Below are 53,578 nucleotides of genomic sequence, written 5' to 3' on the forward strand. Positions count from 1 at the left end.
TGCAGTACTGCACACCTGTGGTCCCAGCTACTCGGGGGGCTGAGGCAGGAGAATCACTTGAGCCCAGGAGGCAGAGGTTTCAGTGAGCCAAGATCGTGCCACTGCATTCCAGTCTGGGTGACAGAGCAAGACTGTCTAAAAAAAAATGAATGTGGGGAAGGAGATGGGATGGTGAGGGTTCTATTTTAGAATAACAAAGAAAGAAAACAAATGCAATAGGCGGCATGGATTGGACTCAAATTCAAAAGGAAACCTTTATAACAGACATTTTGGAGACAGCTAAGAAAATTTGAATATGAACTGAATCACACATCATTTAATGGAGACATTATTAATTTCCTTAGATGTGAAAAGGGGCCAGGCGCAGTGGCTCACACGTGTAATCCCAGCATTTTGGGAGGCCAAGGTGGGCGGATCACCTGAGGTCAGGAGTTTAAGACCAGCCTGGCCAACATGGCAAAACCCCGTCTCTACTAAAAATACAAAAATTAGCTGGGCATGGTGGCGGGCGCCTGTAATCCCAGCTACTCGGGAGACTGAGCCAGGAGAAGCGCTTGAACCCAGGAGGCGGAGGTTGCAGTGAGCCAAGATTGCACCACTGCACCCCAGCTTGGGCGACAGAGTGAGGCTCCGTCTAAAAAAACAAAAAAAAAAAAAAAAAAAAAGAAAAGAAAAAAGAAAAAGAAAAATGGAGCCCTTTGGGATCATGGAGCTCCTTGAGAGGCTCTGACCTGAACACCCGTGGTAACCAGTGGCACTTGAGAGACTGCTCTCAGAGGACTGACTGGAGGGAGGGGGCAGCTCCGTAACCAGCTTGTCAAGAACAACTGTAACAAGGCATCGAGTGCCAATCCATGCCAGGTCGGCGCTGGCCTCTCCAGGGTATCATTGTTCACATTGTAAGGAGGTTTAAGTAGCTTGTTCAAGCGTGCACCGAGGACCCGACCCTTCCTCGGATCTCCCTCTGGACACAAAGTGAGGTTAGAGGGTAGGAGGCTGAGAGGACCCCGTCAACTGCAGAGCAGAGCTGGGACGGGGAGTCAGGCCTCGCGATCGGGCCGGGGACACTCCCTGGGCCCATGCCTCGCGCTGGCACGGGGAGCAGGGAGTGGGGTACGCGGCTGACGGCCGTCGGGGCAGCAGCAGCACAGCCCGGCGGTGGCTCGCCGCCCAGACTCGGGGCAGGGAAGGTTCCCGTGCGGGCGGGGGGCTAAGAGGCCGCCTCCAACCCGGGGCAGCCCGTGCACCCGAGCCTGGAGCCCGGAGCCTGCAAGGGTGAGGGGGCCCCGAGCTCGGGACCAAACTGGAGGGAGAGGGAGAGCGGTGGCTCCTCCCCCGGCCCCCGCCGCTGGCCGATCGGAGCGCTGGGCGGGCGCCGCGGGAGCCGCAGCCCTTTCCGGGGGGCGGACCCGGCAACAGCGGCACCCAGCTCCTGCCCCGACAGGTGCGCGCCGCGCGAAGGAATGCGGCCCGCCTGACTCACCAGCGCCTCCTTCCTACCTGCGCGCCAGCCCCATAAAGCGCTTCCCGCCCCGTCCTCCCCCCCCAACCCCCGTGCCCGCCCTCGGACCGTCCCGGCTCGCCCGCGCGCTGCAGCCCCATCTCCTAGAGGCAGCCCAGGCGCAGAGGGAGCGAGTCCGCTCCGAGGTAGGTCCAGGACGGGCGCACGACAGCAGCCGAGGCTGGCCCAGAGAGGGTGAGTGCCCGCCCCAGCTGGGCAGCCGCGCAGGGGAGCTAGTCGGGCAGGGCCGGTGGCTTTTATCTCCCCTTCCCCTCCCTGAAGGCTGGCAGGCCCGGGTCCCTCCGTCCACGCTGCCCAGGACAGGGGTCCAGCCTCCCTGGAGTGTGCCGGGGGCAACTGGGAGCTGAGGGACAGGGCAGCTAGAGAAGGGTGGTGCCCATCAGACCTCCAGGCCAGAGGAGCGCCTTGGGTGCGCCTGCGGGAGAAGTGGGCAGAGGTCAGTGGCTGGGAGGCCTCTGGGGCCGGGTCCCTCTGGGGTTTGCAAAGAAGGTGGAGGAGAAGCCACCCTGAGCGATGGGCCCAGCCCGTCATGGCGCATCTAATGATAAACCCACATTCCTGACTTTTATGTGAAGTTTCGTTGTTTCCAGCATTGACTGCTACTTTTAAAACCCACCCTGAGAGGCAGACGCCCTCCCGGCTCCAGGCAGGGCTGCTCTGTGTGGTGCCACAGTCCATCTGGGGCTGGGGACTCCCTGATTTTCCTTTTCTCTTGGCCAGGCACAGGCCTGCCTTCCTCCCAAAGTCAGCCCTAGGCGCCTTCCTTCAGGAAGCTCTACTGGCCTCACCCACCAGCCCTGGGGCTGTGCCCAACACTGCCACCTCCTGCAGCATCGGCCCTCTTTCCCACGGCTCGGCCTCTGGGGTGGCCCTCTGGCTGGGATTGGGGCTCTGGGGCTCCTGGTGACTCCCAGGGGCAGGGACAGGGCTCCTCCTCCACCCCTATGGCCTTGCCATACCCTGAGGACAAGGACCGGGCACAGGTGGCATGGTTGTTGCTGTCTCCAACAGAGCTGACAGTGAAGGCTTGGAGTCTCCATCCTGGGGACGGAGGGAAGGACAGCAGGAAGGACAGCAGGGGAGGTATGTCTGTCTACTCGACCCTGATTTCTCAGGGATGACACAGCAGCCAAGGGCCTACCGTCCCCAGACTTCTGGCCAGCTGCCTCTGGGGGGCGAGGGAATGGCCTGGGTCCCTGCGGGGAGGAGATGTGACAGCGGGAAGGGATGGTGGGCAGGAACAGATGTGGCCAGAGGGGTCCCTAGGGGTTGGGATGGGGGCCAGGGGAGCTCTGAGCTCGTGGGTGGGTGGGCATGGCCTGTATGTGTGTGTGTCCCTGTGTGTGGGAAGCTGCCTGTGCTGCAGTGTGATGGCATTCAGGGTGGCAGTCACACACTCCAGGGAACTGCTGGTACATACAGTTGGGGCAGCCTGGTGGGGTCCGGGCCGCCTGGAGAGTGGGTGTCCTGAGCACTGGGCCCAGCCCATCATGACGCATCTGATGATAAACACGAATTCCTAACTTTTATGGGAAATCTCGTTGTTTCTAACATTGGCTCCTACTTTTAAAACTTTCTAAACAAGTTAAGTCAAGTCAGACACTCTTGGGTGCCTCGCCAACCCTCTAACCGCCATTTTGTAGCCTCTGCATGGAGGCTGCCATGGAGGTTGAAGGCAGGGCCTGCAGAGCAGGGCCCTGTCCTGGCCTTCCCAGTGCTGGCCGTGGGATGGGGAAGCTCCACAGCCTTCTGTGCCTGGTCTCTCATCTGGGAAACGGGCAGAATGTAAGCATCTCCCCACCAGGCTCCTGTGCTGAGCAGTCACCTCCGTGAAGCCCTAGGCACATGTAGCAGTCACTGTGTGGGAATCAGCACTGCCTGCGGGGCTGTGGCCGGGGCAGTGGGAGGAAGAGCTGGGCTCAGCTCTCCGGGCCTGTACCTGCCTGTGTAATGATGCCTGGGAGGTCTGAGCCTGCAGCCTGTATTGTGTAGCATGTGGGTGTGGCGCCTACACCCTGAGGCCGCAAGGAAGTCATTTCCCTCTAGGAACCCTGCTGTCCCCACCCTTTCCCTGCTGGCTCAGGGCTGCCTCCCGGCCCTTGTGCCACAACTGCCCTACCTATGTTGTCGCTGCTGAGGCCTCCTCCAGGCTGCACGCCTTAGAGGCAGGCTACACCCTCCTGCCTTTGGCCTGAGAAGGTCTTCTCCAGCAACTCAGGGACCCCAGCCCCCAGACCCTGGGGTGGCCAGTGCCCCAGAAGCCGGGCTGAGAAAGGATTCGATGGGGAGGGCCAGTGGGCAGGGCAGAGGCTTGGGCCCCTGGGAGACCTGGCCCTAGAGAAAGAGGCAAGGTGCTCACCTTTGCCCCGGCCCTGCAGGCCTGGGTGGCTCTGCTGCCAGCCTCTTTTCTTGTCCAGGCTTCAGGCTGAGCATCTCTTAGAGGGCCTCAGGGATGCCCAGGCCTGCCCTGAAGTCTGCTGAGGACTTGGGATGGTTTAATACTGAACCCACAGCCGTCGGGGGTGCCTCGGGGCGAGCCACAGTGTGTGTGTGTCTCACTCTGGGCTAACTTGTGAAAGGGTGAACAGCTCAGGGGCCTTGAAAACTTAAGTCTGGAGCAGGCAGAGGTACAGGGTAGGGCAGAGGATTCAGACCCCACACTGATGGGCCAGGCAGTCACCGCAGAACCCAACCCGGTGCAGTAAGCCACTGCATGCAGCTGTGGCCCAGCCCCAGGCCCCAGATATTGGGAGGGGCCCCTCTCCTCCTGGCCGTGCCACCCTCACCAGAGGGTAAGTGGACCAGGACAAAAGGAGCAGGAGGCAGAGCCGTGGCCCCCTCTCAGGGTGAGTCCTCACTGGGGCCTATCATGGCCAAGCCTGACCCAGGCCCACTGGGAGCTAAAAGGCAAAGAAGAATAAACCCGGATCTGCCCTCAGGAGCCCAGGCTGAGAGGCCCAGCACTGGGACAGACTTGCAAACCAAAGTCCTTGAGGGCTGGAGGGGCCTCCCTGGGCAGGGCATCCGGCCACTGCAGGGATGGCACGGAACAAGGCAGTGGAAACGGCAGGAGTCAGAGGCCCAGGGCCCTACCTCTCGCAGCTGGGCGCCCTTGGTCCCATCACTGGCGCTCAGAGCCTCAGTTCCCACAGCTGTGCAGTGAGAGGGAGCTGAAGGCACCAACCATGGCTGTTGAGGCCTCATGTGTCAATTGTTGCTGTTCTGCAGGAGGAAGAGGATGGCAGGGCCACGCCCCAGCCCATGGGCCAGGCTGCTACTGGCAGCCTTGATCAGCGTCAGCCTCTCTGGGACCTTGGGTGAGTCCACGTTGCCCTGCAGCCCCTTCCTGGCATACCTTGGGCAGGCATTGCCCTTGCACGGGTTCTCACAGAGTCTTACCTAAACACTCTTGGGCATTCAGCAACTGACCACTGCCCACCTTCAGAGCTGGAAAACCTGAGGCGCCAAGCTCTTCAGCCTAGAGAATCTTGAGTACTGGCCACAGGGCCTGAGAATAGGAGGGAAGGAGGCTGTGTCTAGAGGGGACAGCAGACGCCCACCCAGGACTGAGGCACCCAGAGGATGCACTGAGGCCTCAGAGGCAGAGTCGAGAGGGTTTATAGGAATTTGGAGAAGAGAGGGACTGCTGACGTGTCACCTGCTGAGTGTCACTAGTGGACAAATCACTGGAGCCAGCTCCTACCACTTGAATTTTGTCTGTCAGAGGGGGTCCTGCTGGTGGCTTGAAATAGACCACGACAGAAATGTTTACACCACAGAAATTGGCAAACACTATAGGTCAAGCACCAGAGACCAGAGCCGTTGTTATTTATTTATTTATTTATTTATTTAATTCAATGTATATGTAGAAACATGCTCTCACTCTGTCGTCCATGCCATCATGGCTCACTGCAGCCTCAACTTCCCAGGCTCAAGCAGTCCTCCCACCTCAGCCTCCCGAGTAGCTAGGACCACAGGCGTGCACCACCATGCTTGGCTAATTAAAAACAATTTTTTTTGTAGAGACAGTCTCACTGTGTTACCCAGGCTGGTCTCAAACTCCTGAGCTTAAGTAATCTTCCTACCTCGGCATTCCAAAGTGCTGGGATTACAGGTGTGAGCCACCTCACCGGCCACCAGAGCTATTGTTAAACACTGACTAGCACACCATTGCCTGAAACCTAGGAGACCTCTTACTGTGTACACCAGGTGTACACAGTAGGTCCTCACTGTGATTTTTAACTGAGCAGAGTCAATGGGGCAATCTAGAGTTTTACTTCATTCGTTACTGAGGACCCACTGTGTGCCGGGTGTGCTGGGTGCTAGGGCTACCATGATAAACAAGACACCGTTCCCTTCACCCTAGAGGAGGCTCAGAGGACAGACAGGCCGTGTGGCAGTGGTCTCGCTGTGAGGCACAAGCTGTGATGGAGGAGGGACCTGGAAAGCGCCCAGTGTTAGGTGCAGCTCATCAAAGGTCATGGGGAAGGCGGAGGAACGTCTGCTGGACCTGAGGAGGCAGCAGGCCAGGGGCTGACCAGGGTGTGCCAGCACTGAATGTGCCAGTGCCACTGTCTCAGTCCCCACCTTCTGTCCTTCTGGCTTGAGTGGGAAGTCCCAGGTTTGAAACCACAGCTTGTTTTTAGCTGTGCTACCTGGGGTAGACCACATACCCTAGCCTCTGTAAAATAGGGAAGGGCTGGGTGCAGTGGCTCACACCTATAATTCCCAGCACTTTGGGAGGCCAAGGTGGGAGGATTGACTGAACCCAGGAATTTGAGGCCATCCTGAGCAACACAGGGAGCCCCTGTCTCTACAAAAAATAAAAAATTAGCTGGGCTACTTGGGAGACTGAGGTGGGAGGATTGCCTGAACCCAGGATGTCGAGACTGCAGTGAGCTATGATCATGCCACTGCACTCCAGCCTGGCGACACAGTAAGACCGTATCTCAAAACTAAATAAAATTGAAATGCAGACTGGGCACAGTGGCTCACACCTGTAATCCCAGCACTTTGGGAGGCTGAGGTGGGCAGATCATTTGAGGTCAGGAGTTCGAGACCAGCCTGGCCAACATGGTGAAACCCCATCTCTACTAAAAATACAAAAATTAGCCAGGCATGGTGGTGCCCATCTATTATCCCAGCTACTTGGGAGGCTGAGGCAGGAGAATCACTTGAACCTGGGAGGCAGAGGTTGCAGTGAGCTGAGATCATACCACTGCACTCCAGCCTGGGCAACATAGCAAGACTGTGTCTGAAAAAAAGTAAAATAAAATAAAAATACAACAACAGCAAACCAAAATAAATACGTAGGCCAGGCACGGTGGCTCCCGCCTGTAATCCCAGCACTTCGGGAGGCCGAGGCAGGCAGCTCACAAGGTCAGGAGATCGAGACCATCCTGGCTAACATGGTGAAGCCCCATCTCTACTAAAAATACAAGAAATTAGCTGGGCGTGGTGGTGGGCACCTGTAGTCCCAGCTACTCCAGAGGCTGAGGTGGGAGAATGGCATGAACCAGGGAGGTGGAGCTTGCAATGAGCCGAGATTGCGCCACTGCACTCCAGCCTGGGCGACAGAGCGAGACTCCATCTCAAAAAATAATAATAAATAAACACATAAATGCATAAATACATAAATAACATAGCGAGGGAATCCCCACCTCTCCAGGTGAGGGTGCAGGTGGGAAAGTGCTTGCCTTTGCTGAGCGCCTCCCCATTCATGTGCCCACCTCCGCCCCCCAGCAAACCGCTGCAAGAAGGCCCCAGTGAAGAGCTGCACGGAGTGTGTCCGTGTGGATAAGGACTGCGCCTACTGCACGGACGAGGTGAGGACCTGGCCTGGGTCGGTGTGGAACGGGCAAGGGTCAGGAATAGCTGGTGGAAATGAATCTGGGGTTGGGGCAGCCAGGGAATGGGTGCTGCCCCCACTGACCCCCTGTCCTTCTGGCCAGATGTTCAGGGACCGGCGCTGCAACACCCAGGCAGAGCTGCTGGCCGCGGGCTGTCAGCGCGAGAGCATCGTGGTCATGGAGAGCAGCTTCCAGATTACAGAGGTGCCTGGTGCGGGGACTGGGGTGGGGGCTCCCCATGCTCAGCCTGGCTATTTATGGGGGTACATAGTGCCCCTTGGCCGGGCTGGGCCGCCATCGGGCCTCTGGAGTGACCCTCCAGCCAGCTGTCCCCTTCCACTGGCTGCAGGAGACCCAGATTGACACCACCCTGCGGCGCAGCCAGATGTCCCCCCAGGGCCTGCGGGTCCGGCTGCGGCCCGGTGAGGAGCGGCACTTTGAGCTGGAGGTGTTTGAGCCCCGGGAGAGCCCCGTGGACCTGTATATCCTCATGGACTTCTCCAACTCCATGTCCGATGATCTGGACAACCTCAAGAAGATGGGACAGAACCTGGGTGCGGCGGGGCCAGAGTGGAGGACAGCAGGACAGGAGGGGGACAGGGTGGGCGTCTGCTTGGGAGGCCAGGACTCAGGACAGCTGTACCCACCCAGAAGGAAACACAGGACATTTGAGCCCCCAAAAACCTTCCCTTCCATTCTCAAGGGAATAATCTCAGCCAGACCCTATTCACCACTGGGGACTTCTGAGAAGGCCAGGGCAGGCAGGCAGTGGAGCCAGCTGGCCCTGACAAGGAGGGTACCCCCTGCCACGAGGCTGTGGGGAAGCTTCTGCTCCTCTGAGCTGGGTTGCATTCCCAGCCACCCTGCCCCTGCCATGTGTGTAACTCCAGACCCCCAGGCCCATTTCCCTCATCCATAAATAGGAACAGACGATGTTGTGAGCCTTTGTCCAGCGTGCGAAGTGTTAACTTCCCTCTTCCTCCCTTCTGAGCCAGGCTTTGGTGCGGGGAGCCCGTGTTTACGCCGGGCAGCGGCTCAGCTATCCCCTCTCTGTCTTGTTGACATCCAGCTCAGGTCCTGAGCCAGCTCACCAGCGACTACACTATTGGATTTGGCAAGTTCGTGGACAAAGTCAGCGTCCCGCAGACAGACATGAGGCCTGAGAAGTAAGTGATTGGGTGCGCCCCGTGGGTGGGCAAGGGTCCAGGCCGTGTGACCCCCACTCCTCTGTATCTTCTACGCCCTGGCATGGTGGCTTACGCCTGTAATTCCAGCACTTTAGGAGGCCAGGGCGGGCAGATCACCTGAGGTCAGAAGTTCAAGACCAGCCTGGGCAACATGGCAAAACCCTGTCTCTATTTAAAAAAATAAAAATTGGCCGGGCGTGGTGGCTCACGCCTGTAATCCCAGCACTTTGGGAGGCCAAGGCAGGCGGATCATGAGGTCAGGAGATCGAGACCATCCTAGCTAACACGGTGAAACCCATCTCTACTAAAAATACCAAAAAATTAGCCGGCCATGGTGGCGGGCACCTATAGTCCCAGCTACTCAGGAGGCTGAGGCAGGAGAATGGCATGAATCCGGGAGGCGGAGCTCGTAGTGAGCCAGGATCGCACCACTGCATTCCAGCCTGGGTGACAGAGCGAGACTCTGTCTCAAAAAAAAAAAAATTAACTGGGCGTGGTGGGGCATGCCTATAATCCCAGCTACTCGGGAGGCTGAGACAGGAGAATCGCTTGAACCCAGGAGGCAGAGGTTGCAGTGAGCTGAGATCGTGCATACTGCACCCCAGCCTGGGCGATAAAGCGAGACTTGGTCTCAAAAAATAAAATAAAAAATAAATTTTCCTTCTAGTTGAAATGGGCTGGGGGCACTGGGATCTGCAGTGTCTTCCCCCTGTGACACTCTCTCTCCCTCCCACCTCTGCCCAGGCTGAAGGAGCCCTGGCCCAACAGTGACCCCCCCTTCTCCTTCAAGAACGTCATCAGCCTAACAGAAGATGTGGATGAGTTCCGGAATAAACTGCAGGGAGAGAGGATCTCAGGCAACCTGGACGCTCCTGAGGGCGGCTTTGATGCCATCCTGCAGACGGCCGTGTGCACGGTGGGCACTGGGAAGGGCGTTGCCAGCCCAGGTCAGGGGTGAGCACTTCTGGGCAAGGGCCTGAGCTGCCCCCTGGCCTGCTCTGGCGCCAGGCTCGCAGGTCCTGCGGGAAAGCCTGGGAACCTGCAACCCCTTCGCCCTAAGACAAGCTCAGACTCTGTGAGTAGGTCTCAGTTACAATCTGAGTTCAGATGTGCCGGGAGCCACGGTCCCCTGGCCTGAGCAGTCACAGCCTGGTTTCGTGTCAGCTGGGCTTTAGGGTTCTGGAATCTTTAGTACCCTGAACCCACCAGCTGCCCAGTCTCCACCTGTTCTGGGCATCCAAAGAAGCCATTACCTTTGATATGTACATCCATTTGTTCATTTTTAAAATAACATATCCATATTACTTAACGTTAGAAAACAAAAAGCAAGGATCACACCTGTAATCCCAGTACTTTGGGAGGCTGAGGTGGGTGGATTGCTTAAGTCCAGGATTTGAGACCAGCCTGGGCAACATGGCAAGACCCTGTCTCTATAGAAAACACAAAAATTAGCTGGATGTGATGCACACCTGTGGCCCCAGCTCCTTGGGGGGCCGCATCCTCGGCTCCTGTTTCTCAGCTTTGTCACTCAGTCATCGTCACATGCATCTTGCATGAGGGTACTTGCTGTGAATCCAGTGGCTTAAGCCCAGCCCCATGTTGGGACCTGCGTTCCCCGTCCTACACAACGCCGTGACGCGTGTCAGCAGGCAGCCTGCTCAGTGGGCACGCCCCGCCTTGCCTTCCCCAGAGGGACATTGGCTGGCGCCCGGACAGCACCCACCTGCTGGTCTTCTCCACCGAGTCGGCCTTCCACTATGAGGCTGACGGTGCCAACGTGCTGGCTGGCATCATGAGCCGCAACGATGAACAGTGCCACCTGGACGCCACGGGCACCTACACCCAGTACAGGACACAGGACTACCCGTCGGTGCCCACCCTGGTGCGCCTGCTCGCCAAGCACAACATCATCCCCATCTTTGCTGTCACCAACTACTCCTATAGCTACTATGAGGTGCGGGGCCTGGGCCCCACGGGCGGGAGGTGGTCAAGGCAGGGGGTCCATGGAGCTTCTCAGACATCTCTCCCTTCCTCCCTTCCTCCCTTCCTCCCTCCCTTCCTCCCTTCCTCCCTCCCTCCCTCCCTTCCTCCCTCCCTCTTTTCCCTTCCTTCCTCCCTTCCTCCCTTCCTCCCTTCCTCCCTTCCTCCCTTCCTCCCTTCCTCCCTCCCTTCCTCCCTCCCTCTCTTCCCTCCCTTCCTCCCTTCCTCCCTTCCTCCTTTCCCTCCCTCCTCCTTTCCTCCCTCCCTCCCTCCCTCCTTTCCTCCCTCCTTTCCTCCTTCCTCCTCCTTCCTCCCTTCCTTCCTCCCTCCTCCCTTCCTCCCTCCCTCCCTCCATCCCTTCCTCCCTCCCTCCCTCCCTCCCTTCCTCCTCCCTTCCTCCCTCCCTCCCTTCCCTTCCCTCCCTTCCTCCTTCCTCCCTCCCTCCCTCCACTCTCTTCCTCCCTCTCTTCCTCCCTCCCTTCCTCCCTCCCTTCCTCTCTCCCTTCCTCCCTCCCTTCCTCCCTCCCTTCCTCCCTCCCTTCCTCCCTTCCCTCCTCCCTCCCTCCCTTCTTTCCTTTCTGCCTTCCCAAAGCTTTTAGACCCCATCAAAAGTGGGCCCTGGTGGGAAGGGGAGGTCATGTGTCCATCCTCCACCCCAATGCCCAGGCAGGTGGGGGCTAACAGGGCAGGCTCTGCGACACCACAGCAGGTTCCAGGCCTCAGTTTCCCCATCCTCAAAGTACGAAGAATCCTAGAGCTATTCAGATTCATGGAGATGCTTAGCCTGAGACCTGGCCTTCTCTCCCACAGAAGCTTCACACCTATTTCCCCGTCTCCTCGCTGGGGGTGCTGCAGGAGGACTCGTCCAACATCGTGGAGCTGCTGGAGGAGGCCTTCAATGTGAGGGCAGCTCAGGCTCCAGAGTCTGAGCCCTTCTGGGGCAGGGCAGGAGGTGGGCAGGGTGGGCAAGAGGTGTCTTGGGTCATGGTTGCAAAAAGGGTCTGGGACAGGCCAGTGAGGAAGGGTCTCTGGTTATCCCTGAAGCCCCAAGGGGCCACCTGGGCCTGGCCCTGGCTCCTGCAGGCTCTATGGTACCCCACATGATGCCTGTCGCACTTGGGGGTTGGGGTGGAGCACAGCCAGGCCCCCCACAGAGCACTGACCAACCTCCTTCCTCCTTTAGCGAATCCGCTCCAACCTGGACATCCGGGCCCTAGACAGCCCCCGAGGCTTTCGGACAGAGGTCACCTCCAAGATGTTCCAGAAGATGAAGACTGGGTCCTTTCAGATCCAGCGAGGGGAAGTGGTACGCCTCTGTGGGGGCAGCGGGGTGGGGGACAGGCATAGCGCCCCGCACGGAGTGGAATCATCTAAAACAGCAGTCAAGAGCGTGGTCCCTGGAATCAGGCAGGCCTGGATGCAGATCCCTGGGCCTGGCCGCTTGGATGAGCCTGGCATGCTCCTCTGCTTGTTGGCTTCCTCGGCATGCAAGCGTCGAGCCCCGAGGCTTGCTGGGGCAGTAAATGGGTTAGTGTCAGGAAGCCCAGAGGCCCTGGCCACTGTCATTGTCCCTGTGATTGTGACTGGCTGGGAAGGAGGGACTTTTCAGCCCTGAGGGAGGTGAGCAGGAGCTCCTATCAGGGATCCAGACATCTCCTAGGAACTTGGTGATTGAGGGCCTTCAGGCATCAGTGGCCCTCTGGTCCTTGGGGCTGGGCCTGCCTTGGCTGACCACGGGGCCCCTGCAGGGCATATACCAGGTGCAGCTGCGGGCCATCGAGCACGTGGATGGGACGCACGTGTGCCAGCTGCCGAAGGAGGACCAGAAGGGCAACGTCCATCTGAAACCTTCCTTCTCTGATGGCCTCAAGATGGACGCGGGCATCATCTGTGATGTGTGCCCCTGCGAGCTGGTATGACGCAGCCCCGCTGGGTGGGAGGGGAGAGCTGAGCCAAGCACCCCAGGGACCCAAGGAATGAAGCGGGACTCCTGTGCCCCATCTCCCTTGTGGGATGTCCTGAGGAACACAGGGCAGCGGAAGTGTCCAGTGGTCCCGGTCCTGCTCCCCCAACACACCCCACCATGGTCTTTCTTATTCCAGCAAAAAGAGGTGCGGTCAGCTCGCTGCAACTTCAATGGAGACTTCATGTGTGGACACTGTGTGTGCAGTGAGGGCTGGTGAGTGGGGAAGAGAGTTGGGCATCGAGGACACCAGTGGCCCCTGATGGGAAGGCTGGGCTCCTGCAGGGACCTCACCCTGGGTGCACCTTGTACACCCGGCCGGGGGTGGGGCGACAATCAAAGAAATGGCTAAGGGTGGGGCACACCCAGTTGTTGGTCAAACCCAGCTCAAAGCACTTACAAATAGAGAGATATATGGGCTGTCTCTAGAAAGAGATGCGAGGATTGAAACGGGGGTGACTCTTGGGGCTGGAGTCTGGATACTGGGGAACAGGCACAGGAGGAAGACTTCCTTTTTGCTCCATGCCTTTGGTATTCTGAGTCCTGTGTCATACTGCCTGATCAGAAGAGAGCTCATAAATGCATGGCAGTAAGGACTTTAGCTTCACAACACTGGACGAGCTTGTCACAACTTGAGGCAGAGCAGTGAGGAAAGGACACTGGAAGGGATGGCATGACAGGGCACTGGGGTTTAGGTCTCAGCTCAGCCACTTCTGTCTGCATGACTAGGAGCTGCCTCAGCTTCCTCATCTGTGAAATGGGACAGCAGGCCAGGCAAGGTGGCTCACGCCTGTAATCCCAGCACTTTGGGAGGCCGAGGTGGGTGGATCATCTGAGGTCAGGAGTTCAAGACCAGCCTGGCCAACATGGTGAAACCCCATTTCTACTAAAAATACAATAGCTGGGTTTGGTGGTGCATGCCTGTAATCCCAGCTACTTGGGAGGCTGAGGCAGAATTGCTTGAACCCGGGAGGCAGAGGTTGCAGTGAGCTGAGATCATGACACTGCATTCCAGCCTGGCTGAGAAGAGTGAAACTCTGTCTCGAAATAAAAAAATAAATAAAATAAAATAAAATGGGACAGTGAAAGCCCCAGCTTTCCTTCTGGGCTGTTTCGGGGAAGTGACCAGTTCCTCCTTCAGGAGTGGCCAGACCTGCAACTGCTCTACCGGCTCTCTGAGTGACATTCAGCCCTGCCTGCGGGAGGGTGAGGACAAGCCATGCTCGGGCCGTGGGGAGTGCCAGTGCGGGCACTGTGTGTGCTACGGCGAAGGCCGCTACGAGGGTCAGTTCTGCGAGTATGACAACTTCCAGTGTCCCCGCACTTCCGGGTTCCTCTGCAATGGTGAGCACAACAGCTGCGGCCAATGCTGACGGCGGGGTAGGTAGTGGACAGCGAGCATGACCTTCCCGTCATGACCCAGGTTGGGAGAGCCAGGCTTGGAATCAGAATCCCCAAGTTCAGGCCCAGCCCACTCTGGATGCCCTGAGGGCTGCCCCCGAGTCCTGCCCCAACCTGGGCCTCACTTCCCTCATCTGCAACATCCATGCCCAAGGCCACTGCTGGCAGGAATTTCCCCTGGTTTTAAAAGTCCAACTCCCCTGAGGTTCTCTCTGGCAGTTCAGTTCTATGCCCACCCCCCTTCTCCACACCCCTAGCTCATTAGAGTGGGTGCCCCCAGCTCAGCCCTCCAATGGCTGGCAGATACATGGCATTATGGTCTTTCCTGTCTCCAAAGATGCTAAATTTGTGTGTGTGTGTGTGTGTGTTGTTGTTTTGGGACAGAGTTTTGCTCTTGTCATCCAGACTGGAGTGCAATAGCACAATCTTGGCTCACTGCAACCTCCGCCTCCCCGGTTCAAGCAATTCTCCTGCCTCAGCCTCCCTAGTAGCTGGGACTATAGGCGTGCACCACCATGCCCAGCTAATTTTATATTTTTAGTAGAGACAGGGTTTCACCATGTTGGCCTGGCTGGTCTCGAACTCCTGGCCTCAGGTGATCTGCCCGCATCAGCCTCCCAAAGTGCTGGGATTACAGGCGTGAGCCACCGCACCCAGTCCAAAGATGCTAAATTTCTAGCTGGAGGGCCTGGAGCTTCCTCTGTATTCCCATGGGTCCAGGCCATAGGCACACAGTCTGGCCAGGAACATCAGATCTAGGCAGGGTCACAGGACTCAGACACGGCGGCATGTGGAAGGATTGGTAGTTGAATGGAGGAGGATGAATGAAAATCTACTCATCAAACACTTATGAAGCCCTCACTGTATACTTTCCAAGCCCCTGCTTTTCTACTCTTTCTTCTTCTTTTTTTTTTTTTGAAACGGAGTCTCGCTGTGTCGCCCAGGCTGGAGTGCAATGGCCGGATCTCAGCTCACTGCAAGCTCCACCTCCCAGGTTTACGCCATTCTCCTGCCTCAGTCTCCCGAGTAGCTGGGACTACAGGCGCCTGCCACCTTGCCTGGCTAGTTTTTTGTATTTTTTTAGTAGAGATGGGGTTTCATTGTGTTCGCCAGGATGGTCTCGATCTCCTGACCTCATGATCCGCCTGTCTTGGCCTCCCAAAGTGCTGGGATTACAGGCTTGAGCCACCGCGCCTGGCTACTCTTTCTTCTGTTCTTGCTTTTGTTCACCATTTATTCTCTTCAACTGTCTGTTCCTGAGTGTGCTCAGAGAAACAGAAGAGAAAACTGGGCACCACTGGAAAAAGGCAGACAAGTGGCACAGAGGGAGGTATGAGAGAAGAAGGGAGGAAGGTGCCTCTGGGAAAGGAGGCAGGGCCAGAGTACAAAGGGCTTCAGTTCTAGTTCAGAGCAGGACTTCATCCTTTGGACAAAAGGGAGTCACTGGAGGTTTTAATTTCATTTTCTAACTATTTATATATTAACCTTGTATCCAGCCACCTTGCTAAACACACTTATGGAACCTAATAATTTATCTGTAGATTCTTCTGCATACTTTGTGACATGTTCTTGATACTTGCAAATAATGACAATTTTATTTATTTATATATTTTTGAGATGGAGTCTTGCTCTGTCACCCAGGCTGGAGTGCAGTGGCATAATCTCAGCTCACTGCAACCTCTGCCTCCCAGGTTCAAGCAATTCTTCTGCCTCTGCCTCCCAAGTAGCTGGGATTATAGGGGCCTGCCACTACACCCAGCTAATTTTTTTATTTTTAGTGGAAACAGGGTTTCACCATGTTGGCCAGGCTAGTCTTTTTTTTTTTTTTTTTTTTTTTTTTTTTGAGACGGAGTCTCGCTCTATCACCCAGGCTGGAGTGCAGTGGCCAGACCTCAGCTCACTACAAGCTCCGCCTCCTGGGTTTATGCCATTCTCCTGCCTCGGCCTCCCAAGTAGCTGGGACTACAGGTGCCCACCACCTCGCCCGGCTAGTTTGTTTGTTTGTTTGTTTGTTTGTTTGTTTGTTTGTTTTGAGACGGAGTCTCGCCCTGTCGCCCAGGCTGGAGTACAGTGGCGCGATCTCGGCTCACTGCAAGCTCCGCCTCCCGGGTTTACGCCATTCTCCTGCCTCAGCCTCCTGAGTAACTGGGACTACAGGCGCCTGCCACATCGCTTGGCTAGTTTTTTTGTTTTTTTTTTTAGTAGAGACGGAGTTTCACCGTGTTAGCCAGGATGGTCCCGATCTCCTGACCTCGTGATCCGCCCGTCTCGGCCTCCCAAAGTGCTGGGATTATAGGCTTGAGCCACCGCGCCCGGCCCAGGCTGGTCTTGAACTCCTGAGCTCAAGTGATCCTCCCGCCTCAGCCTCCCAAAGTGCTAGGATTACAGGTGTGAGCCACCACGCCCAGCTGACAGTTTTATTTCTTTTTCTCTTTTTTTTTTTTTTTTTTGAGACGGAATCTTGCTCTGTCACCAGGCTGGAGTGCAGTCTTGGCTCACTGCAACCTCTGCCCCCCGGGTTCAAGCGATTCTCCTGCCTCAGCCTCCTGAGTAGCCAGGACTACAGATATGCGCCACCACGCCCAGCTAATTTTTGTATTTTTAGTAGAGATGAGGTTCCTCCAGGTTGGCAAGAATGGTCTCAGTCTCTTGACCTCGTGATCCACCCGCCTTAGCTTCCCAGTGCTGGGATTACAGGAGTGAGCCACCTTGCCTGGCCTTCTTTCTTTCTTTCTTTCTTTTTTTTTTGAGATGGAGTCTCACTCTGTCGCCCAGGCTGGAGTGCAGTGGCACAATCTCGGCTCACTGCAAGCTCCACCTCCCAGGTTCACGCCATTCTCCTACCTCAGCCTACCGAGTAGCTGGGACTTTAGGCACCCACCACCACGCCCAGCTAATTTTTTTGTATTTTTTAGTGGAGGCGGGATTTCACCCTGTTAGCCAGGATGGTCTCGATCTCCTGGCCTCATGATCTGCCCGCTTCAGCCTCCCAAAGTGCTGGGATTACAGTTGTGAGCCACCGTGCCCGGCCTTTCCTGGCCTTATTTCTCACCTTCTAAAGCTTATACATCTTATTTTTTTCTGACCTTATTGCATTGGCCAGGACCCATTAGAGGTTCTCAGTCAGGGGAGCAGGAGCCACATGATTGGATTTGTTTTGAGCTGATTACTCTGGCTGCAGAGTGGAAGGTAGGCAGGATGGAGGCAGAATCTCCAGGGAAGGAGATTCCAGGAAAGTGAGGAAGAGATGACTTCTACCCCAGGGTAGTGGCATCCTAGTTCCCACAGTTCTGCTCCCACAGGTCCTCCCTGCCAGGTGGGCAGCCTGGACTACAGGTGCAGATGTAGCTCTCATCTCCCTTCCCTGTCCCTCTCTGCAGACCGAGGACGCTGCTCCATGGGCCAGTGTGTGTGTGAGCCTGGTTGGACAGGCCCAAGCTGTGACTGTCCCCTCAGCAATGCCACCTGCATCGACAGCAATGGGGTAGGCCTGGGCATAAGACAGATGGTGTCTGTCAGGATGACCCACCCTCTCTAGAGAGAACTCTATGGAGCGAGGAGAGGGAGCAGGCAGGGATGGGGCACAGCTGGCTCACTGGTGCCCCCTCCTACCCCAGGGCATCTGTAATGGACGTGGCCACTGTGAGTGTGGCCGTTGCCACTGCCACCAGCAGTCACTTTACACGGACACCATCTGTGAGATCAACTACTCGGCGGTGAGGCCAGGACCTACGGGGTGTGGGCGTGGGAACCCAAGGCACAGGCCAGGGTGGGCAGGAGGGGCTAAGCCTGATGCCACAGGAGCTGGCCAAGGGCAAGAGGTTTGGGGAGCAGCGGGGATCTGGCAGAAGCCCACCCAACACAGTGCCTATCTGCCCTGCCTTTCCCCACCAAGATCCACCCGGGCCTCTGCGAGGACCTACGCTCCTGCGTGCAGTGCCAGGCATGGGGCACCGGGGAGAAGAAGGGGCGCACATGTGAGGAATGCAACTTCAAGGTCAAGATGGTGGACGAGCTTAAGAGAGGTAGGGGCAGGGGCTGAGGGTTGGAGGTGCTGAGAGCCTAGGCAGGGGGCATCCAACAGGGCAAGGATGTCATCACCTGGACAGGGGTTTGCAGTCTGGGCTAAGGCTACACAGTCCGGACTGGAACTTCAGAGCTGGGAGGGACCACAGAACCCAGATAGAGGACACCAAGTCTCAGAAAAGGGTAAAAGCCTGAGCAGGAGGCACAGAACCCAGGCGATGGGACACAGTCTGGCCCAGGAAGGTACCAAGAGTCTTGGTGGGAGGCACCTGACTTGGGCAGGGGCATGCACACAGCAGGGGTACATGGTCACGCTTTGGAGACACTGCAGCCTCCCCTCCTTGAGGTCAGATATGTTTTCTGGACACTGAGCTTCTGGGTGATGTCCAGGTCAGGGAAGTGGGGGAGGTAGGTTTCTAGACTCTGATGCTCCTGATCAGGGGAGCCCCTGCCTCACCCGTCCCTGTGCCAGGTGAGAGCACGGCTTTGCAAGGACTTCCACTCTTCCCCAGGAGGCCCTGCTGTGGGTGAGGCAGGTCCCAGAGTAGACCTGGGGTCCTCTGGGGCGGAGGGGTGTGACTGGGGTGCCCTGCTGACCGGCTGTGGGTACAGCCGAGGAGGTGGTGGTGCGCTGCTCCTTCCGGGACGAGGATGATGACTGCACCTACAGCTACACCATGGAAGGCGACGGCGCCCCTGGGCCCAACAGCACCGTCCTGGTGCACAAGAAGAAGGGTGAGCTGGTGGGACTGGGTGCAGGGAGGGGGCGTGTTGTCAGAGCTTGGCAGGGAGGGCAGGCACCACCTCCCCCTGCCTCTTCTCTCCAGACTGCCCTCCCAGCTCCTTCTGGTGGCTCATTCCCCTGCTCCTCTTCCTCCTGCCACTCCTGGCCCTGCTGCTGCTGCTCTGCTGGAAGTACTGCGCCTGCTGCAAGGTAAGAGCCCGGGGTCCCTCCCAGGGCCTCACCTCCCCAAGGTCCCCACCCCAACAGGGCCCCCACCCTCCACCAGGGTCCCCAGCCCCCGCCTGGGTCCCCACCTCCCCAGGATCCCCACCCCAAGAGGGCCCCCACCCTCCACCCAGGTCCCCAACCCCCTCCTGGGTCTCCACCTCCCCAGAGTCCCCACCCCAACAGGGCCCCCATCCTCTACCACGGTCCCCACTTCCCCAGGGTCCCCAACCCCATCCTGGTTCCCCACCTCACCAGGGTCCGCAACCCCGTCCTGGGTCCCCACCTCACCAGGGTCCCCCCCCTGACAGGGTCCCCACCTTCCATCAGGGTCCTTCTCAGGGTCTCCAACCCCCATCAGGGTCTCCGACCTCCCTATGGTTCCCCCAACAGCCCACCACCATCCCCACCCCTGCAGCTTTCTAGCCAGAGCCTTCAGCCCGTGAAGCCCAGCTGTCTGGATTCTGGTCCCAGCTGTGTGACCTTGGGCAAATTACTTAATCTCTCCATGCCTCAGTTCCCTCATCTATAAAGTGAAGGTCATAGAATTGACCTCAGAAAATGGAGCTGAAGGCCGGGCGCGGTGGCTCAAGCCTGTAATCCCAGCACTTTGGGAGGCCGAGACGGGCGGATCACGAGGTCAGGAGATCGAGACCATCCTGGCTAACACGGTGAAACCCCGTCTCTACTAAAAAATACAAAAAACTAGCCGGGCGACGAGGCGGGCGCCTGTAGTCCCAACTACTCGGGAGGCTGAGACAGGAGAATGGCGTGAACCCGGGAGGCGGAGCTTGCAGTGAGCTGAGAGCCGGCCACTGCACTCCAGCCTTGGTGGCAGAGCAAGACTCCGTCTCAAAAAAAAAAAAAAAAAAAAAAAAAAAAAAAAAAGAAAAAGAAAATGGAGCTGAAGCTTAAATTAGTGAAGTTCAGAAGGGACTGACCTGTAGCATGTACCATCGCCCCCGCCCTGCCTTGGCAAGACCCACACCAACCCCATCCAGCTTCCCAAGTGACAGTAATGATGGTGACGCCTATGAGCTCCTAGCCCGAGTCATCCTGGAGCCCCAGCCCCCAGCTCAGCCCTTGCCAGCATCCGCTCTCTGCTTAGCTCAGCGTTCTTCTTTGTGCTGTCGCCACAGCATGTCCATGTGACTCCATTTCTCCGCCCCCATCACCCCATGAGGCCAGTGGGGCAAGGTCACTATGCCCTATGACAGATGGAGAAATTGGGGCTGAGAGGCAGGTGACAAATGCACAGTCCTCAGAAGGGGCTGAGGCAAGCTGAGCCCACATCTTCCCCAGCTCTAGCGCCTGCCCAGGACCCCCTCAGTCATCGGTGGGCAGATCCCTGAGAGCACCTGTTCTGGGGTCAGCCACGTGCGAAGGGCCTGGGAGCCACAACAGGGAAGGAAGGGCCCTGCCCGCCAGGAGCTGGTGGTCCTTGGGGAGAATAGATAAGAGAGAGGAAAATGTGGAGGATGGCATGGCTGAGTGGGGACTGTAGGCAGCAGACCACACTCTGTAGTAACCACCAGTATTGTGGGATATTAGTGTGCATTACATAGGAAAGGAGATATGTGATCAAATAGGTTTGAGCCAGGCACAGTTGCGCATGCCTGTATTCCCAGTTACTTGGAAAGCTGAGGCAGGAGGATCGCTTGAGTCTGGGAGTTTGAGGCTATGATTATGCCACTGCACTCCAGCCTGGGTGACAGAGTGAGACTCTGTCTCAAAAAGAAAAAAAAAGGCCGGGCGCGGTGGCTCAAGCCTGTAATCCCAGCACTTTGGGAGGCCGAGACGGGCGGATCACGAGGTCAGGAGATCGAGACCATCCTGGCTAACATGGTGAAACCCCGTCTCTACTAAAAATACAAAAAACTAGCCGGGCGACCTGGCGGGCGCCTGTAGTCCCAGCTACTCGGGAGGCTGAGGCAGGAGAATGGCGGGAACCCGGGAGGCGGAGCTTGCAGTGAGCTGAGATCCGGCCACTGCACTCCAGCCTGGGCGGCAGAGCGAGACTCCGTCTCAAAAAAAAAAAAAAAAAAAAAAGATTTAAGAAACAAGTTTCTTAAACCTGTAGCATGGGGTTTGACAAACAAGTTTCTTAAACTTATTTAAGTTACAGTGGCTCACGCCTGTAATCCCAGCACTTTGGGAGGCCAAGGCGGGTGGATCACTTGAGGTCAGGAGTTCAAGACCAGCCTGGCCAACATGGTGAAACCCCATCTCTACCAAAAATACAAAAATTAGCCAGGCATGGTGGCATGTGCCTGTAATCCCAGCTACTTGGGAGGCTGAAGCAGGAGAATCACTTGAACCCAGGAGGTGGAGGTTGCAGTGAGCCAAGACCACATCACTGCACTCCAGCCTGACAACAGAGTGAGACGCCGTCTCAAAAAAAAAAAAAAAAAAAGAAATACAAAATTAGCTAGGCATGGAGGCGGGCGCCTGTAATCCCAGTTACTGGGGGTGCTGAGTCAGAAGAATTGCTTGAACCTGGGAGGCAGAGGTTGCAATGAGCCAAGATCGCGCCACTGCATTCCAGCCTGGGCAACAGAGTGAGACATCGTCTCAAAAAAAAAAAAAAGAAAAGAAAAGAAACAAGTTTCTTCTCTGCAGGACTTCTCAGAGGCTTTGACATAGTCCTGTGCCTAATGAACCTGCAGGAGGGGCATGGGGAATGAATCCAGTGCTTCCGAAGTGAATCTGACCACAGAACCTTTACAGGGCACCTGGCAGGATGAGGGGTTCCACAGCACAAACTTTGGGAGCCCTCTGCCCCCATCCCCCTCTATGTCCTTGTGTGCCATGCTTACACCCTGCCAACACCTGGATAATCTGGTGTCTGGGGAGGCACTGTCACCCCTCTGGACCATTGGCATGGGGCGGGGTGGCTGGAAGGGCTTACCTGGGCCAGGGCAGTTGTCTCAGGCCTCACCTTCACCCACCTTGTCTCCTAGGCCTGCCTGGCACTTCTCCCTTGCTGCAACCGAGGTATGGGCCTGGCATCGCAGGGGCAGCGGGGGCTCTGACTGCTCTCTTTCTCTGAGCTGGGATGGAGGGAAGCTGAACCTGGAACGGCAGAGGCTGGAGGCTCTGGGGTCCCATCTGATGAGGTTGGGCTGTGCGGGTCTAGGGAGGGGTGCCATGCTGAGGACCCCATCCTTCAGGTCACATGGTGGGCTTTAAGGAAGACCACTACATGCTGCGGGAGAACCTGATGGCCTCAGACCACCTGGACACACCCATGCTGCGCAGTGGGAACCTCAAGGGCCGTGACGTGGTCCGCTGGAAGGTCACCAACAGCGTGCAGCGGCCTGGCTTTGCCACTCATGCCGCCAGCATCAACCCCACAGAGCTGGGTGAGGGCAGGGCTGGGCGCCACAGCTCTGGGCAGTGCTCCTCAGGCCCTCTGTTCCAGATCTGGGATCACAGCACGCCTCTTCTCTGGGTGTGGGGTGCAGGGACAGGGCTCAGCCACCTTTTGCCCTGTCCTGATGGCGCTATGAACCTCATGCCACTAGGCCACGCATCCCCGGATCCTAGCATGGTTGCTGGAGGGATGCTCTGTGGTGCCTGTCATGCAGGGAGCTGACCACATTCATCTCACTCCCTCCCACCGCCTTTCCCTAGTGCCCTACGGGCTGTCCTTGCGCCTGGCCCGCCTTTGCACTGAGAACCTGCTAAAGCCTGACACTCGGGAGTGTGCCCAGCTGCGCCAGGAGGTGGAGGAGAACGTAAGGACCCAGGAGCTAGGCCTGGCCAGAGATGTGGGTATGAGGGCGGGTGGGGTGGGCAGGGCAGAGCGAACACAGTCGTGGCACCAAGATTCGTTCACTAGGGGAGAAGGGCCTCTCTGGATCTGTGTCTGGCAGGGGGCATCCTGGCATCTGTTTCCAGAGGGCAGGAGGCCAGAGCCTGGGCCCAGGATGAGGCCCCATGGGGCATGCCCCAGCCAACCCTGAGGGCCTCTGGGTACAGAGGCTGCCTGGGTCCCTAGCCTGAGGGCTTACCATGGGGTGGCCTAGGCCCAGTCTGATACCCCTCCCTTGCCTGGCAGCTGAACGAAGTCTACAGGCAGATCTCCGGTGTACACAAGCTCCAGCAGACCAAGTTCCGGTGAGTCCCAGGGTGCCTGGGTTGGGTTGGGGAGCCACTCCTACCACCGACTCCAGGAGCTGAAGCCCCAGGCTCCACTTCAGAGCTGTCTAGCTCACAGCACCCTCTTTGTCCCCACAGGCAGCAGCCCAATGCTGGGAAAAAGTGAGTAGAAGACTGGCGGGTGAGACAGCCCCCACTTCCTGCCCACCTGTCCCCAGCCCAGCCATCTGCCTCGTCCATCCCTGCTCCATCTCCATCCCATAGGAAGGGAGGGCCACATGTGTCCGTCGGGTTTGGACCTTCATTCGTTCCTTTGACCATTTCTTCAACAAATGCTAATGTGAAGTGCTTGCTATGAAGTGGCCCCTGGACTAGAGCAGGCAAAAGCAAATCAGCCCAGTCCCTGCCCTCATACAGGTGACCATCCAGCCCCCCACCCAGTACTAGCGATAGCAGGTACCCATCTCCATCCGCTCCAGGGTCCAAGACCTGGATCCTGGGTGCACCTCTGGAGGCCAGGCAGGTTACACACCTTTTTCCCCAGGTCCTACTCCGAGTCCTGGCCCTTCAGGGGGAGAGAGGGAGTGAGGAGGGGGTCTCGATGCAGGCACAGCAGAGCTAGAATCACAGCACATGGCCATCAGTAAGAACCATTAGCTGGGTGTGTGGCTTACACCTGTAATTGCAGCATTTTGGGACGCTGAGGCGGGTGGATCACCTCAGGTCAGGAGTTCAAGACCAGCTAGGCCAACATGGTGAAATACCATCTCTACTAAAAATACAAAAATTAGCCGGGCATGGTGGCGTGTGCCTGTAATCCTAGCTACTTGGGAGGCTGAGGCAGGAGAATCGCTTGAACCTGGGAGGCAGAGGTTGCAGTGAGCTGAGATCACACTACTGCACTCCAGCCTGGGCGACAGAGCAAGACTATCTCGGAAAAAAAAAAAAAAAGAATGGCTGACCAGCATTTCTGATCCTGCTACCGGCCAAGCATGGTCCTAAGGGCTTTCCCTGTGTGGTTATCTTGTGGTTATCTTATCCAACCCTCTCGGCAAGCCTGTGAGGTAGATATCACTGCTGTTCCCATTTTGCCGATGAGGAAGCTGAGGTTCAAAAGGGGTAAGTGACTTGCCCAAGGTTATCCAGCTATCGAGAGCGAGAGCCAGGGCTGGGGCTGCAGCAGCCTGGCTTGAGCATTCACACCCTTAGCATCTTTGCTGTCCAGCCCTTGATGAGGTGGGCAAAGAAGCCCATTTCACAGAGGAGGACGCTGAGGACAGGGAGGTGCCATGGCTGGGCTGAGGCTGCAGGGTAAAGGCCATAGGGCTGGCATGGGCCTGGAGCACTGCCTGCCTCTGAAGACCCTGTACTTCTTGCTGTCTTACATCCTGGCCCCTGAAGGGGAGAGGACAGGCAGGAGGGATAGGGCAACAGGTGCCAGCCTGACCCCTCCCCTGCCTGAACCCTCCACCCTCAACCCAGGCAAGACCACACCATTGTGGACACAGTGCTGATGGCGCCCCGCTCGGCCAAGCCGGCCCTGCTGAAGCTGACAGAGAAGCAGGTGGAACAGAGGGCCTTCCACGACCTCAAGGTGGCCCCTGGCTACTACACCCTTACTGCAGACCAGGGTAGGAGGGCGGGTCCCCTGTGCCACTGCCTCGTATCTCCTGCCCGTGTGGCCCTGTGACCCACCTCTGACCACCTCCCAACCCACCCAGACGCCCGGGGCATGGTGGAGTTCCAGGAGGGCGTGGAGCTGGTGGACGTACGGGTGCCCCTCTTTATCCGGCCTGAGGACGACGAGGAGAAGCAGCTGCTGGTGGAGGCCATCGATGTACCTGCGGGCACTGCCACCCTTGGCCGCCGTCTGGTAAACATCACCATCATCAAGGAGCAAGGTGGGTCAGGGTGGGGAGAGTGAGGGAGGCAGATAGGGGGCTCAGGGGCACTGGTTCCTCCTGCGTAAGTGGAATTGCGACCTGGCCACGTGGCCTGGGCTAGTCACTTAACCTCTGCAAGCTTTGGTTTCTCCATCTGTAAAATGGGTAAGGGCTCTTTTATGGAATACGGGGCTGTTTACCTCGCCAAAGTGCCTGGTGGTGAGCGCTCAGTAAATGGAAGCTTCTGTTGCATCCTCATAAGGGCCAGCCCCTTGCTCCTCTCTATCTAGAGAAGGGGTTGGCCAAGACATGGCCGTGGACATCTGACCCCTCCTGCCACCTGCGCCGGAAGCCACAGGCCTCAGGCCTGTTCCTGCTCTGCTCCAGCCCTAGGGCTGAGGGCTCCGTCTCTGGTCCTACCTGTGCCTGGCCTCCCTCCTCTGCCTGGCCCTTCCAGGATGTCTGCTGGACACTTTGTTCCAGACCCACTTTTTTTTGTTTCTTGAGATGGAGTCTCGCTCTGCCACCCAGGCTGGAGTGCAATGGCACCATCTCGGCTCACTGCAACAGCTGCCTCCCAGGTTGAAGTGATTCTCCTGCCTCAGCCTCCTGAGTAGCTGGGATTACAGGCGCTGGCCACCATGCCCGGCTAATTTTTCTATCTTTAGTAGAGATGGGGTTTTGCCATGTTGGCCAGACTGGTCTCGAACTCCTGACCTCAGGTTATCCACCTGCCTTGGCCTCCTAAAGTGCTGGGATTACAGGTGCAAGCCACTGCGCCCAGTCCCTCACCTTTCTCTGGAAGGATTTTCCATTTCGCTCCTGTGCTTTTCCCAGAGGGCAATGCATGGAGGGAACCAAGTGGACTCCTGGATTCTGGGCTGGGCTGGGCCGGGCTGCCGGAGAGCAGAAGGTGGGAAGGGACTGGGCCCAGCATGCACTGACCAGTGCCCGGGCTCCTTGCAGCCAGAGATGTGGTGTCCTTTGAGCAGCCTGAGTACTCGGTCAGCCGTGGGGACCAGGTGGCCCGCATCCCTGTCATCCGGCGCGTCCTGGACGGCGGGAAGTCTCAGGTCTCCTACCGCACGCAGGATGGCACTGCGCAGGGCAACCGGGTGAGGCTCCGCCACAGGGTCGAGGGTGCAGCCCGGGGGGCTGCGTGGGCGCTGCATTGGGTTCCCAGGACAAAGCAGTACATGGCAGCTGCTTGAGTCCCTGGATGCTGGCCATGCCCCTGGCTGGCCTCCCAAGGACATGTTCACCTGCTCCTGCCACCCTGTGGCAGGGGAGTCTCACCTGCCCAGGGTGCCAGTGACACCCTGGGTGAGGCTCCATTGCCGCCAGGGACTCAGGCCAAGAGGGCTCTTTCCTCCTTCATGGGCCAGGGACCTGCCCAGACCATTCCTGTCCCCTCCTGCAACCCAGGATCCACAGGGCAGCCAAACCTCTTGGAGATAAACTCCCGCTATATGCCACAGTCCTGGGGGCTTTGGGCTTCTTGAGCTGGGATCAAAGACCCCATGTCCCCGGGCCAGACTCCTCAAGGGCTGTAACGATTTGCCCTCCCCTGGGCCAAGCAGCAGGAGCAACCATTCAAGGCAGGGAGTGCTGTGGCTGGGCCAGCATCACCTTCACTGCTGAGCCCCAGTGCTGGGGTACAGCCAAATCCAGGTGCACACAGGCTGGACTGGGTTTTAGGCTTCATAGTTTTGTTTCTTTTTTTTGTTTCATGTGGGGTTTTTTTGCTTCTTAATTTTTTGGGGAGTCAGGGTCTTGTTATGTTGCCCAGGCTGGTCTTGAACTCCTGACCTCAAGTGATCCACCCACCTCGGCCTCCCAAAGTGCTGGGATTACAGGAATGAGCCACCATGCCTGCCCTAGCTTTTGTGTCTTTAGTAGAGATGGGGTTTTGCCATGTTGGCCAGGCTGGTCTTAAACTCCTGATCTCAAGTGATCCGCCCACCTTGGCTTCCCAAAGTGCAGGGATTACAGGTGTGAGCCAGTGCACCTGGCCTTTCTAGTTTTTAAATGTTGGCAACAAATCCGTAATTAAAAACAAAGGCTGGGCATGGTGGCTCACACCTATAATCCCAGCACTTTGGGAGGCTAAGGTGGGAGAATCACTTGAACCCAGGTGTTCGAGACCCTGTCTACACATATAATGTAAACATGAGCTGGGCACAGTAGTGCATACTTGTGGACCCAGCCACTTGGGAGGCTGAGGCAGGAGGATCACTTGAGGCCAGGAAGTTTAGGCTGCAGCAAGCCATGTTCATGCCACTGCACTTCAGCCTGGGCAACAAAGTAAGACCCTCTCTAAAAAAAAAGTTAATTAAAAAAAAAACCAAACAAAAAAACAAAGAAACAAAACCTGGTTCCAAGTGCAGTAGCTCATGCACATAATCCCAACACTGTGGGAGACCACAGTGGGAGGATCCCTCTAGCCCAGGATTTGGAGACCAGCTTGGGCAACATAGTGAGACCCTGTCTCTACTGAAAAAAAAAAAAAAAAAAGGCCACGCGAGGTGGCGTCTGCCAGTAATCTTAGTATTGTGGGAGGCCAAGGCAGGCGGATCGCCTGGGGTCACGAGTTCGAGACCAGCCTGGCCAACATGGTGAAAACATGTCTCTACTAAAAATACAAAAAAATTAGCTGGGCATGGTGACACGTGCCTCTAATCCCAGCTACCCGGGAGGCTGAGGCAGGAGAATTGCTGGAAACCAGGAGGTGGAGGCCGCAGTGAACCGAGATCATGCCACTGCACTCCAGCCTGAGCGACAGAGCGAGATTCTATCTCAAAAAAAGACAAAAAAAATTCTCTCAAAAGTAATAAAGTCTTGCCTCCCTGGGCCCACAGGCCTGTTCGGCAAACATAGGGGAGCATGTAGTCAGCAGGCCCGGGCTGCCAGGCCACATCCTATTTTTATTTACTTCTTTTTATTGATAGGAACTGTTCTCATTATTTTTCCGATGTCCTCCCATAAAAATTCCAAAGAAGAATTTCTTTTATTTTAAGAGACAAGGTCTCCCTCTAGCCCAGGGTGGAGTACAATGGCACAGTCCTAGCTCTACAATCTTGAACTCCTGGACTCAAGCAATTGTTCAACCTCAGCCTCCCAAGTAGCTGGGACTACAGATGTCCACCACCACACTGGCTAATTTTGTGGTTTGTTTTTTTTTTTCTTTGAGACAGAGTCTCGCTCTGTTGCCCAGGCTGGCGTAATCTCAGCTCACTGCAACCTCCACCTCCAGGGTTCAAGCGATTCTCCTGCCTCAGCCTCCCGAGTAACTGGGACTACAGGTGTGCACCACCACGCCCAGCTAATTTTTGTATTTTTAGTAGAGACGGGGTTTCACCATGTTGGTCAGGCTGGTCTCGAACTCCTGACCTCATGATTCACCCACCTCGGTCTCCCAAAGTGCTGGGATTACAGGCTTGAGCCACCGCGCCCGGCCGAGATAGGTTTTCGCCATGTTGCCCAGGTGGCTCTCGAACTCCTGGGATAACATGATCCTTTTGCCTTGCCTTCTGGCTATCCTGTTACACTTGTATAAAGATGCTTTGAGGCCGGGTGCAGTGGCTCATGCCTGTAATCCCAGCACTTTGGGAGGCCAGGGCGGGCGGATCGCTTGAGATCAGGAGTTTGAGACCAGCCTGGCCAACGTGGCAAAACCCTGTCTGTACCGAAAATACAGAAAATGATCTGGTGGTGGTCCCAGCTACTTGGGAGGCTGAGGTGGAGCCCAGTAGGTAGAGGTTGCAGTGAGCCGAGATAGTGCCACTGCACTCCAGCCTGGGTGACAGAGTGAGACCCCTGTCTCAAAAAAAAAGCTTTGATATTTATTTTTTAAAACATTTTAATTTCTCACCTTTTTATTTTGAAAACCTTCAAACATACAGAAAACTAGAAGGAACAATAAAACTAGCACCCATTTACCCTTTACATAGATTCGCCGATTGCTAATATTTGCTTTCTCTGTCTTTCTATATAGATAGCGACACAGAAATAGAGATACAGATGTGGACATCTGTATCTTCACATTGATTATTCTAGTATAGATGTGGACATCTGTATCTTCACATTGATTATTCTAGTACCTAAAATTAGTCCATATTCCGGCTGGGCGTCACCGGTGACTGACACCTTAATCCCAGCACTTTGGGAGGCCGAGGCAGGTGGATCACCTGAGGTCAGGAGTTTGACACCAGCCTGACCAACGTGGAGAGACCTCGTCTCTACGAAAAATACAAAAATTAACCAGGCATGGTGGCGGATGCCTACAATCCCAGCTACTAGCTAGGCTGAGGCAGGAGAATCATTTGAACCCAGTGGGTGGAGGTTGCACTGAGCTGAGATTGCACCACTTCACTCCAGTCTGGGCAAAAGAGCAAAACTCCATCCCAAAAAATATATATAAAATAAAATAAAATTGGTCCATATTCCGATGTCCCCTTGTTTGGATGTCCCAATAATGTCCTTTATAGCTTTTTTTCTCCCAAGTGCAGGAACCAGTCAAGGATTTGGCATTGAATTTTTTCACGGGTCTTGACTCCTTTTATCTAGAAAAGTTTCCTGGCTTTGTCTTCCGTGATGCTGACTTTTGTTAAGACAAGGTCTTGCTCTGTTGCCCAGGCTGGAGTGTAATGCCTTACTGCAACCTCTGCCTCCCGGGTTCAAGCATTTCTCCTGCCTTAGCCTTCCAAGTACCTGGGATTACAGGCACCTGCCACCATGCTGGGCTAATGACACTGACACTGACATTTTTGAAATATCTATGTAGGTGGCTTGCAGGCAGCTCCCTGGTTTGTTTTTTGTTGTTGTTTTGTTTTGTTTTGTTTTTGTTTTTGTTTTACAACTATGGACCTCACTTTCTGAGTTGGGTGGCATGAGATTGCCTCCCCAGCCATGGCCCTGGCTGCTGCGCCTGGAATTGAAATCTTGCCCTGAAGTGCCACCTAGTGGTCTTCTATGTGAAGGATTTTCTTTTTTTTCCTCCCAGTTCTTATCCTGGAAAGCTCAGGCAAGTTCCACTGCATTGAAAGGAAGCTGGGTGGCTCACACCTGTAATCCCAGCACTTTGGGAGGCCAAGGTGGGTGGATGGCTTGAGGCCGGGAGTTCAAGACCAGCCTAGGCAACATAGGGTAACCGTGCCTCTACAAAAAAAAAAAAAAAAGCCAGGTGTGGTACACACCTGTAGTCCCAGCTACTCAGGAGGCTGAGGGAAAGGATGGGCTGAGCCCAGGAGGTCAAGGCTTCAGTGAGCCGTGATTGTGCCCCTGCACTCCAGCCTGGGTGACAAGAGTGAGACCCTATCTCAAAAACAAAAACAAAAACACAGAAACGTGGCTGGACATGGTGGCTCACGTCTGTAATCCCAGCACTTTGGGAGGCCAAGGCGGGAGGATCACTTGAAGTCAGGAGTTCGAGACCAGCCTGGTCAACATGGTGAAACCCCATCTCTACTAAAAAGACAAAAATTAGCTGGGCGTGGTGGCAGGTTCCTGTAATCCCAGCTACTCGGGAAACTGAGGTGTGAGAATCATTTGAACCCGGAAGGTGGAGGTTGCAGTGAGCCGAGATCATGCCACTGCACTCCAGCCTAGGTGAAAGAGTGAGATTACACCTCAAAAAAAAAAAAAAAAAAAAAAACCCACAAAAACCTGAAGCTGATTTAAGTACTCCACCCAGCAAGCAGGGATGATCTCTGCAGTGTCCATGAGGTTGGGAGGGAGCATGTGGCCGTGACTCTTGCCTCAGCCCCCAACCACGACCCTGACCCTGACCCCCTCCACTCCCAGGACTACATCCCTGTGGAGGGTGAGCTGCTGTTCCAGCCTGGAGAGGCCTGGAAAGAGCTGCAGGTGAAGCTCCTGGAGCTGCAAGAGGTCGACTCCCTTCTGCGGGGCCGCCAGATCCGCCGTTTCCACGTACAGCTCAGCAACCCTAAGTTTGGGGCCCACCTGGGCCAGCCCAACTCCACCACCATCATCATCAGGGACTCAGGTAGGCAGAGCCTGGGGGTTGGCTTAAGCAGGGGGAGAGGGAAGACTGGGGGGGTCTCTCAACTAGGTCTGCCAGATTTAGCAAATCCAAACACAGGACTCCCGGCTAAATCTGAATTTCAGATAACAACATACACATTGGTAGGATAAGTGTGTTCCATGCAATATTTGGAACATACTTATCCTTTTTTTGCAAAATGGGCTGGGTGCGATGGCTCATGCCTGTAATCCCAGCACTTTGGGAGGTCGTGGTGGGAGGATCACTTGAGCCCAGGAATTCTAGACCAGCCTGGGCAACATAGTGAGACCTCTACAAAAAATAAACAAATTAGCTTGGCGTAGTGGTGCGCACCTAGAGTCCCAGCCACTCCGGAGACTGAGGTGGGAGGATCACTTGAGCCCAGGGGGTCTGGGCCACAGCAAGCTGTGATCACACCACTGCACAGCGCCTGAGCCATGGAATGAGACCCTGCCCCTCAACAACAAAAGAAAAAGCTTGTTTATCTGAAATTCAAATGTCACTAGGCATCCTGCATTTTATCCGGCAACCCTACAGCCAGAGAGGCTGAGGTCATGTTGTCACCACACAATAGGAATTCTCCCATCAGACCCTGGCCCTTTGGCTTCAGCCTCAGTTCCAACTAACATGCAGGTGCTTCTGGAAGGGGTGGGCCAGTTAGTTCCTATCAGCCCTCAGCCTCCCCGCTGGGAGAAGGCCTGCCAGGAAGATGGGAGAGGAGTGAGATACTCAGGGTATGGTGTGGAGATGGGGCAGGGAGCAAATGTTCTCATGTGGAATGTTCCCTGAGCTGCCAAGGGAGAAAGGGGCAGACCAACTCCCTCCTCCTTCTGTTCCTCCAGAGACCCTCCTGGGTCCTCCGCCAGGCTTGGCAGGATGCTCTATGTGGCAGCAATGGGGCACCAGGTGTCCAGAGACGCGGGTGGGCAGGTCTGAGTTGAATGCGCTGGGCAGAGCGCCCTGGGTGTTTAAGTGGGTCTCTGGCGCCCCCTGGTGGCAAAGGAGGATCTCAGTGGTTGCCCTGCCCCGGCTTGACCCATTAGATGAACTGGACCGGAGCCTCACGAGTCAGATGGTGTTATCACAGCCACCCCCTCATGGTGACCTGGGCGCCCCGCAGAACCCCAACGCTAAGGCCGCTGGGTCCAGGAAGATCCATTTCAACTGGCTGCCCCCTTCTGGCAAGCCAATGGGGTACAGGGTAAGGCGGGGGGCTGAGGGCCACGGCAGGTGGATGGGCGGTCTGGTACCAGCACTCACGGAAGAGGTGGGCCGTCTGAGGCCAGGGCCCGCTGAGAGAGAGCAGACAGTGAACCTAGCACAGGTGGTCAGAGGGAAACCCGGTCTGTGCTGGGGAAGAGGGAAGACCCATTCCCGAGCTTATTAGACATTTGTCCTCCTTCCTAAAATGGGGCCCCCTCCCACCCCCGCATGGGAGACACCTCCACCTGCTCTGCCCCCGTCCTGATGTGTGCACATGGCAGATCTTTCAGCCCCTCCCTCGGCCCTTAGTGTCTCTCATCTGTGCAAAGAGGACAGTAAGGGCAGAGGTCAGCAGAGGGACAGGCAGCTTGGGTGCCTGCTGCTCCCTGCTGACCAGGACCCGTCCCTGGGGGCAGGTAAAGTACTGGATTCAGGGTGACTCTGAGTCCGAAGCCCACCTGCTCGACAGCAAGGTGCCCTCAGTGGAGCTCACCAACCTGTACCCGTATTGCGACTATGAGATGAAGGTGTGCGCCTACGGGGCTCAGGGCGAGGGACCCTACAGCTCCCTGGTGTCCTGCCGCACCCACCAGGAAGGTGAGGCCTCGCCATGTCTGTCCATTTGTCCCCTGGCTGCCCTGATGCCAGTGTGCCCAGCCCTCCCCTCTGCCACTGACAGCACTCTTCCTGTATCCCCCACTCCCTAGTGCCCAGCGAGCCAGGGCGTCTGGCCTTCAATGTCGTCTCCTCCACGGTGACCCAGCTGAGCTGGGCTGAGCCGGCTGAGACCAACGGTGAGATCACAGCCTATGAGGTCTGCTATGGCCTGGTCAACGACGACAACCGTAAGAACCACATCTTCCTTCCTGCCGGCAGAGAGAACAGCCACGGAAAGGGAGGGGACAAAGTGGGAGGGAGCTCTGGGTCACTCCCTGGACCTGCTGAGCAGAGCACTCGAGGCCTTCATTCTGGTTAGCAGATAAGCCTGAGGCATCGTTAGGGTTTTGGCCAGATTTTGGGCTGGGTTGCATTCTAAGACCAAACCCAGAAGGTTGCAGGGTGGGTGGTTACCTATGTGGAGTGGGGTCACAGGCTCAGGGGTACCCCTCCCCATGCAGGTAACCAGGGAGCTCACACTTGCATGGTTTTCTTAGGGCAAGAGGAAAGTTACCGGATTTAGCAAACAGAAATACAGGAGGCTCTGAATTTCAGATAGCACTTTAAAAGATTATTTTGTACATTGAGAGGCCGAGGCAGGTGGACTGCTTGAGGTCAGGAGTTCAAGACCAGCCTGGCTAACATGGTGAAACCCTGTTTCTACTAAAAATTAGCCAGGCATGGTGGCTCATGCCTGTAGTCTCAGCTAGTCAGGAGGCTGAGGCAGGAGAATTGCTTGAATCCAGAAGGCTCAGGTTGCAGTGAACCGAGATCGTGTCACTGCACTCCAGCCTGGGTGACAGAGCTAGACTCCGCCGCCAAAAAAAAAAAAAAAAAAGATTATTTTATACAGTGTTTTATCTGGCAGCCTGAGATCAGAGTGCCTGGCAGAACAGTTATTTCTCCAGTCCTGGAAGGGAGGCAGGGGTGGGCAACCCCCTATGTGTGCCCTTGCCTCTTGTGGAGGCACCGTGGATATATGGGTAGAGGTGACATCGAGGCCAACTTGAAGTTGACTATAGCCTTGGCTCTGCCACTTACTCAGCAGAGTCCCTTGGAGGGCTGGTGACACATGTCCACACCAGTCATGCTGACGCTCGGGGCTCCACAGGCAGCAATTCAGCAGTGGCTGGCTTTGCCTTGCTCCCCAGCCCCTGGGTGCTGTCCAGGGGATGCACGACTGTCCTGTGTCAGGGCTGGTGCTGGGACAAGGCTGGGACCTGGGTGACCCTCTGAAGCACTCTCCCTGCCCCAGGACCTATCGGGCCCATGAAGAAGGTGCTGGTTGACAATCCTAAGAACCGGATGCTGCTTATTGAGAACCTTCGGGAGTCCCAGCCCTACCGCTACACGGTGAAGGCGCGCAACGGGGCTGGCTGGGGGCCCGAGCGGGAGGCCATCATCAACCTGGCCACCCAACCCAAGCGGCCCATGTCCAGTGAGTGGTGGGCAGGGAGGTGAGGGGCAGACGGGGTAGGGGGACAGAGGGCAGCAGCCAGGGCCCTGGCTCACTCCCCCACCCTGCAGTCCCCATCATCCCTGACATTCCCATCGTGGATGCCCAGAGCGGGGAGGACTACGACAGCTTCCTTATGTACAGCGATGATGTTCTACGCTCGCCATCTGGCAGCCAGAGGCCCAGCGTCTCTGATGACACCGGTGAGTGGAGACCTGGGACCCACAAGAAGACAGTGGGGGTCTTGGGTACAGAGGGAGTCCACTGGGTCCAGAGAGAGGGCAAAGGGGCCAGCAACTAGAGGACACGGAGGTTAAGACAGCCTTGGACAGATGCAATGGTGTGCACATCTGTGCACGGGGCACAGGAACCAGTGCCTGGGGGACAGACGCACACAGCCTTGTGCAAGCACACACGAGTTCATGCCCACGGGACCATGAAGAAACACAACTTCACAACTTGAAGGTTCAGCAGCTCTGCCATGCACACAGGACACTCAGGCCATCCTCCCGGGGCCAGGCCTGGCCCAGAAGCCCTGGGCAGCCACCAGGTGGCCACCTGGCAGGGGTAGGGGAGCCAAGGAGACAAGAACACCCCCCAACGGCTCTGTCCTTCCTCCTTGATTCCCAGAACAAAGTGGTACAGAGCCCTTAGCTGGGCCTCCTGAGTGCTCAGTGTCAGCTCTGACTCCACCTGTGGGACATCAAATGAATCACTTATCCTCTCCTTGCGTCAGTTTTCTGCTCTGTATAATGGGATACCAATCACACAGTACCATGAGTGGAAAAGCCTCTGGGGCACGTATATCATTTTTATTTTCTTCCGTCCCTGCCTATGCCTTAAGCTGCCCCCAGTGAACACATACTGGCCCCCACGGGGCTGAGCTTGGGCTTAAGGAGCCATTTTAAGGGGTTCAGGTGGAGCGCAGCTGGTGTGACTCTGGAACCCCAGCTCAGCTGCTTCTAACACTACCTACGAAGCGCTCGGTGGCTTGCGGAACGGTCCCTGGGAGGCAGGCAGGGGCGAGATTCCTCTCTCCATTGTACAAATGGGAAACTGAGTCTCAGAGAGGTTAAGTAAGGCAAGGGAGACCTCACAGCTGGTGACAGAGCCCAGGCTTCCCCCAGGTCTCCTGGCGGGTCAGGGGGTCTCCAGCTGTGCCAAGGCTGCACTCCTTCATCTGGAAAGGCTCCAGCCGCGCGAGGGTTTCACCTGCGTTTCACCTGCCGCGGGCCTTCCCCATCCGGCCTTGCGCATCTACTCCCGCCCCCAAAACACACCCTGAGATCCCAGGAGCTGGAGACAGGCTCCCCTCGCAGCGCCTCCGGCCTTCCCCTGCCTGGCCCTGCTCGGCCCGGCGCTTCCAGGCGGTGCCAACGCGGCCCTTCGTTGTTCCCAAGGCTGCGGCTGGAAGTTCGAGCCCCTGCTGGGGGAGGAGCTGGACCTGCGGCGCGTCACGTGGCGGCTGCCCCCGGAGCTCATCCCGCGCCTATCGGCCAGCAGCGGGCGCTCCTCCGACGCCGAGGCGCCCCACGGGCCCCCGGACGACGGCGGCGCGGGCGGGAAGGGGGACAGCCTGCCCCACAGTGCGACACCCGGGCCCCCCGGAGGTGACAGGCTCACCCGCCGCGCCCCGATCCGCACCCACCCAGCCTCACGCCCACAGGGCCTGGGGGCTTGGGGTGGGTGTCTGCCCTGCCTCGGGGCCCCAGTTTCAGCCAGGCTGGGGCCTTGGCGGCTGGGGGACACAGCTGCTCAGAGGCAGGGCTCAGTGCCAGGGGACACCCGAGGCGGGTGCTTGGGCCCTTATGGTGCCTGCCTGGCCAGGGGGTGCAAATTCAGAAGTCTGCTCGGGGAGCGGACCCTGGCACCCAAGTAGACTGCTCAGGGGCCTCAAAGGACAGGAGCGAAGGCTTCGGGATTTCCCCAGGGCAAATCCCCCACTGCTGCCAGGGTCGGCTGTGCTCATACCGATATAGTGGCCAGCCAGAGGACATGGGCTGTGGAAGCCTGGGTGGCCCTTGGGCTCCTCCAGGGACAGAGGGCCTCTGTCCCTAGTGGTTTGAGGGAAACTGGTTGTATTTAAGCAAAAGCCACCCAGAGGGTGGGTGACCAGGAATGTGCAGGGCCAAACCTGCTCCTTGAGGCCTGGGTCTGGGGCAGGCCTGACCAAGGGGCCCTGCTCTCCCCCTGCAGAGCACCTGGTGAATGGCCGGATGGACTTTGCCTTCCCGGGCAGCGCCAACTCCCTGCACAGGATGACCACGACTGGTGCCGCTGCCTATGGCACCCACCTGAGCCCGCACGTGCCCCACCGTGGACTAAGCACATCCTCCACCCTCACACGGGACTACCACTCGCTGACCCGCTCGGAACACTCACACTCGACCACAATGCCCAGGGACTACTCCACCCTCACCTCCGTCTCCTCCCATGGTGAGTGACCTCAGCCAACCCTGCCTCTCCCACTAAGCCTTCCTCTCTTCCAGCTCCTGGAGCCTCAGGCTTCTGCCTGCTGTCCCGACGGTCCATTCTCCAACACACATGCATGTACACATGCACGCACACACACATGCATGCACACATGCACACACGCACGCATGCACACTTATGCATGCACACTCCTTGCTCCTCTCACTCTTGTTTTGTCCTGCCCTAGGCCTCCCTCCCATCTGGGAACACGGGAGGAGCAGGCTTCCGCTGTCCTGGGCTCTGGGGTCCCGGAGTCGGGCTCAGATGAAAGGGTTCCCCCCTTCCAGGGGCCCACGAGACTCTATAATCCTGGCTGGGAGGCCAGCAGCGCCCTCCTGGGGCCCAGGTAGTACAGGGGTGGCCATCCTGTCTCCACAGCTGTCCTGCTCCATCTGTCATCCAGCCACCATAGCAGCCACCAGCTGTGCCCACTGCTTCCCCTCCATTCCATCCACAGGACCCCCGCCTGCCCACAGGCGCTAACCACCTGCCCTACCATCAGTGCTGATGCCTAACACTGCCTCTGCCCTTCCAGGGGGCGGGGCTATGGCTGGGGCAGGAGAGGGGCCAGGCCAGCTGAGGAATTGAGGCGGTGGGACTGGCAGACTCACGGCTCACCCTCTCTTGGCACAGGCAGGGCCCGCACCCTCCTGGAGGATGTGTGGTAGGTGCTGGGCAGCCTGGACAGGGTGTTGCAGGGTGAGTTGTCCAGCCAGCGATCAGTGTAGATATGCTAGCCAAGGGAGGGAGGTCGGGGGCAGCACTGTGACTCCCGCTGAGACCCTAGCCCCTGCATCTCTGACTGACTGCAGCCTCCTGTCCCCAGACTCTCGCCTGACCGCTGGTGTGCCCGACACGCCCACCCGCCTGGTGTTCTCTGCCCTGGGACCCACATCTCTCAGAGTGAGCTGGCAGGAGCCACGGTGCGAGCGGCCGCTGCAGGGCTACAGCGTGGAGTACCAGCTGCTGAACGGCGGTGAGACATGGCAACTGCTGGGCTGTGGGGTGCAGCCCCGCGAGCCCTGGCCCCAGGGTGACACACAGGGCACCTCAGCTGTGTCAGAACCCACCCAAATCCCTTGAGTGCGAAAGCCCCCATCCAGCCTGAGAGGGTCTCCCACCCTACTTCTTTGCCTCCCCTCCCACTTCTTTTCCTCCCCTCTTCTGAGGCCTCACCCATCTCCCTGGGCCTCTCTCCTGGTCCTTCTCTGCTAGGTCTCACCTAACAAGGCCTCTTTGGGCTGCGATCCTAGAGCCCGAGATGCCTTTGGGGGAACGAGGAAGTGGCACTTCCTTGGGCAGGGACATTCAAAGCAGCATGACCAGGGCGCAGGATTTTACCCAAACATGAGTGGGATTACAGGCTCCACTCTTGTATAGTACACAACCTGAACAACCAGCCATACCATACTGTACCCAACCTGTACCCAAACCACAGCTAGTTCTGGGTGGGTGATAACCAGGTCTTGATGGCAACTTAGGGAAGAGGGGGATCAGGCCAGGGGTGGGAGTAACACTGCGCTACTCTCTGCCCCCACCTGACCCCTCAGGCGAGCTACATCGGCTCAACATCCCCAACCCTGCCCAGACCACGGTGGTGGTGGAAGACCTCCTGCCCAACCACTCCTATGTGTTCCGCGTGCGGGCCCAGAGCCAGGAAGGCTGGGGCCGAGAGCGTGAGGGTGTCATCACCATCGAATCCCAGGTGCACCCGCAGAGCCCACTCTGTCCCCTGCCAGGTGAGTTGCCTCCCCCAACCCCACAGCTGCCCCCATCATGCCCACCACCCACCCACATGCTGACGCTCTTCCTCTACTGCCCCCAGGCTCCACCTTCACTTTGAGCACTCCCAGCGCCCCAGGCCCACTAGTGTTCACTGCTCTGAGCCCAGACTCGCTGCAGCTGAGCTGGGAGCGGCCACGGAGGCCCAATGGGGATATCGTCGGCTACCTGGTGACCTGTGAGATGGCCCAAGGAGGAGGTGCTGCCCGCCCCGAGGGCAGGGGTGGCCAGGGGAGGGGTAGACAGGGGGCTGCAGAGGCTGAAGGCAGCTTCTCTGCTCAGGGCCAGCCACTACATTCCGGGTGGATGGAGACAGCCCTGAGAGCCGGCTGACCGTGCCGGGCCTCAGCGAGAACGTGCCCTACAAGTTCAAGGTGCAGGCCAGGACCACTGAGGGCTTCGGGCCAGAGCGCGAGGGCATCATCACCATAGAGTCCCAGGATGGAGGTAGGCACCTGTCCTTTCCTTCACCTCCCACTCCTCCTCGGGCCGTGCCTTCTCCTGGCACCACCCTCTGACCAGCCAATCTGCCCACTCCAGGCCCCTTCCCACAGCTGGGCAGCCATGCCGGGCTCTTCCAGCACCCACTGCAAAGTGAGTACAGCAGCATCACCACCACCCACACCAGCGCCACCGAGCCCTTCCTAGTGGGTGAGCACTGAGGGCCAGGGGGTCCCGGCTCTCCCAGGACAGGGAGCTAGCAGAGGGAGAGGGGCAGACCCCAGGCCAGGTCATCTAATGCCTCCTCCTCCACAGATGGGCTGACCCTGGGGGCCCAGCACCTGGAGGCAGGCGGCTCCCTCACCCGGCATGTGACCCAGGAGTTTGTGAGCCGGACGCTGACCACCAGCGGAACCCTCAGCACCCAGGTGGACCAACAGTTCTTCCAAACCTGATCCCACCCTGCCCCACCCCCACCATGTCCCACTAGGCATCCTTCCAACTCCTCTCCCAGAGCCTCCTCAGCTACTCCATCCTTGCACCCCTGGGTGCCCAGCCCACCCACATGCACAAGAGCAGGGGCTAGGTGTCTCCTGGGAGGCATGAAGGGAGCAAGGACCCCCTCTCTGGGCCCAAACCTATTTGTAACCAAAGAGCTGGGAGCAGCACAAGGACCCAGCCTTTGTTCTGCACTTAATAAACAGTTTTGCTACTGCTAGGCCCTGCCTTGCCCATTCTTCTGGGGCCTGAGAGGTGCTCGCCTAGGGTAGGGGAGCGGTTCTGACATCCCCCATTCTCTGACACCCAAGCATACACCCACCTCTAGAGGCAGGCAGGTACCACGTTGGAGGCACAAGTTTATTGAGCACCCAGATACGGAAGGTGGCACCAGGCACAGAGCCATGGGACTGGCCTGCAGGCCCTGCACCCTCGCCGTGTGCTGTCCTGGAGCCTCCTCACAAGCGCAGCACCTTGGCTCCATCGGCCGCTTGAGAGAGGTAGAAGGTGGCAGTCCCGCCATAGTGCTCCTGTGAGAGGTGGGCTGGGGGTGAGTGGCAGGGCCCCGGGAAGCCGCCGCTCCTGCCCGCCCAGGCCCTGGTGCCCGCCCACCTGGATGTGCTGCATGGCGTGGGGAGCAGCAGAGGCCTCCAGCAGTGTCACCGTGCAGCCACCGAAGCCACCGCCCGTCATGCGGCTGCCATAAACCCCAGGCACAGCAAGTGCGGCCTCCACCAGCTGGTCCAGCTCCGGGCAGCTCACCTCATAGTCGTCTCTGCAGAGAGGATATCGAAGGGGTGGGTCCAGGGCCGGCCTGTGCCTGGCAGGAGCGGGGCGCCCAGAGGGCCTCACCTGAGTGAGCGGTGGCTCTCCACCATGAGGCGGCCAAAGGCTCTGTAGTCACCGCGTCTCAGGGCAGCCGCTGCCTGAGCCGTGCGCTGAATCTCCCCCACCACGTGCCGGGCCCGCCGGAAGCCCTCTTTGCTCACCAGTTCCCGGGCAGCTGGGGAGGAAAAAGGAGTCAGCAGCCGCTTCTCACTGCCTGGGACCGCGACACCTGTGAAGGCCAGCAGGCGGTGATGGCAGTGGCCCTGGCTGGACAGTGAAGGGTGGGAGGCCACGGGGACGGGGCAGCCCGGCTCTCTCAGACATGGGTCTGAAGAGCCCCTTTATCACAGTGCCTCCTCCCCCAACTGTAAAACGGGACACCTTGGTCCTTCAGGGAGCAGTGAGGGTTGAAACACTCCACACTTCCCAAGGTGAGTGCTGCCCTCAAGAGGCCCCCACAGCAGGAGAAGAAATTCTGCGGAGCCACATGGAGCCTCGAGGGCTGGGACTCCAGAAGAGGGGGCAGGAGCAGCCAGGGACCAGCAGGCCATCCCATCTGGCTGGAGCTGAGGCTGGAGGGGTACCTGGGTCAGTACCGGTACTGACTCAGTGTACTGCGCCCAGCCAAACCTGCAGGTTTAAGTGGGAAGCTTGTTATAGGTGGCATGGTGGGATAGAGGGGCAAGGAGATGCAAAGGACTAAGAAATGAATGAGCGGGCGCGGTGGCTCAAGGCCTGTAATCCCAGCACTTTGGGAGGCCGAGGCGGGCGAACTGCCTGAGGTCAGGAGCTCTAGACCAGCCTGGCCAACATGGCAAAACCCTGTCTCTAATAAAAATACAAAAATTAGCCGGGCATCATGGCAGGCACCTGTAATCCCAGCTACTCAGGAGGCTGAGGCAGGAGAATTGCTTGAACCTAGGAGGCGGAGGGTGCAGTGAGTGGAGGTCATGCCACTGCCCTCCAGCCTGGGTGACAGAGTGAGGCTCCCTCTCAAAAAAAAAAAAGAAAGAAATGAATAGAAATGAGACAGCGGGCGGTGTTTTAGGCGGGAAGAAAACTAAGCATGTCTTGGAGGCTGAGGGAAGGCGCCAGGCAGCCAGGCAGGGGATGGAAGCAGAGGGATTGGGGCTTCTAGGGCAGGACTCTGGAGGAGACAGGGCAAGCTGCTCCCAGGCAGGAGACCTGGAGGAGGGGCAAGGGGAGGCTAGGGTGGGAAGGAGGGCCCAGCTTATTCCAGTGTGAACACCTTGGCCAAGGTCATCTGCACAGAGCAAGCAGGGCAGGGCTGAGCGCTGCTCTGGAGAACGTGACACAGTTCACAAAGGAAAAGGACCCGGAGGTCCCTCGGAGCTGTCTAGTGTCCCTGAGATAGGCACACCTACACTGCCAGGAAGGAACAACTCAGTGTAGACAGCATGGCCGGGCAGTCAAGAGCATGGGCCCTAGAGCTAATCTGTCCAGATAGGGTTCAGATCCCAGCACTGCCTCTCACTGTAGATTCCCCCATCAAAAATATGAGAATTATGGTTAACAGAATGTGCTTTATAGAGTTTGGGGGGGAATTAAATGAGATAATATTGATATGACCTTAAAACTGTCCAATAGACTACCTTCCTGGCCATGGGTAGCAGGAGCTTTAAGGATACTTGTATCTTTTTTATTTTGGAGACAGGGTCTCACTCTGTGGCCCAGGCTAGAGTGCAGTGGTGCAATCACTGCTCACTGCAGCCTCAACCTCCTGGGCTCAAGCGATCCTCCCACCCCAGCCTCCTTAGTAGCTAGGACTACAGGCACACACCACCACGCTCGGTTAATTTTTGTATTTTTTTAGAGATGGGGTTTCGCCATGTTGCCCAGGCTGGTCTCGAATTCCTGAGCTCAATCAATCTGCCTGCCTTGGCCTCCTAAAGTGCTGGGACTACAGGCACAGACGTGAGCCACCGCACCCAGCCTAGAATGCTTGTGTCTCTTGACTCTATAATCCTACTCCTAAGAATCCATTCCTAAGAAACTATTAAGAGAATGCAGATAGGACAGGCGTGGTGACTCACGCCTGTGCCTGTAATCCCAGCACTTTGGAAGGCCGAGGCAGGCGGATCACTTGAGGTCAGGAGTCCAAAACCAGCCTGGCCAATATAGTGAAACCCCATCTCTACTAAAAATACAAAAAAAAAAAAAAAATTAGCTGGCTCTGGTGGCACGTGCCTGTAGTCCCAGCTACTCGAGAGGCTGAGGCAGGAGAATTGCTTGAACCCTGAAGACAGAGGTTGCAGTGAGCCAAGATTACGCCACTGTGCTCCAGCCTGGGCTACAGAGCAAGACTCAGTCTCAAATAAAAAAAAGAGAATGCAGATAAACCGGGTGCCTTTGGTCGCAGCTACCCAGGAGACTAGGTGAGATGACTTGAGCCCAAGAGTTCAGGTCCAGCCTGGGCAGCATAGCAGAACCCATCTCTTTGAAAAATAAAAAAAGATGGCCAGGCACAGTGGCTCATGCCTATAATCCCAGCACTTTGGGAGGCTGAGGCTGGCGGATCACGAGGTCAGGAGTTCAAGACCAGCCTGACCAACATGGTGAAACCTCATCTCTACTAAAATTACAAAAATTAGCCGGGCATGGTGGCGCATGCCTCTAATATCAGCGACTCAGGAGGCTGAGGCAGGAGAATCACTTGAACCTGGGAGGCAGAGGTTGCAGTGAGTGAGATCGTGCCACTGCACTCCAGCCTGGGTGACAGAGCGAGACTCCATTTCAAATAAATAAATAAAAATAAAAATAAAAAATTATTTAAAAAGTTCATCACAGTGTGAGGTGTATCAGAAAATAGTTAAGTAAATGACAGGGCACCTGAATGCTGAAATATTGTGGAGCTTTAAGAGACACACTGAGGCCAGGCGCGGTGGCTCACACCTGTAATCCCAGCACATTGAGAGGCTGAGGCAGGCAGATCACGAGGTCAGGGTTCGAGACCAGCCTGGTCAACGTGAAACCCCATCTCTACTAAAAATATAAAACTTGGCTGGGCATGGTGGTGGGTGCCAGTAATCCCACCTACCCAGGAAGCTGAGGCAGGAGAATCATTTGAACCCAGGAGGCGGAGGTTGCAGTGAGCCAAGATCGTGCCACTGCACTCCAGCCTGGGCAACAGAGCGAGACTCTCTCTCACAAAAAAAAAAGAAAAAGCCACACTGAGATGGGCCTTTCATGGCATAAGATAGGGTTCTGAGATTACGTTAAGTAAAAAAAAAAAGGCTGGTGCGGTGGCTCACACCTGTAATCCCAGCACTTTCGGAGGCTGAGGCAGGAGGATCACCTGAGGTCAGGCATTTGAGACCAGCCTGGCCAATATGGTGAAACCCCAGTATCTACTAAAAATACAAAAAATTTGCCAGGCGTAGTGGTGGTGCCTGTAGTCCCAGCTACTCTGGAGGCTGAGGCAGGAGAATCGCTTGAACCTGGGAGGCAGAGGTTGCAGTGAGCTGAAACTGCACCACTGCACTCCAGCCTGGGTAACAAGACTGAAACTCTGTGTCCAAAACAAAAAACAAAACAAAACAAAAACATGGCAAGTGGGCTGGGCCCAGTGGCTCATGCCTATAATCCCAACACTTTGGGAGGCCAAGGCAGGAGGACCACCTGAGGCCAGAGTTCAAGATCAGCCCAGGCAACATTGCAAGACCCTGTCTTTTTTTTTTTTTTTTTTGAGACAGAGTCTCGGTCTGTCGCCCAAGCTGGAGTGCAGTGGCCGGATCTCAGCTCACTGCAAGCTCCGCCTCCCGGGTTTACGCCATTCTCCTGCCTCAGCCTCCCGAGTAGCTGGGACTACAGGCACCCGCCACCTCGCCCGGCTAGTTTTTTGTATTTTTTAGTAGAGACGGGGTTTCACCGTGTTAGCCAGGATGGTCTCGATCTCCTGACCTTGTGATCCACCCGTCTCGGCCTCCCAAAGTGCTGGGATTACAGGCTTGAGCCACCGCGCCCGGCCAAGACCCTGTCTTTACAAAAATAAAAATGAGCCGGGCATGGTGGCACACCTGTAATCTCAGCTACTGGAAGGCTGAGCTGGGAGGATCCCTTGAGCCCAAGAGTTCAAGTTTGCAGTAAGCTATGATCACAGCACTACACTCCAGCTTGAGCAACAGAACGAGATCCTGCCTCTTAAAAAAAAAAGGGGGCAGGGTGGGGGGCAAGTGATGATATATTACATATACTCAGCTTTGAAAACAGATGTGGAAAAATACTGAAAGGAAAAATGTGAAAATGTCAAGAGTAGCTGTCTCTGGGTAGTGGCCTTATAGCTTGTTATTTTCTACTTTGTACTTTTCTACATTTTCCACAATGGAAATATGATTTTTCGGATTAGATAAGACCATTTTAGGATTTCAAGCAGCCCTGCTGAGGTTGGAACCCTGGGTTTGCAGTGTTTGAAGGGACTGGGGAGAGCACGGCAGAAGGCCCTGGAGATCGGGATCCCAGGCAGGGTCAAGGCCACACTGAGGCGCCAGCAGGGAGCACAGCCGCCTCCAGGACAGAGCACCCCGGCAGTTCTCACCCTCTAGCTCTTCCAGCTGCACCTCCCGGAGGCTTTCCTTGCCCAGCGCCTGGGCCACTTCTTCACACTGGCGCCGCCGCACAGGGTACTCACTGGAGCCCAGGGAGTGGCGGACATTGGAGTTGGTGATGAGCACGGCCAGCTTGGGGTCTGAGAGTGGCACCAGGCTGGTCTCCAAGGACCTGGGGTGGAGTTACAATGGGGGAGATGACGAGGCCAAGCGTGTACTTGCTGCGCCAGGCAGTGGGAACACTCCACTCAGGAGCACCTGAGTGCAGGGCAGGAGGGGACAAGGGGAGCGAGCCCAACCTGCAGTCAATGAGCAGCGCGTGGCCCTTCTGTCCCATGAGTGAGATGAACTGGTCCATGATGCCACAGGGCATCCCTGCGAAGCTGTGCTCAGCCTGCTGACACACCTGGGCGCGGGCAGCTATTGTGCCCGAGTCTGCAGTACAGGGTGAGGTGGGGAGGCTAGGGCTGGTGGGAGCAGCAGTGGCTCCAATGACACTCCAGAGAGATTCCCTGCCACCCCCTCCATAAGGCATAGTAGAAGCTGGGACCACCTGGAGACTTCAGGGAAGGAGGGCTGGGTCAGGGCTGGGGCCTAGCTGGTACCTGGACAGAGCTGCTGGAGGAAGGTGTACATGGCCACTTCCAAGGATGCTGAGCTGGACAGGCCACCCCCCAGGGGCACTGAGCTGACCACCACTGCACTGAAGCCAGGGAGGGGGGCAGCTGCAGGGGAAAGAACAGGTGATGCTAAGAGGGGCTGCCTGGGAGGATGGCACAGGAAGGGCATGTGTCCTGGTGGGAAGGGCAGCATCGGCCTAGCAGCTGTTTCTAGGGTGCCTGTCTCAGTTGTCAGAAGCCACCAACCTGCTGGTCTAAGGGACCCACTGCCCTCCATTTTCCCACCCTCTGAGGTTGCTGGGACACTTCTAATTGTCCTCCTGGTTTGGGGCTCTGAAAGGAAAAAAGGCTAGGGTTTGAATCCTCCAATCAGGTCATGGGAAACCCAAGGCAAGTTCCCGACCTTCTGGGGGCATCAGTTTCCTCATCTGTACAACGGGATGCTCCATTCTGCGAGTCTTCCCCATTGTATCAGACAAATGAATGGGCTCTGTGGCTGTGAGGTGGCACTCCTAGTATCGGTGAGGACTTGGCTCAGGCCTGGGCCCCATACCTGGGTAGTACTGAATCACTCCCTTCACATAGTTGGCCCACCGAGGGGTCCCAGGCTCCAGCGAGCGCTGGGCTGTGGGCAGTGGAAACTGCAGCCGCTGGGGCTCATCGGCACCCTCAGAGGTGGTGAGAAGAGACACCAGCCCGTCCTTGCGGGGGCTGCCCACCACCACCGTCACGAGCTCCAGGGCCTGGCAGGACAGACAAGCAGTGGGTGAGGCTTCCGCCGGCTGATGGAGGAAGCCCCGCCAATGACACCGCCTCCAGCCGAGGTTCTGATGCCTCCGCAGTCATCAGGTTCTGAACTTCCAGGTTCAGCTTCGCAGGGAAGATCCTGAGGGCCAACTGGCCTTGGGGGCTTGAGCCCTGCCCCCCTGGGTCTTCAGGGGCGGGGCGGCTGCTGCTGGAGCACAGACCTGGACTCTGCCCTGAGCTGTGGGGCAAGGGGGACAGCTAGCCCAAAGGGAAAACAGATCACCAGAGCTCCAAAGCCTTTACATTTTGGGGTGGCCCTGGACACCCTGTACCTGTGCACTCCCCAAGCTACAGATGGGGCAGAAAGCGCCCCACACTGAAAGCTGGGAGTCCTCCTCATTCCCAAGTCGCAGCCCCGCCAAGAACCTGCTCTGACCTCCAGCAGTTCACTGGGCCTCTCTGGGCCTCAGTTTCCTCCACTGTGAATTGAACGGGCTGGGCCAGTAGGCTACGTTCGCCCAAGTCTGCGGTTGGGGCCCCACGGTGGCCAGAGGCGTGGAGTGTCCCCTTCTGCGTGACACACGGGGCCTCAGTTTAAGGGGAACATGCTCCCAGGTTGAAGGCGAGGAGCCGCAGCCCACAGAGGGCGGGCTTGAGCGAAGAGGCGGCCGCGCACCCTCTCCCGGCCACTTCCTCGCTTCCTCCCTTCCAACGTGGGGAACAGCCCGTCCCGGGGACTGTTCCGTGAGCCGTTGCTCCAGGCGCAGCTGCCCGCCCCACATCTCCCGCGGGAAGAACTCGCCCCCAGCGCCCCCGAGGCCCGCCCTCCTCGGCGGCCGGGACAGGCGGCGGCGGGCTGGGGCTCGCCGCGCAGCCCCTCACCATAGGCAGCACCAGGCCCTGGTTGTAGTCCGTGTGTTCCCCGATGAGGTTGACACGGCCCGGCGCGGACACGGCCAGCTCGGGCTCGGCCCCGAACTCCTCCCGGAAGGCTCGCCGGGCCTCGGCCAGCAGCTCCGCGACCTGGGGCTGTCTCAAAGCAGCCATGACGCGCGCCTGCAGCACTGAACAGCAGCTCCGGCACAGCCCCGTCGGCGCGGGATGCTCGGGCGGGGCCACGGGCGAGGGTGCGCACATTCCCGCCAGCCCCGCCCCGCGCCCGGACGCCCCGCCCTCAGACCGCAGCCGGTTCCGCCCCCACCCGCAACTCCCGTTGGAATCCAGCTGCTGGGTGGTGGGTGGCAGGGGCTGATGGCGCCGGGTGGGATACAGCGCCCCCGATGGTGTCCTTCTCTTTGGACTTGGGGAAAAACCAATGGGCGCTCACTAGAGTGAGAATAGCCCTGAGTGGCACTTGGCATGACCGGGATTTCTGAGCTGCCCTTCCCTGGCATTGGTGACTTTCTATGTGCCTCATCACCCACAACCACCCACACAGCCAGAGCAATGGAGCTGGCACCCGGTTGACCTGGGATTCCCAAAGGGATCGCCTAGGTCCCCAGGGCCAGCAGCTGTGAGAGATCATCGGCCTCTGGTCACCGGTTTCCAAGAGGGTGACCTGACACTCACTATAAGTAGAGATAAAGATAGACAAGTTTGGGCCGGGCGCAGTGGCTCACGCCTGTAATCCCGGCATTTTGGGAGGCTGAGGCGGGCGGATCACCTGAGGTCGGGAATTCAAGACCAGCCTGACCAACAGGGAGAAACTCCGTCTCTACTAAAAAATACAAAATTAGCTGGGCATGGTGGCTCATACCTGTAGTCCCAGCTACTCGGGAGGCTGAGGCAGGAGAATCGCTTGAACCTGGGAGGCAGAGGTTTCGGTGAGCTGAGATCACTCCACTGCACTCTGGCCTGGGCAACAAGAGCGAAACTCCGTCTAACAACAACAACAACAAAAAAGACAGACAAGTTTGGTGGTGACCAGAGAGTCAATTTTACAAGCTCCTTTTCTAGGTAACACACAACAGCTCCTAGCAGTGGAGAACTGGACTAGGGTGGCAGTGGCCAGCAGTGGACCCAGCCCCTCCCTGAAGGACCTGCCACAGCTGTCCAGGTAGGTTGTGCTCTTGGCCCCAGCAGGCACTTCTTCAACCCAGAAGCCCTTGTCTCAGAGGCGTCGCCTTGTTCCCAGAGTCAAGCACTCTTCTCTTGCTAGCCTGCATCCTAAACCTGCAGGCCGACTTCAACTGCTGCCTTGATGCCCGTCCACAGCTGCCCACTCTACATGGAACCTTGAAACTGAAAGACTGAAATGTAAGCAGCTTGCTTGGGGTTAGGGTGGGAGTTGTGTGGGGAGTTATGGCCAGGGATGTAGCTTGGGGCCTGCTCAGGGGTGTGCCCAAAGAGTGGGAAACTGCATTTCAAGGGCAATTCTGAAAACGTTTAGAAGAAAACATAGGGGTACAGCTTTGTGACATTGGTTAGGCAATGTTTTTGTTTGTTTTTTGTTTTTGAGACGGAGTTTTGCTCTTGTTGCCCAAGCTAGAGTGCAATGGCGCGATCTCAGCTTACTGCGACCTCTGCCTCCCAGGTTCAAGCAATTCTCCTGCCTCAGCCTCCCATGCAGCTGGGATTACAGGCACGTGCCACCAAACCCGGCTAATTTTTTGTATTTTTAGTAGAGACTGGGGTTCACCATGTTAGCCAGGCTGGTCTCAAATGCCTGACCTCAGGTGATCCGCCCACGTCGGCCTCCCAAAGTGCTGGAATTATAGGCGTGAGCCACTGTTCCCAGTCATGTTTTTTTATTTTTATTTATTTACATATTTATTTATTTGAGACAGAATCTTGCTCTGTTGCCCGGGCTGGAGTGCAGTGAGCCATCTTGGTTCACTGCACCTCCACCTCCCAGGTTCAAGCAATTCTCTTGCCTCAGCTTCCCCGGTAACTGGGATTACAGGCACCCTCCACTGTGCCTGGATAATTTTTGTAAAGGCAGGGTTTCACCATGTTGGCCAGGCTGCTCTTGAACTCCTGACTCAAGTGATTTGCCTGCCTCGGCCTCCCAAAGTGCTGGGATACAGGCATGAGACACCGCAGCCGGCCAGGCAATGGTTTTTTAGATATGACGTCAAAAGCACAAGTGACAACAGAAAAATAAATTGTACTTCATCAAAGTGAAATACTTTTCTGCAACAAAGAACTTCACGCACGTCCCTGTGAAGAGACCACCAAACAGGCTTTGTGTGAGCAACAAGGCTGTTTATTTCACCTGGGTGCAGGTGGGCTGAGTCCGAAAAGAGAGTCAGCAAAGGGCGGTGGGATTATCATTAGTTCTTATAGGTTTTGGGATAGGCAGTGGAGTTAGGAGCAATGTTTTGCGGGCAGTGGGTGGATCTCACAAAGTGCATTCTCAAGGGTAGGGAGAATTACAAAGAACCTTCTTAAGGGTGGGGGAGATTACAAAGTACATTGATCAGTTAGGGTGGGGCAGAAACATCACAATTTTGGAATGTCATCAGTTAAGGCTATTTTCACTTCTTTTGTGGATATTCAGTTGCTTCAGGCCATCTGGATGTAGACGTTCACGTCACAGGGGATATGATGGTTTAGCTTGGGCTCAGAGGCCTAACAAGAACACCATCAAGAAAGTGAAAAGATAACTCACAGAATGGAAGAAAATACTTGCAAATCATGTGTATCTAAGGGGCTTGGAGTTTGAGACCAACTTGGGCAATGTGGGAAGACCTCACTGCTACAAAAAAAAAAAAAAAAAAAAAAAATTAGCCAGGTTGGGTGGCACACACCTGTGGTCCCAGCTACTCAGAAGGTGAGACCGTGTGTCAAAGAAAACAAACAAAAAAAAAGCAAAAGATTTCCAGAGACATTTTTTCCAAATAATATAAATACAAATGGCCAACAAGCACATGAAAAGATGCTCGCAGGTCAGATGTGGTGGTTCACGCCTGTGATCCCAGACTTTGGGAGACCGAGGTGTGCGGATCACTTGAGGGCAGGAGTTTAAGACTAGACCAGCCTGGCCAACATGGTGAAACCTCGTGTCACTAAAAACACAAAAATTAGCCAGGCATGCTGGTGCCCATGTGTAATGCCAGCTACTCAGGAGCTGAGACACAAGAATCTCTTGAACCCAGGGGATGGAGTTTGCAATGAACCAAGATCTCATCACTGCATTCCAGCCTAGGTGACAGAGCAAGACTTGGTCTCGGAAAAAAAACAAAAAAGTGATGTATCTATACAATAGAAATACTAATCCATAAAAAGAAATTAAGTACTGATACATGTAACAACATGGATGAAGCCTTCAAGAAAAAAATTAGCCAGGCATGGTAGCGGGTGCCTGTAGTCGCAGCTACTCGGGAGGCTGAGGCAGGAGAATCGCTTGAACCCGGGAGGCAGAGCTTGCAGTGAGCTGAGTTCGCACCATCACACTTCAGCCCAGGTGACAGTGTGAGACTCCGTCTCAAAAAAAAAAAAAAAAAAAAGGATGAACCTTGAAAATATTGTGGTGAGTGAAGGAAGCCAGTCACAGAAGACCACCTGTTGTATATCCAGAACTGGCAAATCTCTACAGATGGAAAGTTAATTAGTGGTTGCTTAGGTCTGAGGGAATAGCAGGGTCAGAGCCAAAGGATGGCAGGTTTCTCTGTGGTAAGGAAAATGTTCTAAAATGGACTGTGGTGACGGTTGCACATGCCTGTGAATACCTAAACTGTTGAATTTTATGTTTTAAATGGGTGAATTATATGGTATATGTATCATATCTCAATAAAAGCTGTTAAGAAAACAATGGGGCCCAGCTGTGGTGGCTCAGGCCTGTAAGCCCAACACTGGGAGGCTGAGGTGCCAGCCTGGGCAACATATTGAGACTTCATCTCTACAAAAAAATAAAAAATTATCTGGGCACCGTGGCTCATGCCTGTAATCCCCGTACTTTGGGAGGCCGAGGTGGGTGGATCACTTGAGGTCAGGAGTTCAAGACCAGCCCGGCCAACATGGTGAAACCCCATCTCTACTAAAAATAGAAAAATTAGCCCAGTGTGGTGGTACAAGCCTGTAATCCCAGCCACTCAGAAGGCTGAGGTGGGAGAATTGCTTGAACCCAGGGGGCGGAGGTTGCAGTGAGCCAAGATCACACCACTGCATTCCAGCCTGGGCAACAGAGTGAGACTCCATCTCAAAAAAAAAAAAAAAAATCAAAAATTAGTCAGGCTTGGTGGTGTGTGCCTGTGGTCCCAGCTACTTGGGAGGCTGAGGCAGGAGGATCACCTGTGCCCAGATGTCCAAGGTGCAGTGAGCCGAGATCACGCCACTGCACTCCAGCCCAAGCAATTCCAGATTTCATCGGATGACCTGCTCCTTTTGAGCACACTTCAGTAAAGCATTTTTTGGCACTGCCAACAACAAACAAATACCATGAGTGGCCTTTGGGCTGGTTGAAATGGAATGAAACTCACAAACCATACCTCCCTACAAGGGCCCATTCTATCAGGGCAGAGGTGAGCAAAGCAGCCTCTTCTCCATGCCTTTTACTCACCTCACCTCTGACATCTAACAGTGTTGAACCCTAATCTCCACTCTTACTATAATATGATCTCAGGTAAATGATACGACCTTTCCAGGCCTCAGTTTGTTATGTGTAAAATGGGGCTGGACATTGCTCCCAGATACACTGTTGTAAAAGGAACTGAGGGCCGGGAGCGGTGGCTTACGCCTGTAATCCCAGCACTTTGGGAGGCTGAGGCGGGCTGGATCACGAGGTTGGGAGATCAAGACCATCCTGGCTAACAAGGTGAAACCCCGTCTCTACTAAAAATACAAAAAATTAACTGGACGTGGTGGAGGGGGCCTGTAGTCTCAGCTACTTGGGAGGCTGAGGCAGGAGAATGACATGAACCCAGGAGGCAGAGCTTGCAGTGAGCCGAGATCGTGCCACTGCACTCCAACCCGGGCAACACAGTGAGACTCTGTCTCAAAAAGAAAAAAAAGGAACTGAATGAGATCATCTTCATAAAGTGCCCAGCCCAGCAGCTGGCACTTGGTACGCACAGAATGAATGTTTGCTATTCTTATCAGTTGTCTATTAATTCAACAGGCATTATGGTACTCTCCTGTATGCAATTGGCCAGAAAGATAAATGCCTCAGGCTCTCACAGTCTGATTGGGAGGCAGACAGTCACAAATCTGACCCCCTCTGTCTGTGATAAATGCTCTGAGTAGAGCTTTCTGAATAAGAGAAGAGAGAGCAGGGATTCTGACTAGTTAGAAGTCCACACCCTTATCTTTATTTCCATTGACTCATTTTAATTGACATAACTTTTTTTTTTGAGATGGAGTCTCGCTCTGCTGCCAGGCTGGAGTGCAGTGGCACAATCTCGGCTCACTGCAACCTCTGCCTCCCGGGTTCAAGCGATTCTCCTGCCTCAGCCTCCCAAGTAGCTGGGATTACAGGCACGTGCCACTACGCCTAGCTAATTTTTTGAATTTTTAGTAGGGACAAGGTTTCGCCATGTTGGCCAGGCTGGTCTCAAATGCCCGACCTCAGGTGATCCGTCTGCCTCGGCCTGCCAAAGTGCTGGGATTATAGGCATGAGCCACCATGCTCAGCCTGTTTTAGTTTTTCTCGGAGAACCTTGATTTAGGCTGGGTGAGGTGGCTCATGTCTGTGATCCCAGCACTTTGGGAGGCCGAGGCGGGTGGATTACCTGAGGTCAGGAATTCGAGACCAGCCTGGTTAACATGGTGAAACCCCATCTCTACTAAAAGTATAAAATTAGCCTGGTGTGGTGGCACACACCTGTAATCCTAGCTACTCAGGAGGCTGAGGCAGGAGAATCGCTTGAACCCGGGAGGCAGAGGTTGCAGTGAACCAAGATTGCGCCATTGCACTCCAGCCTGGGCAACAGAGGAAGACTCCACCTCAAAATAAATAAATAAATAAAAATACAGAGGCCGGGCGCGGTGGCTCAAGCCTGTAATCCCAGCATTTTGGGAGGCGGAGATGGGCAGATCACGAGGTCAGGAGATCGAGACCATCCTGCCTAATACGGTGAAACCCCGTCTCTACTAAAAAAATACAAAAAACTAGCTGGGCGAGGTGACGGGCGCCTGTAGTTCCAGCTACTCCGGAGGCTGAGGCGGGAGAATGGCGTGAACCTGGGAGGCGGAGCTTGCAGTGAGCTGAGATCCGGCCACTGCACTCCAGCCTGGGCGACAGAGCGAGACTCCGTCTCAAAAAAAAAAAAATAGAAATTAGGCTTGGCACAGTGGCTCAAACTTGTAATGCCAGCACTTTGGGAGGCCAAGGCAGGTGGATCACCTGAGGTCAGGAGTTTGAGACCAGCCTGACCAACATGGTGAAACCCCATCTCTACTAAAAATACAAAAAATAGCCGGGCGTGGTGGCGTGCGCCTGTAATCCCAACTACTCAGGAGGCTGAGGCAGAGGCTGCAGTGAGCC

General features: G+C 56.4%; 2 protein-coding genes across 8 annotated transcripts; one reads left to right on the top strand and one right to left on the bottom strand.

Annotated features, from left to right (window-relative positions):
* Positions 1-1,249: 1,249 nt before the first annotated feature.
* ITGB4 (integrin subunit beta 4) lies at positions 1,250-39,615 on the top strand. 7 transcript variants are annotated; one of them, XM_030923559.1, is made up of 42 exons: positions 1,260-1,696; positions 2,534-2,605; positions 4,751-4,839; positions 7,265-7,347; positions 7,474-7,575; positions 7,721-7,925; positions 8,441-8,537; positions 9,303-9,474; positions 10,249-10,512; positions 11,349-11,438; positions 11,722-11,844; positions 12,287-12,451; positions 12,641-12,717; positions 13,643-13,845; positions 17,283-17,386; positions 17,520-17,618; positions 17,798-17,927; positions 18,541-18,663; positions 18,756-18,862; positions 21,838-21,871; positions 22,048-22,239; positions 22,511-22,614; positions 22,938-22,996; positions 23,117-23,140; positions 24,461-24,609; positions 24,700-24,879; positions 25,828-25,976; positions 30,664-30,868; positions 31,930-32,087; positions 32,506-32,686; positions 32,797-32,934; positions 34,002-34,184; positions 34,274-34,405; positions 35,603-35,812; positions 36,399-36,638; positions 36,862-37,020; positions 37,501-37,650; positions 38,225-38,413; positions 38,500-38,655; positions 38,739-38,903; positions 38,997-39,050; positions 39,213-39,615. In XM_030923559.1, exons 3-42 carry the CDS (start codon positions 4,761-4,763, stop codon positions 39,350-39,352), a joined length of 5,574 nt encoding a protein of 1,857 aa, XP_030779419.1. In that variant the 5' UTR covers positions 1,260-1,696; positions 2,534-2,605; positions 4,751-4,760; the 3' UTR covers positions 39,353-39,615. The 7 variants fall into 7 exon arrangements, with proteins under 7 accessions (XP_030779421.1, XP_030779419.1, XP_030779417.1 ...); XM_030923557.1 differs by having other exon boundaries at positions 1,269-1,696; positions 38,997-39,107; XM_030923558.1 differs by having other exon boundaries at positions 1,269-1,647; positions 38,997-39,107.
* A 119-nt stretch (positions 39,616-39,734) lies between these two features.
* Positions 39,735-47,390, bottom strand: GALK1 (galactokinase 1). The gene is made up of 8 exons (XM_010387577.2): positions 47,038-47,390; positions 45,962-46,151; positions 45,394-45,513; positions 45,088-45,223; positions 44,779-44,960; positions 40,248-40,398; positions 40,008-40,170; positions 39,735-39,925 (listed from the first exon to the last, which is right to left on the bottom strand). Exons 1-8 carry the CDS (start codon positions 47,290-47,292, stop codon positions 39,854-39,856), a joined length of 1,269 nt encoding a protein of 422 aa, XP_010385879.1. The 5' UTR covers positions 47,293-47,390; the 3' UTR covers positions 39,735-39,853.
* Positions 47,391-53,578: the final 6,188 nt, after the last annotated feature.

This window comes from Rhinopithecus roxellana, chromosome 19 (genome assembly GCF_007565055.1).
Source record: "Rhinopithecus roxellana isolate Shanxi Qingling chromosome 19, ASM756505v1, whole genome shotgun sequence".
Taxonomy (NCBI): domain Eukaryota; kingdom Metazoa; phylum Chordata; class Mammalia; order Primates; family Cercopithecidae; genus Rhinopithecus; species Rhinopithecus roxellana.

What these genes read in the sequence shown, in the direction of transcription:
- GALK1 (XM_010387577.2), bottom strand. Translation starts at nt 47,292, where the DNA reads ATGTGCGCACCCTCGCCCGTGGCCCCGCCCGAGCATCCCGCGCCGACG. An exon ending in AGTGATTCAGTACTACCCAG is followed by an intron (nt 45,514 to 45,961) that starts GTATGGGGCCCA and finishes TTTCCCCTGCAG; the next exon opens with CTGCCCCCCTCCCTGGCTTC. An exon ending in GCAGCTGGAAGAGCTAGAGG is followed by an intron (nt 40,399 to 44,778) that starts GTGAGAACTGCC and finishes TTTCCTCCCCAG; the next exon opens with CTGCCCGGGAACTGGTGAGC.
- ITGB4 (XM_030923557.1), top strand. Translation starts at nt 4,761, where the DNA reads ATGGCAGGGCCACGCCCCAGCCCATGGGCCAGGCTGCTACTGGCAGCC. An exon ending in CAGCCTCTCTGGGACCTTGG is followed by an intron (nt 4,840 to 7,264) that starts GTGAGTCCACGT and finishes TCCGCCCCCCAG; the next exon opens with CAAACCGCTGCAAGAAGGCC. An exon ending in AGTACTGCGCCTGCTGCAAG is followed by an intron (nt 18,863 to 21,837) that starts GTAAGAGCCCGG and finishes CTTGTCTCCTAG; the next exon opens with GCCTGCCTGGCACTTCTCCC.